Below are 72,089 nucleotides of genomic sequence, written 5' to 3' on the forward strand. Positions count from 1 at the left end.
GTGAGTAGACCTCCATGCAAGTACTCTCGTTCGATTGTGTTCAGTGAACTCATTCCCTTAATGAGCACCTACATACCTGTCTTAGTGTCACTACACGAATGGGACGAGACTTTCTATCCTTCTAATTGAAGCGGACATAGTATGTACCGGTCTATGCATTGTCAATTTCCCTCCTACAATCCTATGACTAGGAACCTTTTGGACATGATGGTTATGTGAAGAAGGTCTCTGTAGTCTAAAATCATTAGATTACTTCTTCCATCAATCCATTGTCCATGGATTCACTATTTAGGACATATATCGTGTGTTGAGATAGTCCTAATTAGTATCTTTGCCATTTGATGTACAAGAATCATCTATACATCCATTCATTGTCCTAAAAGGTTTCTTCCAAAGATTGACTTTCAGGGCATATTTCCAACAATAAATGCCTTTGGAACAAACCCACAAATCTGTGATGATCATGTAAAATCTGACCATCAGATTCCTTCATCTGGTCAAGCTTCCTCTTCATGTTTGTAGCATAGTCATGTGCGAGCCGGTGCAACTATTTATTCTCATGCTTGAGCCTTTTAATCTCTTGTTTGAGACTCATCACTTCAGTCGCCAATGATTTAACTTGGCAGGTTCGAGCAAATAGGCGTTGGGCCATATTAGACACAGAACCTGCACACTGAACACTGAGAGATAGAGAATCCTTAACAATCAACTCATCAGACCGTTTGGAAAGTAGTTTGTTATCTTTGGGAATGAAAAGGTTCCTAGCCACCACCGCAGCGGTCATATCATTCTTCATCACAAAATCCCCAACGGTAAGAGGACCAGTAGGGGATAAAAAGGATGGGCGCCATATGTTGTCTGGAGAAGGCTTGGCTGCCTCTTCAACACGGTTCAAGTCAAAACGATTGTCGGAGGGGCCAGACATTTTCAAAGGTGTTGAAGAGAGAAGAGGTCGGACAAATCAAGATTTTAGAAATGCAAGAAGGAAGCTTCTACTGGTGGAGATTCAAGTGTGTTTTGGAACTTAATGCTAGCCTCTATAAAAATCTGCACTCAACGGAGCTTCAGAAATCGAAGAGGCGCCTGCTCAGAAATCGAAAAGGCGTTTGTTTTCTCAAAAGCTGGGCTACTCAGAGACCACAAGGGCCAATCTCAGAAATCGAAGAGGCGTTTGCTTTCTTAAAAGCTGGGTTGCTCAAAGACAACGAATGCCGATCGCAGAAATTGAAGAGGCATTTGCTTTCTCAAAAGCTGGGCTGCTCAGAGACCACGAGGGCCGATCTTAGAAATCGAAGAGGCACCTGCTTTTTCAGCCTTGTCAGCACCTGTCATATGCACACTCAACTTTGCAGAAATTACGGGCATTCTGTCGAAGATTTCTGGTGAAGTAGAAAGCACATGAATGTTACTGTTCAATCATCCACTTTCCACACGCAACATCAGCCCACAGGTACCACATATAACTTTGCCAAAGATCTCTGACAAAGTTTAGACACGTGAAGCTTGCAGCTCCCATTACATCGCTATGACCAAGAAGGGTAAAAGAATAGCAAAGAAACAGCACTAACAAAGTTTAGACACATAAATTTTGAAGGTCTAGCTACCATATTATTACCCACAATGGTAAAGGAACATGACCACTGCTGGATAATTGGAAAGTCCTTGTGTGTCAACCTCTGTGCTCTGTGGCAAGGTATACTAGCAAACAGGCCCAACCTTTACTCACATTCGAGAAAACACTCTCAACAAGATTGCTTGCTTCAAGAACGAAGAGGCACCGCCCTCCGAATCTCAAGAGCCAGAATCCTAACATGATTACTTTCTCAAAAATCGAAGAGACACCACTCTCCGAATCTCGAGAGCCAGACTCATAGCAGGATTGCTTTCTCAAAATCGAAGAGGCACCATTCTCCGAATCTCGAGAGACAGATCCCCGACAGGATTGCTTGTTCGAAAACTGAAGAGGCACCGCTTTCTCAACTTCGAGGGCCAGATCTCTTTGAATAAAGCTTGTCTGTAATCTTCACACTGCTTTCTCAACTTCGAGAGCCAGATCTCCTTGGATAAAGCTTGTCTGTAATCTTCACACGCAACATCAGCTTTCCAGATACCACAGACCACTTTTTCAAAGTGATATGACAGAGTTAAAACACGTGAAGCTGGCAGCTTCCACTACCGTGCTATGACCAAGCAGGGTAAAGGAATAGCATTACTACTTGTTGTTAGGGAGACTCCTATATATGTCGACCTCCATCTTCAACGGACAGGTAGACCTGCAAAAATACTCAACCCTTCCTCATATCTGAGAGGGCACTCCCAACGAAGCCTCTCGAAATACTCAGTTTTCTTTCCCCCCGAGAATACCTCTGCAAACAAGCTACACCAGAGCAAGAATATCTCATATCATCAGGGTTAAAAGCAAGAGTATCCCATATCATGCTTTTTCCCTGTCTTTTCCTTTGGTCTTGTTCTTACCTGCAAGACAAGAAGAAAGACTACCTGGAATCAAGCTTTCAGTCAGGAACTGACTACCTGGAACCCCTTACCTGATTACTTACCTGGCATTGCTCTCGAGTACTCATCTTCAACATCTTATGCTTCCAGAGAAGATACCACATATGCCTGAGGAACAGATAAGGCAAGTGAGAAGGATACAAGGAAGCATGTGGAGACAAGCGTAACAGAACACGTGCCGATACATCCACTACTTTGTCAACAGTAAAAGTATCTCATATCAGCAGGGTCGAACGTACTCTAGATTTGATGGACTTGTTTTGACCCTCAAATTCTTCAGTCGGCCTTATACTCTGCAGGAAACTAGAAAACCTTCTAGCCGAGTTCAAGAATAAGCATGTGGAAAGTTACTTCTTCAAAAGCAAAAGTATCTCATATCACCTCTTCTCCTTTTCTTCTCTTTATCCTTCATGCTGCCTGCAAGATAGGGAGAATGAGAACAATCAGCCGAAACTCGAAATCAAACTTCTGATCTGGGAATGATTGCTTGGAGCTCTAATTGCTTACCTTGTCTGTCACCTCTTTCAGCAGATCCCCTAGCTCGGCGACTTGGGGGACTCCTACTACATGGTTTGTATCACGCTTGACCAAGCCTGAAACTACAAGTAAGCTTCAAGTGAAATTTATACATTACCTTGTGCATCTCCACCAGTTAAAGATACCACCCCTGGAAGGAGGAAGAGTACTTCCAGAGAAGATGCCACATCTACCTATGAGACAGATAAGGCTAGTAAAAACGATACCACACTTCGGTACTTAGAAGTTTCCTGATTATAAGATCATTCTCCCACAATATTTTCTAATGTCATTTGTACTAAATCATTCACTTGTACTCACTAAAAGAGAGCTTGAACCTATGTACTGTTGAAACCCTTCACAATTAATGAGAACTCTTCTACTCCGTGGACGTAGCCAATCTGGGTGAACCACGTACATCTTGTGTTTGCTTTCCTATCTCTATCCATTTACATACTTATCCACACTAATGACCGGAGCAATCTAACGAAGATCACAAACTTAATACTTTTTGTTGTACCAAAGTCCTTACTGCTTTTATGCATCAACAATCCGTAAGTCCTTACCTTTTTAAGTAATGGATGAGTTAACAGGACATATTTAAGATGATATTCCTTGGTGTATGCTTTTCGCAAACGATATAGTGTTGATAGATGAAACTCAGGAAGGGGTAAATGCGAAGCTTAACCTTTGGAGAGAAAAGTTGGAATCTAAAGGTCTTCGCCTAAGCCGATCAAAGACTGAATATATGGAGTGCAAGTTCAGTGCAAACGGAGGCCAAAATGAGTTAGGGCTGAGGATTGGAGATCAGGAAATATCAAAGAGCGACCGTTTTTGCTACCTAGGATCTATCTTGCAAAAGAACGGAGAATTTGATGGAGATCTCAACCATAGAATACAAGCTTGATGGATGAAGTGGAAGAGTGCATCCGGCGTGTTGTGTGACCCTCGTAGGCCACTAAAGCTCAAGGGAAAATTTTATAGGACGACAATAAGGCCGGTGATGCTGTATGGCACAGAATGTTGGGCGGTGAAGCATCAACACGTAGGTGTAGCGGAGATGAGGATGTTTCGTTGGATGTGTGGGCACATGAGAAAGGATAAGATTAGGAATGAGAATATCCGAGGTAAAGTAGGAGTAGCTGAAATTGAAGGAAAGATGAGAGAAAATCGGTTACAGTGGTTTGGACATGTGCAAAGAAGGCCTACTGACGCTCCGGTTTGAAAATGTGACTACGGGATAGAGGTTCTGGGCCGAATGGGTAGAGGAAGACCTAGGAAAACTTTGGAAGAGACCCTAAAAAAAGACTTAGAGTACTTGGATCTAACGGAAAACATGACACAAAACCGAGCGCAATGACGTTCTAGGATTCATATAGCCGACCCCACTTAGTGGGAAAAGGCTTTGTTGTTATTGTTGTTGTTGTGAGATTGGGAAAGTGAAAGTTGGTTTCATGGTTGTAGGCTTTTTTCATTTTATGAAAATTTAATTTTTTGCATTTCCTCAATTCAGTTTCAGTATTTCAGATTTTGATTTTTTTTTAAATATTTAATTCTTGTTGGCACAATTATAATATAAGTGTCAATATGGCTGGAAAAGGTATTCTGACAAAGTTGTCAGAAACGAGGCACAAATGGACCTCCTATTGTGCTTACCTCTTTGAGCACAAACACCCTTTTGTGTGCTATTAGCAAAGGACACGCCCATAGAGGGCACACATAGAATTATAGTTGCTGCATTGTTGCTATTGGTCTATGGGCACATATGATGGTGCTCTTTGGCATCAAAGGGCACAAATAATTTATTGTGTGCAGTGCCCATATTTATTGTAATGAATCACTGTCTTTAAGAGTCGATTTCGCTCTCTAAGACAATGGTTTGGTGTAGCAGGTTATGGCGCCTTACTTTTCAAGATACAACAACTTATGATCCTTATAAGCGTACACTTGCAATACTTGGATAGATGAACAACTTGCAATTACTCCACACTAATTCTTAGCCTAAGCCTCAAAGAGAGGATGATATTATATAGGAAAAAGTAGGCTATAATTAACAATGTCACGTTGGCCAAATAATAGGAATTCAAATAGCATTATTGCACAACCAAATGCCAACGTTATAAGCCCCCTTAAACGCATCAGTTTTGATTTTACAAATAAAATTTGGGATTTTAAAAGAAATTGTATAATATTAAAGTGAACAATGAAGAGTTGTATTTTTAATTTTAATTGTAATTTTTGTTTTTTGTCAAATGATAGATTTTTTTAGATTAGTCACTGACGAAATTTGAACCCCCACTATCATGCAAGAGCATATTTTAAAATACCCAATTAAAATTCCAACAAAGACATCCACTGACCCTGATGGGCTAAAAACTTGCGTCCACTACCAACAAGGTCAACTATACAACAGAGAACATCCACTAAAACAATATCAGCAACGAAATAAATAATAAAAAAAAAAAGCAGCGTTCAATCAAACAATATTGCAACCCAAGATGGGCTGTAGCCCAGGGAGATTTTCTGTAAGGGTAGTGTTATCTATGTACTCATTTTTACTTCTTATATACTTCTCTTAAAATATCGGTTGTTCGGATCGAATGAATTGAAAATGATCACTGACAAAATATTTATAAGGCTGTGTTGGAAGTAAAAATAGGTCTGTGAATAAATCTATTCTTTTGTAAACTCATGCTTATAGCCTACTTAATTTCAATATATATTATTATTTAATGTATATTTAGTAGAGGAGAGGTAGTAAATAATAGTTTTATGCTAAAAATTATAAATTAGTTCTATCTCCAGTCCTGTCACATCCTGGCCCGAGTCCACCACATCCTGGGCTCGTTCCACCACCGTAACACGATATTGTCCGCTTTGGGCTTATCATTCCCTCACGGTTTTGTGTTTGGGAACTCACGAGCAACTTCCCAGTGGGTCACCCATCCTGAGAGTGCTCTGGCCTCCTTCTCGCATAACTTCAGAGTTCCATCGAAACCCAAAGCCAGTGAACTCCCAAAAGGCCTCATGCTAGGTAGGGATGTACATTTCAGGATCACTCATCTGGGCGATGTTGGATGTCACAAGCCCCCCTTTATACTATTCTTTAAAGAAAACGACCATTTACCCTATGTAATTTAGCCTCTGTGCTTCTTACACAAGAAAAGATTAATAAGTTCTTTAAATACACAATTAAATCCCTATCTCCGCAATTCCTGACTTTCCGTAGCAATTTTTCAATGAATGTCACCTTTGGTACGTTCTTAATCTCTTTATTTACTTATTCTTGATTTAATTAGTAGGTTAATTATTTATATGGTCCTTAAATTTATCGGTTAGGGTTATAATTTTGAGAATAGTTTATATTATATTGTCGTTCTTTTATATTGATTATTATATATTTTATATAAGCAAAAAAATAAACATATGATTTTATGGTACTATTTTCAACTAGCCCACCCAAGAAAAAAATCCTGGCTCCATCCTTGCAAAAGAAGAACCATCCTAAACTCTCGAAAGTTAAATGTGTAAGCAGGACTGTGTGATCATTTGTAGTATGTTTCTGATAGTGGGTACCAAGCAAACACCATTATCCATCGTACATAATAAAATGTTTGGTTGTTGCAGGTATGGTCATTCCAGAGAGTGTGATCTACAGTTATGTGACTGTTCATCTTGACATTTTGAATGGAAAACATATCCCTCCAAGCCATGTATGCATTCTTCACATGTCTTTAATTTTCTGCACTATCTCAAGCTTCATGACAGTTTCATTCTTATTTTTCTTTTTTGGGTTAGCATGACAGTTTCAAACTTTAATTCAATCATGTGATTTTTATATTTATATTTAAATTATGCTGACGAGAGTTAGAAGGGTAAAATCTCCGGTGCCAGTAGTCGTAGTTGCCAACCCCCACTATAATTCCTTCGAACACAAAGTATAAGTGCGCCATATTTCGAGACCTCCACTTGCAGATTGACTCTACAGATCGTCAGTTGGAAAACCAAAAAGAATTAAAGAAATGTTTTTGGGGGCAATGCTAAAGAGAATTGTTTGACTTATAAGTAATACGAGAATGTTTCTTTAAATAGGCATTCTCCTGTCATTCCAAACATGGTTCTCGTAGCAGCACCAGTAGGTACGAGCATTGTCTGTCTGGTTGGCTACACTGGATCACACTTTGAAATTTTTTCCTGTAGATTAGTTATAACTTATACCCAAGCTAGGGATGGGAGACTTAGGAGTACTTAACACCATCTGCATGTTGAATTAAAATTAAATACTTTAGCATGGAACAGAAGGAAATAATGCAGTCATAAACAAAAATGAAAAAGAAATGGATGCGCCAAATGTGCGAGGGACCGACTCGACCAACAAAATTTACCGTCATTAATTTCATGGTTTATATCAAAATACACTCTCTTTCTCAAATCAGTCAATTTATCAAACAATTGTTTGAGCCTAGTGTTCTTCATGAGAAGGCTATTGAGGGCCATATATATATAGTTAGTTGTGAATAAATAGCGCCAAGTCCCGTTAACAGACCAGGATTGTAGCTACGCTGTTAACTATTGTTCTACTTGGAATTACCTACTTGACTCCAAGTCCATTAGCCTTTCTTTGCAATTAATATCTGCAAGACTGATTCTCCTTTGATGTTATGGAAGCGTCTGTTATTATAGAGTTGTCGCCTTTAATGATTGGGGCAGACATGTCACTTGCAACTTCTTACTTCGTGGAATTGACTTTCTTTGTTATTTTCTAGGCATTGGATCTCATAAGGGGGGAAATATGTTATTATTAATGGATTCATCCTTAGATGGACAATATGCCAATTAAGATGCAACTGAATTGGTTGAATTGGCCTCAAAATGTCTTCAATATGAGGCTAAAGATCGATCTGAGATCACATCTGTCAGCAGTATCCCCCCTCCAATAGCAGACAAAGGTATTTTGAAGAGTTACAGAGTCTGATTGAAAACTAGGATTCTGTGATGACTTGTCCTACAATTTTTTTCATGTGTTTTATACTTACTAAAATGTTCATTCGTTGAAACTTGTACTTTAGGTTGCATCACTTGTTCTAATGGGTTTAACAAAAACTCCAGTGGTGATGCCAACCATTCCTTCTCTCGGGAAGGCCCGCATACGGATGGACCTCTCTGCAGTTCATGAGATTTTGCTAAAGACCGGTTACAGCGATGAAGAGGGTGCAGAAAATGAAGTGAGTTTCTTTTCTTCTCTATGTAGATGGACCACATACATCTGGAAATTGCAAACTTAAATATGATTATATTACCATATTACAGAACGAAAGAAGGCAGTCTTCCGCCATTAAATAAAGTTTCTTGAGCAAATGCCGCTAGTATTTTCTTAGCTTCTATAACATCTCCCAGTATATAGTCGTCCATCTTAAAATATGTAATTAGTAGTTACAATGTGTAATCTCTCAGTATTTTTAAAATTTATTTAGGAAGGCTTGTGAATTGTAATCTCATATCATGATACTTAACATCGAATGTGTGTTTTTACTAAAGCTGTCATTTCAAGAGTGGACCCAACAAGTGCAAGATATGTTGAATACCAAGAAATTTAGGGATACTGCGTTTAGAGACAAGGATTTAAAAAATGGTTGGAGTATTAGTCGAAGGTATTTTCTTTCATTTTTATTGTTCTTTACTTTCATTCTTTGACGCATAATTTTGATTCCTATGATGCCATGGTCTAGTTAGCAATTTCCGTTTTTGATCCTTTTGATCCTGTTCTTGATCCAGGTGGAGACAGGGTATGTTCATTATACCCTTCATGACTCGTTTAGGAATAACCAATTCATGGAGCGGTTGGAGTATCATGGGGGTACTGTAACGAGCCTGGTTATTTACCAAAAAATCTTGAAAGGGGGATGTGTGTACCAAAAGCTCTAAAGGTTACTCTTACAATATCTTTCTGGCTTTTAAAATCATATGAGCAGCAAATGACAGCATAATCCGATTCCTTGTTTATTGTACAGTTGGTTGCAATGATGTCTGTTCCTTCGGGTACCATACTTGTGAGGCGAGCGCTCTCCTACTTAAGCATCGCATCCACGAAGTACACCACCTTCGCCAGCGCCTCTCCTCTTACAAAACATATGCCCACCATCATTACCGCACGCAGACAACTACTTTCGTCAGCCCCCGTCCTGCACAAACAACCAGCACCCCCAACCCCACATGATTTGCAAAGTTATCCACATGGATTACGTCCTCAGTTGTTAACTTGTTCGAGAAAGTTAACAAAGTGTTTATACGTAATTCATGGTATTATCTGCTCTGCATTGGCTCCAGTTGGCCTTTGCAATTAGTTTTGTTGGTTTCTTTGTTAGTGTTTTGGTAAGTTAAAATAGTTTGGTCTAAATCGTCTTCCTGTGGTTATCAAGTTGGGTATTTTCTGGTCTTTGTTGGCCTAACTTGTTTTTCTCTTTTAGGGCACATGCGTAAACTTATATTTATATGTAAAGTTTCTTACATAGGAGAACATTAAGTAAAAGGGTTGAGCTAAATAATTTGATATCGAACTTCGTTATTACGGAAGTCAAACCTAAACTTTCTATTCACATGAAGAGAAAATGCTACGAGATTGTAGTACTGGTGGGTAAACAATACGTTTGTTTTGCTGGAACGTGCTGTTTAAAAAATGAAAAACGTTGCATTGCAGCAACTTTCGTGCTAACTAATAATACATAATGCATGGTTGTTGATATTAATTTATCATATGTGCACGTTCCGTTAGTTAATTTTATATTTGTCACGATAACCACATGACTCATTGGTGATTAATAGTTATTATTAATATTCAAAGCCGAATTATTTATGCTAAGACGCAAGATCAAGTTTTGATTTAACCAAGTGATATGACTCAGAATCCAACTTACACTATATTTTGACACACCCGGATCCTAGAATCAAGGCGTGATGGCCGTCACGTGAGTGTGACGTAGCCAAAAGCACGACACGGAAGCAAGATATAACAGAAATATGAAGGAATTTAAACCAACCACTACCAGAATAACCTACTAGCATACAAGAGAGAGTTATAAAGTAAAACACACGAATTCAGAGCGTAGGTATAAGTGCAATCAAGTAGGACCATAATTAAAGTACAACACCCGCAGGTGAGTCCTACATGCAGAACGTCTGTCAGAATGCCGAAAAAAGACCTCGTGAGCCACCAACTGCTAACTAGAACCTGGAGGGGCGCAAAACAAAGATGAGTGGGTCAGTAAAACCAAAGATTTTCCAAAAACATTTCATTTAAAACGTTTCTAACCCCTCACCATAAAACCTGTATACTTTCCCAAAAAATAGTATATAAACGTATATATACATATATCATCAAAACACCGCTCACCATCTATCAACATAACATCTCAGAAAGAATATGCCATGCCATGCCAAAATATAATATGAATGCATCAATATAAATCAGGTGAAATAATAAATCAACCGGAGACCCTACAGTGGTCCTATACGGCTGATTCTATAGCTCACTATCCCATCCAGCCGGAGTCACCAATTGTGACCTGTACGGCCCTGCCGGAGTCACCAACTGTGACCTGTACGGCACTACACTGCACATAAGTCGGAACTACGTATAGTAGTCTGTACGACTACGATGGTGAAATAATACGCTCTAGTGCTTCTCTCATCAATCATCTGTGCACATAATCTAAGGTCACCTACCAGTCGGAACCCCTCTAATGGTCTGTACGACTGGCATGTCGGAACCACCTCTAGTGGTCTGTACGACATCCACCTACTTGGATCCAAGGCGAGCGTGCGGTGTGGTGAATAATATAAGCACTAACACCTAGGGTGCAGGTTATGAGCTTCCAATGCAATTCACATAAAATAAATCGTATGAATAATGTAAAAACTCACTTGTGCGTCAACAACGTCAATTCACATATATATGCATCAATTATCAATTCAAATGTCTCATCGATTGCATGCATGGCATTTTAAAACATATTTTCATAGAATTGCATTTTTTGGGAAAAACAGTAGTATATAGGTAATACGAAAACAAAACTGCCCACTCACTGATAAGTCGATGGGTCGTAACCCCCGTGACGTCCCTGGATGTGCTCGTCCTCGGGATAGGTGTCACCTATATGCGAAACAACTATAAAAACGTTAATTTAAACACATAACCAACAATTCGAAATAACTTCTCATACGATGCTCAATTTGGGTATATGAATATACCACATCGACCTACTCGACGTCACGGACGTCGAGGAATTTTTAGAAAAAATTTTAGGCTTGCCACGCGCCCTCACGCGCCGTGGGTGGCACGGGCCTACGCGCCCTCACACGTATCATCTTCCTCAGCCAGTCGCCGGACTGGTTTTTCCGGTGGCCGGATTCCGGCGAGTTTTAAAAATGCTTGTTCTCCTTCATTTCTCAACCGATTTCTTTGAATTTTATATCAATTTGAAGCCCTCAACATATAGAATCACGATGGACTAGTTTCAAGGTCTAAAATTCACTAGATTTTACCTGGGGAAGCACGATAGTTCGGAAATGTTTTGAGAACCTCCGTTCTTGGTCCTCCGACGTCTAAATATCACCAACGAAGTACCCCAAAGCTCGTGAGGATGTCCTTATGCTCACTGTGAGCTCGAAATTCCTTGAAATGCAAGATTTCACGTGTGCATGAACAGTGCACATTTTCGGGGTTAGGGTTTCACAACGATTCCGAGGGTTTCACTTCCTAAAACTAGTACCAATCAACTCAGAACATCAAGAGGGTGAAGAATCATACCTTATTTGCTTCGATCCACGAAGTTTTGGAGGGTTTTGGTGTTGTCCGTACGATCGAGGTTGAGAGAGAGTGAGAGAGTCGTAAGGGAGGAGAGAGAGAGACACGGGGAAGAGGGGGAAGGAAAGGTGAGTCCGTGTGTGAGGGTGTGGTCCAACCAAAACAATCCCACTTCAATCCCTAACCACACAAATTTACAACTCAATTTTCTCCAAAAGTTTAGGGATGATAATTAGTCCATAAAATATATACATATGTCAAACATGTACCTTAATACCCGTCAAGGGTATTTTCGTCATTTCACGCTCCCGATAAAAAAATTTCAGGACGGGCTGTGACAATCTCCCCTCCTTATAGAATTTCATCCCTGAAATTCCCACAACCAAATAAACCGCTTAATATCCATAAAATAACCTTGGGTACATCTCTCTCATTCGATCTTCTGTCTCCCAGGTAGCTTCTTCTACAGAATGATTCCTCCACAACACATTTACCAAGCTCACCGTCTTATTCCTTAGAACCTTATCTTTCGAATCCAAGATAGTGATTGGTTCCTCATCATACGTCAAATCCGGATTAATCTCTAGCGGTTGATGAGGGATTACATGTGAAGTATCAGAAATATAATGTCGAAGAATAGAGACATGAAACACATTATGAACCTTAGATAACTCCGGAGGCAACTCCAACCTGTAGGCAACTTCACCAATCCTTTTAGTGATCTCATAGGGTCCTATGTACCTAGGACTTAACTTTCCTCTTTTCCCAAATCGTACCACACCTCTCCAAGGTGACAATTTCAAAAATACCCAATCACCCACATCATACACTCGATCAGTAGCATGTCGATCCGCTAAACTCTTCTGTCGATCCTGGGCTGCTTTCAGGTTGGACTTAATCACCTGAATATTTTGAGTAGTCTCATCCACAATCTCTGGGCCTTCTAACACTCTTTCACCAACCTCAGACCAACACAATGGCGTACGACACTCCCTACCATAAAGTGCCTTAAATGGTGACATCCCAATGCTCGAATGGAAACTATTATTGTAGGCAAATTCCATCAAGTCTAGGCGATCATGCTAGGAATCACCAAACTGTAGCACTGAAGATCTCAACATATCCTCCAACGTCTGAATAGTCCTCTCTGATTGCCCATCAGTTTGAGGATGATAAGCAGTGCTGTAAAGCAAATTCGTACCAAGAGCTTCCTGAAAAGCTACCCAAAATTTAGAAATAAATCTTGGGTCTCGATCAGAAATAATATTCACTGGAACTCCATGATACTTCACAATCTTCGTGATAAACAACTTAGCCAATTTATTTAGAGGATACTTTTCCCTCACTGGAATGAAGTGTGCTGACTTGGTAAGTCGATCCACAATCACCCAAACACCATTGAATCCATTTCGTGTACGAGGAAGCTTATACACGAAATCCATAGTTATATTTTCCCATTTCCACTGGGGAACAGGAAGTGGCTGCATTCGCCCAAAAGGCTTCTTTCTTTCTGCTTTGACTTGCTGGCAAATAATACATCTACTTACATAATCTGCAATTTCCCTTTTCATACCCGGCCAATAATAAAATGGTCGAATGGTATGATACATCTTAGTTCCTCCTTGGTGCATTGCATAAGCTGAACAATGCGCTTCATCCAAAGTTTCCTTTTTTAATTCCTCATTATTCAGTATATACATTCTGTTCTCCTGCATAAGCATGCCATCTGAATCTCGAATCCTGAGGTCTTTCTTTTTCCCTTCATTTCTTAATTGAACCATTTCTTGAATTTCCTCATCCACCGTCTGAGCTTCGAGTATACGATCAACCAAAACTGGCCTGACTTGAAAACTAGCAAGAAAAGCTCCGCTTCGATCTTCCAACTCCAACTTTACTCCAGTTGCCCTCAGTTCTTCAAGAAGGGGAACACGACAAGCATATAAAGGATTGAGTCGACCTTGAAGTTTCCTACTCAGTGCATCAACTACCACATTAGCACGACCCGGATGATACTCAATAGTGCAGTCATAACCACTCAGCAATTCCATCCACCTTCGCTGACGAAGATTAAGATCATGCTGAGTAAATAGATACTGAAGACTCTTGTGATCAGTGAAGATCTTACACTTCTCACCATATAGATAATGCCTCCAAATCTTCAAAGCAAAGACAATGGCTGCCAATTCAAAATCGTGAGTAGGATAATTCCTTTCATGATTCTTCAACTGTCGAGAAGCATAGGCAATCACTCTATTATGCTGCATCAAAACACATCCCAAACCATTCAAGGAAGCATCACTGTAAATCTCAAAATTACCGCTATCATCAGGGAGTACCAATACTGGAGCATGAGTGAGGCAATATTTCAATTGCTGGAAACTCCGCTCACAATTCTCATCCCACTCGAATTTAACATCCTTCCTGGTCAACTTCGTTAACGGTAAAGCAATCATAGAAAAGTCTTGAACAAACCGTCGATAATAACCTGCCAAACCAAGAAAACTTCGTACCTCAGTGACGGTTCGAGGTTGTTCCCAATTCTCCACTGCTGCTATCTTTTGAGGATCTACTTGAATTCCTTGTGTTGATACAACATGCCCCAAAAATGCCACTTCAGTCAACCAAAACTGACATTTACTGAACTTGGCATACAACTGATGTTCCCTCAATTTCTTTAATACCAAGTTAAGATGTCGGATATGATCTGCTTTAGATTTAGAGTATACCAGAATATCATCAATAAAAACAATAACAAATTTATCAAGATATTGCTGGAATACCTCGTTCATTAGCCTCATGAAAGCTGCAGGCGCATTAGTCAACCCAAATGGCATAACCAGAAATTCATAATGTCCGTAACGGGTTCTGAAAGCCGTCTTAGGTACATCTTCATCTTTAATCTTCAACTGATAATAACCAGATCTCAAATCAATCTTAGAAAATACACACGCACCTTTCAGCTGATCAAACAAATCATCGATGCGAGGCAATGGATAACGGTTTTTAATCGTCACCCGGTTCAATTGCCTATAATCAATGCATAATCTCAGAGTTCCATCTTTCTTTCTCACATATAATACTGGAGCTCCCCAAGGTGACGAACTAGGTTGAATGAAACCTTTATCAAGTAGTTCTTGTAACTGAATTTTCAATTCTCTCAACTCAGCTGGAGCCATTCTATAAGGAGTTAGAGATATAGGGTCTGTACCTGGAAGCAATTCGATAGAGAATTCCACATCTCTGTCTGGAGGCAACCTCGGCAAATCATCAGGAAATACATCAGGATAATGCCTGACCACACCAACTTCTTCTACACTGCTAGGAACAACATCATTTAACACCACATGTGCTAAATATCCTTGGCAACCCTTCGATAATAACTTCCTTGCTCTTATGGCAGAAATAACACCATGTCTCACCCCACTTCTTTCGCACACAAAAGTAACCTCGGGTAGTCCAGGGCGATAAAAAGTAACTGATTTCCCATAACAATCAATATGGGCACGATTATAATGCAACCAATCTACTCCGAGAATCACATCAAAATCCACAATATCTAATGGAATAAGATCAGCTGGCATAACTACGCCCTCTACCAACACTGGACACCCAAGATACACACTATCAACATAACACTTATCTCCTCTAGGCATGGCAAACTCTAAATCAAATCCTAGAGGTGAAGGGTGGGGTTGAGTCATTTGAGCAAACGTATGAGAAATCACAGAATGCGTAGCACCACAATCAATCAAAACTTTAGCAAAGTGACCAAGAACATTTAACGTACCCATGATCAAATCTGGATGGTTCTGAGCATCTTGCAGTGATATGTGATTAACATGCCCCTGAGCTTACTGTCGTCCACCACGACCTCTGATGCCTTGATTACCTCGCCCCTGAAAAGTACGTCCCTGGCCTGACTGACTAGGCTGCCTAGATGATCCTGCACCACCAGCAGCAACTTCTCCCTGACGAGGCTGGCCTCCCTGATGCCACTGAGATCCACCAGCTGGCATGGAAGAATAAGAAGAATAACCCCCAAGGTCCTGGGAATACCCCGTCTGAGAATAAGGCTCATGGGGATACTGATAAGGTCCAGAAGCATAAGGAGCAGCATCCCCCTGGTAGTGGTAAGCACCACCACAACCCGACTGGCCATAACTGCCTGGTCCAAAGCTCTGCTGAATCGACGCTGGAGGTGGTATAGTGGTCTGCTGAGGTCTCTGCTGACCCTGGGGACAGTGAGAAGCCCGATGTCCCATTTTTCCACAAGCATAACAAGCACCACCACCTCTCCTGCACTCACCATGATGACAAAAATTACAACGGCGACACCACGGAGCACCAGAACCACCAGCACCACCGGAATCCCTCTGCCTTTGAAATCTGGGTCCACCAGAAAATCTTCCACCACCTCTCATCGGGCCAGTAATACTATATCCTCTACTAGAAGAACTTGAACTCGCTCCACTCTTCTTAAAATTTTGTGTCTTACGAGGTCCCGAAATGGAGATACCCTTACCTTTATCATCCTTCTTCTGACCACCATTCTTGTCCTCGTCATCCTCAGTGTCACTGGGAAGATTATCGGAGTCCTCCATCCTAACCAAAATCTTGAAAAACTCATGATAATCGGCGCAGGGAAGTGCACTGGCAAAAGTCCGCCATTTTCTCTTAGTTCCCAACTTGAAACGTCGAAGCATCTCTACCTGATTACCAGCTGTATCAGGGTCATAACGAGACAAATCAGTAAACTTTCTGTAGTACTCATGTGCTGACATATTCCTTTGTTTCAATCGAGTAAACTCTTGCTTTTTACGATCAATGTATTCTGGAGGGACAAATCTCTTCATAAAGTTCTCTTTGAATACTTTCCAGTCAGCAGCCGTCTCATGTGACATGAACCTAGTCTGATTTTCACACCAAGCTGCTGGCTCTCGGCCCAAAAACCAGGTAGTGGTCTCAACCCACCTATTAGCAAGAAAGTTCCCCTGACTTTGCATCACCTGAAACGTCTTCTCAATATGGTCTAGCCATTTCTCTGCCCCCTCGTGACCTTCATTACCCATAAAACGATCCAATTTCAAATTGTACATAGTCTCCAGGGGTGTCCTCTGAGGAGGGGGAGGAGGACGAATTGCATTCTGAAGAGCCTGGGCCATTGCTTCCCCTAACTGAGCGATTTCTAGGAAATTAGGTTCAGGAGTACTGCGGGATTCCCTACGTTCCCTACGAGGCGGCATAATTCTGACAGAAAACATCAAAACATCATTAGAGCATTAACAATTATACAGGACTGCAACCTAGGCTCTGATACCAAACTGACACACCCCGATCCTAGAATAAAGGCGTGCTGGTCGTCACGTGAGTGTGACGTAGCCAAAAGTGCGACACGGAAGCAAGATATAACAGAAATATGAAGGAATTTAAACCAACCACTACCAGAATAACCTACTAGCATACAAGAGAGAGTTATAAAGTAAAACACACGAATTCAGAGCGTAGGTATAAGTGCAGTCAAGTAGGACCATAATTAAAGTACAACACCCGCAGGTGAGTCCTACATGCAGAACGTCTGTCAGAATGCCGAAAAAAAACCTCGTGAGCCACCAACTGCTAACTAGAACCTGGAGGGGCGCAAAACAAAGATGAGTGGGTCAGTAAAACCAAAGATTTTCCAAAAACATTTCATTTAAAACGTTTCTAACCCCTCACCAAAACTCCGCTCACCATCTATCAACATAACATCTCAGAAAGAATATGCCATGCCAAAATATAATATGAATGCATCAATATAAATCAGGTGAAATAATAAATCAACCAGAGACCCTACAGTGGTCCTGTACGGCTGATTCTATAGCTCACTATCCCATCCAACCGGAGTCACCAACTGTGACCTGTACGGCCCTGCCGGAGTCACCAACTGTGACCTGTACGGCACTACACTGCACATAAGTCGGAACTACCTATAGTAGTCTGTACGACTACGATGGTGAAATAATACGCTCTAGTGCTTCTTTCATCAATCATCTGTGCACATAATCTAAGGTCACCTACCAGTCGGAACCCCTCTAATGGTCTGTACGACTGGCATGTCGGAACCACCTCTAGTGGTATGTACGACATCCACCTACTTGGATCCAAGGCGAGCGTGCGGTATGGTGAATAATATAAGCACTAACACCTAGGGTGCAGGTTATGAGCTTCCAATACAATTCACATAAAATAAATCGTATGAATAATGTAAAAACTCAGTTGTGCGTCAACAGCGTCAATTCACATATATATGCATCAATTATGAATTCAAATGTCTCATCGATTGTATGCATGGCATTTTAAAACATATTTTCATATAATTACATTTTCTGGGAAAAACAGTAGTATATAGGTAATATGAAAACAAAACTGCCCACTCACTGATAAGTCGATGGGTCGTAACCCCCGTGACGTCCCTGGATGCGCTCGTCCTCGGGATAGGTGTCACCTATATGCGAAACAACTATAAAAACGTTAATTTAAACACATAACCAACAATTCGAAATAACTTCTCATACGATGCTCAATTTGGGTATATGAATATACCACATCGACCTACTCGACGTCACGGACGTCGAGGAATTTTTAGAAAAAATTTTAGGCTTGCCACGCGCCCTCACGCGCATCATCTTCCTCAGCCAGTCGCCGGACTGGTTTTTCCGGTGGCCGGATTTCGGCGAGTTTTAAAAATGCTTGTTCTCCTTCGTTTCTCAACCGATTTCTTTGAATTTTATATCAATTTGAAGCCCTCAACATGTAGAATCATGATTGACTAGTTTCAAGGTCTAAAATTCACTAGATTTTACCTGGGGAAGAACGATAGTTCGGAAATTTTTTGAGAACCTCCGTTCTCGGTCCTCCGACGTCTAAATATCACCAACGAAGTACCCCGAAGCTCGTGAGGATGTCCTTAAGCTCACTGTGAGCTTGAAATTCCCTGAAATGCAAGATTTCACGTGTGCATGAACAGTGCACATTTTCGGGGTTAGGGTTTCACGACGATTCCGAGGGTTTCACTTCCTAAAACTAGTACCAATCAACTCAGAACATCAAGAGGGTGAAGAATCATACCTTATTTGCTTCGATCCACGAAGTTTTGGAGGGTTTTGGTGTTGTCCGTACGATCGAGGGTGAGAGAGAGTGAGAGAGTTGTGAGGGAGGAGAGAGAGAGACACGGGGAAGAGGGGGAAGGAAAGGTGAGTCCGTGTGTTAGGGTGTGGAAACCAAAACAATCCCACTTCAATCCCTAACCACACAAATTTACAACTCAATTTTCTCCAAAAGTTTAGGGATGATAATTAGTCCATTAAATATATACATATGTAAAACACGTACCTTAATACCCGTCAAGGGTATTTTCGTCATTTCACGCTCCCGATAAAAAAATTTCGGGACGGGCTGTGACATATTTGGATGAGGGAAATAAACTTGGAATTTGGATAAAATCAAAATTTATAAATTGAAATGCACCAATTCCGTTATTTGGATTCATAAGCATAGAAATTTAGAATTTCCGCATGGAAAAAAAAAACTTGAAATTTGGGATCTCCAATTCCCAAGTTTAAATTCCATATAAATAGGTGTCATTTCTTAATTTCTATGATTGAGAGTTTAAAAATAACAAATTCCATATTCAATTCCATTGTTTTTTTTTTGTTAACAAAACAAGAAAATTCATAAATTCTAAAAAATAAAATCCCGTCATTTCAATTTCTGTCATTTTAAAGTTCCTTAATAATCTTAAATATCTTCATTCAAACATAGTATTAATTTTTTTTATGTAGAAATGTTGAACTAATTGTCTGGAGCTTAGCTAGCGTTGGTCGTTGATGAGACCTAGTTTAGGCTAAATGACAAAATTTACAAAGGATATTCATTTAACTAAAAGATTTTTTTTAATGGGAACTTTAACGAAAAGCTCCTGGTACTGTTTATTTTAACGAACAACCATATTTTTACGCTAAAAAGTTAATCCTGGTACTATTCACTTTACCCTTTATTTTGTCATTATCATTAAAAATCAAAGTTTTGAAGTTTTTTTCATTAGTTTTTTTTTTTTTTATGCACCGATTCATTTACACTAGATGACGGGTCATTTGAGCTAAGCTAATATGATATTGAATTCGTCATCGATGGATGTCACTTTAAACTTCCTACTTAGACGATAGTGCTAAATGATTTATTTAATTAAAAATTGAGTGCAAGATTTGGTATCTAACTCGTTATTCACAAGAGTTAATCTCAAGATTTTATAATAACAAGTAGAGAAGAATGTCACTAGGTTGTAGTAATAAGGTTTTTTTAGCCACAATGGTCCTTAAGATTAGTATAACTTTTTACTTTGGTCCCTGAGATTTAAAATCAATAGAAGTGGTCCATGAGTTTATTTACCATCAATCATTTTGATCATTCCATACAAAATTTCCGTTAAATAAGGATAAAATGACAAAAATGCACTTAATTTTTGTGAAATCATTTTGACTCATTATTTATTAAATTGAACATATTTTTGTCATTTTGGTCCTTATTTAACAGAGATTTTTCACGAAATGACCATGTTGATGCACAAAACCGAAAGGGTCTTGGAACAACGTAAATCCGACCGTGAATCTACAAGAAAGTAAAGAACACAAAATGTATCGTGGTTCACCCCAATGTTTGGGCTACGTCCACACTGATGTTAATATTGTTTCACTCTAAATGGTGAATATACAAGAAGGCTAGAGGCATTGTGCTCTCTAGCCTATTTTCTGTGTTTGCCCTCTTTGAGATGTTTTCTCTCTTCTCATGGCCTAAACCTTGACTTCCCCTAATGAGGAGAGTGAAGAGTCCTTTTATAGAATAAGGGCTCCTCACTTATTACATATTTGCCCAGTCATTTATTACATAATTACATTTGAGTCCCCAGAGTATTTATACGAGGTCTAAATACGGAGGCCCTAAATATGATACAAACAGTAGTCCCCCAAATCTTCAGTCAAGAAAGTCTTTTGGCTGGAGACTTGAAATTCAGTCCATGTGTGGGCTGAAGTAACTAGATGTCGTCTAAAACTGATACTCGATATGAGACGGTACTCAATGTGAAATGATGCTCAACTAGAAGTAGCATATGTTGCAAGGCTGCTCGGCTTGTGGCTTATGTTGCCTTGGTTGGCTCGGCTTATGGCGTTGAAGGTGAGGGAGTCCCTTTTATAGAATAAGGGCTCGCTCATCAATACATAAATGATGGGCTAGAGTTAATGCTTGCGGCGAGGCGGTTGCTCAGCAGGCGGCGATGCTCTCTAATGATGGTGGGGGAGTCCTTTTTATAGAATAAGGGCTCGCTCCTCAATACATAAATGATGGGCTAGAGTTGATGCTCGTGGCGAGGCGGTTGCTCAGCAGGCGACGATGCTCTCTAATGATGATGGGGGAGTCCCTTTTATAGAATAAGGGCTCGCTCCTCAATACATAAATGATGGGCTAGAGTTAATGCTTGCGGCAAGACGGTTGCTCAGTAGGCGGCGATGCTCTCTAATGATGGGGAGGGAGTCTTTTTTATAGAATAAGAGCTCGCTCCTCAATACATAAATGATGGGCTAGAGTTGATGCTCGCGGTGAGGAGGTTGCTCAGCAGGCGGCGATGCTCTCTAATGATGGTGAGGGAGTCCCTTTTTATAGAATAAGGGCTCGCTCCTCAATACATAAATAATGGGCTAAGTCCCCCAAGTATTTTTCATGAGGCCCAGTTGCGGAAGCCCAATATATGGTACATAGTATAGTCCCTTAAGTCTTCAGTCAATAGAGTCTATTGGCTGGAGACTTCAAATTCAATCTATCTATGGCCCGATGTGACGGTTGTTCGGATGCGGTCTTTGTATACCATACACTGAAGCTTTGAAAGTGAAGTTTTATAGGTGAGGCTTTGAAAGTGAAGCTTTAAAGCTGGAGCTTTTGTAAATAAAGCTTTGAAGTCGGAGCTTTGTAAATGAAGCTTTCGAAGCTGGAGCTTTTGTAAATGAGCTTTCGAAGCTGGAGCTCTGTAAATGAAGCTTTCGATGCTGGAGCTCTGTAAATGAAGCTTTTGAAGCTGGAGCTCTATAAATGAAACTTTTGAAGTTGGAGCCATGTAAATAAAGCTTTCAAAAGTAGAGCTCTGTAAATGAAGCTTTCAAAGCTGGAGCTCTGTAAATGAAGCTTTCGAAGCTGGAGCTCTGTAAATGAAGCTTTCGAAGCTGGAGCTCTTGTAAATGAAGCTTTCGAAGCTGGAGCTCTATAAATGAAGTTTTCGAAGCTAGAGCTCTGTAAATGAAGCTTTTGAAGCTGGAGCTCTGTAAATGAAGCTTTCGAAGCTGATTGACATGAGTGATGCTCATGGATGTTGACATGAGTGATGTTCATGAATGTTGACATGAGTGATGGTCATAAATATTTATGTATGATTGACATGAGTGATGCTCATGTATGATGGTGATTATCATGAGTGATGCTCATGTATGATTTTTTGGAAGACGGGTTGTACTTCTGATCATCTGGTTAGTGATAATAATATGATTTTTTGGAGGACGGGTTGTACTTCTGATCATCTGGTTGGTGATAATAATGGCAGGCTACTAAATAATTTTGGAGTACTGGACGTACTTTTGATCACCTAGTTGGTGATAATAGTGGCAGGCTGCCGAATAATTTTGGAGTACTGGACGTATGATAGGAGCATATTTATGCGACTTAGTTGGCTTGTTCTTGTGCATTTATGTCGTGTCTCTTTAGTTATTTTAGTGTTTAAAGTCATTTTCGTGTGTTTTCATATTTTAAGGACAAAGTAGGCAAGAAGATGCATTTTGGAGCATTTTGGAGGAAAATGGAGCTTGGAATGCATGTCACATATTTGGAACCAAGGTTTGGACGAAATTGAAGAATTAAAGAGGCTAAGAATGTGAAGAATTAATGTACAAAGGATCAAGAATTCAGCCACAAAAGAACACCCACTCCTTGCCGTGTAACCACATAGCATTCCCTTTGGATTCCCATGCATGCTTAATCATCCTTGTCCCCTAAAATATTTCTGATTTCATGCCTCAATTCACTCAATTATCACACTCAATTGCTGCATACCTCTTGTTCCCTTCACCCATCAGATTTCACACAACTTTCACAACCATTCCATGCACCAATTGATGCTCCATCATCCACATTTGGGATCCAATGCTGTGTGCAACACATGTTGCTGCACCTTTGACTAATTTCTGAAACATTTCACCTCCCCTTTTCATTTCCATGCAATGAACACAATCATTCATGCTCCCTAGCTAAAATACCACTCCATTTTACCCTCCATACTTTGCATCATTGCTCCATTTTCATCCTTGGACCATTGCACACCACAAATTCACCCTCCTTGCTGTGCATTTTCCCCACTGCCCAATCTGATTCTCTAGGGTTTTTGGGGCCTATATATACATGTTTACACCCCTTGGCAAAGGGTTCACACTCTCATATTCACCATTCATCACAGAAATTCGTCCATACTCACCCTAGGCAGCAAAACACCCCAAAAACACCATTCTAGTGCCCAGAAAATATCACAGCCACTCCACCTTCTTCCACCCTCTTTGCCGAAGTTCTCCACCACCCTTCCACCATCAAACACTCCTCTACACTCACCATAAACCTTTCTGCACCATAGAACTACCCAAAACTTGTCCACAAACCAATCTGCCACAAGCAAGGGAAATGAGGAATCTTGGATGCACTTGCTACCAAGTTGGAGCATTCTAGGTGTTTTCTTTCTTTGGATTTTAATGTCTAATTCATGTAATCTTTGTTTTGCTTTAAGTATGATTGGCTAATTTCGTTTTGGCTAAGGGTGGATTCAAAACCATGATTATATATGTGAAATAAGTTGCTTACCTTCAGTTATCGTTGTATAAGTCGTGAATACAATTTGCTTAACCGTTTGATTTAGAACTTATTCTTGTATGTTGGTTGAGAGTGCACGCTTAATTTGCATGCTTGAATTTGATGCTAGGATATAAGTTTGTTTCACCTAATCGTTATGAATTTATATTCGTAAGTAGTGAAGGTCACTAGTCACGATCGTGTTAAGTAGATTCTTGACAAGAGTTTCATGCTTTTCATAGTTACGAATGCCTTGTCGATGCTTATGACTTCCAAAGAATGTAATGATTCTAACTTGTGTCTTTATCATGTTGTTCATATAAAGAACTTGTTGGGAATAATTTGTTTGCGATGCATATTCATCCAATTCAATGATTCTAGGGAAATCTGAAGGTTAATTTAAGCGGACCTAATTAACTTGGAGTGTCGAGATTCATAACTTATTAAATTGATAACTGAAAATTGATTTAGGTTGCATATATTTCATGTGTGGAGAAGAACCCCTTAGCCATTCCATCATCCATTGATTATTCATAACTTTGTGTTACAATCTGTTTCTATTACAATCTGTTTTCCTTGCAATATGTCTATTTAGTTCATTTTCGTCCAAATCAATTCCCCATTTATTTTGAAGTCCTAGATTAGTTAGAAAGTGTGTTGGTTTATGTTTTTAAGTGTTTTGGTACAAGTTAAAACCCAAATTCGTCCAAATTGGTGCTTTGTGTTCAAAACTGCCCAGAAAGTGTTTTTAAGGTAGTTTTGAGTCTTTTAGTTGCTGTTTTGAGTTATTGGTTTATTTTAGTATTTTAAACGTGAGTTTTGCATTCTTTGAGTCTAATCTAGTGTTTTAAACTTTGTTTTTACATTTCTAAGTCAGTTTTCAAGTGTTTAGCAATCCCTCCTAATCCCCGGTTTAGAACGATCCCTACTTACATACTTTGCTACAATTGATAAAAAGAGGGTTTAATTTTGTGTGTTAACTTATTTTTCACATCAACGTACTTTTGATCACCTGGTTGGTGATAATAGAGGGTGTCCGGTTAGACAAGAGATCACCATGAGCACGTGGCTCATCAGTTTATAAGTTGGTAAACTTCTTTAATCAGCAACAATGTTGATCAGTGGATCTAGTTGCTCAATAATTTCTGACAATAAATCACAGTATAAGTATGACCGTATAATGAATAAATCAAATTGACAAAGTTTGTCAAGGCAAAAATATTGTATTGTGTGCCTTCTGTGAATAAATGGTTTATTATGTTGTGTGATAAATGACATGTTGCATAAATTAACAATATATTAGGTATTGCCTAAATGTGTGTGTGTGTATATATATATATATAATCATGAATAAGTGATTTATTCAGTTGTTTGATAAATGAATGTTGCATAAATCAACAATATATTAGGTATTGCCTAAATATGTGTGTATATATATATAATCATGAATAAATGATTTATTCAATTGTTTGATAACTCACATGTTGTATAAATCAATAACGTGGTAGTAATCATGTGATATCAGAAATAATATTATTTAATCATAAGTCATCATGACATAAAAATAATAAAATTATTATTTTATAATTAGCCATCATGACAAAAATAATAAGATATTAAATAAACAAATGATAATTTTAAATAAATCAGCCAAAAGATAAAACACTTATCATTTTCCATGTGGTCGACAGTTGCAGGTTGTTGATGCGCACCTACTCGAGCGTTTTACTTTTTCTTTTCTCTTTTGGCAGATGGTAGACATCAACATAGCCTGTTATCTTTGGCGGGGTCGGTTAATAATGGTGAGCTCAGAAACAGCTCCACATCTCTTTTTGTCATCCATGACGCAAGCTTCCATTTCAACAGTGCCATTTCCAAAAGCGCACCTGTTTGCTCCACGATCAGAGATCGAGAGAATGAGGAAGAGTGTTTGGGGTCGGTCGGAAGTAGAGAGAGATGGAGTCGTCCTTAGGGATGGAGACGGAGAGAAGCGCCGCGAGTTGTTGCTGCCTCGTCGTCATCATCATCATGATGATGATCACAATAACCATGTGGCTGAGGCTGGCCCACCGCAGATGGCGTCGGAGTCCACCACGACTGCTATGCTCAAAGACCGAAGTGTTGACCAGAGCTTTGACCGGCATGTGTCCCTGCCGAGAGTTTCGAGCGGGAGTAGCTACGCAGAGAGCTTATTCTGTGAAGGTGGAAGTTGTGGTGGTGGTTCCTCATGCTATATATTATGGCAGAGTAGGATTGAACAAGAACTAGGCATATAATAGTTAAGCATGAAACAACAGATTGGGAGCAGAAAAGAGCCATTACAGATTATTGGATGATGAAGAAAAAGTAAAAGCTAGTTGAAAAAAGGAACTAGAGAGAGAGACTGTCACTGTCTTTCTTTTTGTTTTTGAATGTCTGTGAGGTGCAGGTGGCTGCTTGTGCGGCAGAGAGCTTCATTTCTTGGAGGTGGTGGAGATGTCGAAGTCGTCCTCCAATCTCTGATGTAACTCGGAGGAGAAGGAGATGGCATCGTTGGGGTCGACGGAGCCCTAGTCGGGACCATACGTAGAGGACGCTGGTGGGTAGCACGTGGAGGAGGACGACAGAGTCCCCGGGTCAAAGGTAGTTCTATCCAAATTCCAAGATGGTGAAGCCCTGTCCAGGTCGGGTCGGCACCGTCGTCTCCACGTCGAAGAAGGCTATTTTGAACCGATCCTCGCTCCAATTCACCATGCTTAGCCCCTGACTAATGTTGTACACAATCAGCACACCCACCACAAAGCTCCAATGCAACTCGCTGCTCAGCATTCTGAACCAATTTATGGGCGTCCATAGCAAATCTCGGACACCCTTTACTGGAGTTTGGTTCTCTGACTCAGGGCGAAGACTTTCTTTTTCATGTTCTTCTGCTTCCATTTCCATGGCTGATAATTTTGATTTTCCTTCAAAATTTGAGAACAATAAAACACACCTAGTTGATATATCTTGGTTTTCTGAGGTGGGTTTGTCGATTTGGTTCTTGGTTTTTGCAGATTCACGGTGGAGGTGAAAAATTAAGAGAGAACCGACATAGCTTTTCGTGTCGTTTCCCACAGACGGCGCCAAATGTTGATGCACAAAACCGGAAGGGTCTTGGAACAACGTAAATCCGACCGTGAATCTACAAGAAAGTAATGAACACAAAATGTATCGTGGTTCACCCCAATGTTTGGGCTACGTCGATATTGTTTTACTCTGAATGGTGAATATACAAGAAGGTTAGAGGCAGTGTGCTCTCTAACCTATTTTCTGTGTTTGCCCTCTCAGAGATGTTTTCTCTCTTCTCATGGCCTAAACCTTGACTTCCCTTAATGAGGAGAGTGAGGAGTCATTTTATAGAATAAGGGCTTCTCACTTATTACATATTTGCCCCTTCATTTATTGCATAATTACATTTGAGTCCCTCGAGTATTTACACGAGGTCTAAATACGGAGGCCCTAAATATGGTACAAACAGACCAAAATGATTGATGGTGGACAAACTCAGGAACCGCTTCTATTGATTCCAAATCTCAGCGACCAAAGCGAGAATTTATGTCAATTTTATGGACCATTTTAGATAAAAAGCCTTATAATACTCTGCCCAAAATATATAATTGTATTAAAACAATGTGAAGTTAGTATAAAATTTTAAAAAGGAGAAAGAAAAAAAGCAAATAATGATTTTGAGGCCATATATTCCGGAAATGGATCATCTCTGGGTCCCTTCCATCTAATCTTCCTCATTAAATAATCCGAGATCTTGAAATTTAATCCAACGATTGAAGTTATTATAACTTTTAAAATGAGCCCATGTTTTTAGCTATTGGATCAAATTTCAAGAGCTCGGATTATTTGATGAGAAAGATTAGATGGAAGAGATCTGGAGAGGATCCCTTTCCATATATTCCTCTCATCCCATGAATACAATATAAAGGAAGGTATTTATTAAAAGTGTCACATTAGAATTTTATTTCTACAACTCAATAGTCAATACACAACGCATGTTGTTCTAGACAAATATGTAACATATTTAGGGTACTACAGACAGAATAATCGTACACCTTTGTGCCAAGTAAGTTCTTCTCGTCCACCTTGAAAAATTTATTTACGGTTATAACAATGAAAAAGCCATATTTTCAGTTGTAACGAAAGAGGAAAAAAAGAGCCCCATTTTGTTTTTTAGACAACAATGTCTTTGTCACACCACATGTGCATGATAACGCACAAAACCAAATTCCCAAACTTCTGCTATAAAAACGTTATTTGGGGTAATAAATCTACAAGCAAGGAAATCATCAAAGATTCAAGATTGAAGACGGAGAGAAACAGGCGCCATTATTTGCCTTGCTCTCTCTCTCTCTCTCTCTCTCTCGAACTTTGTGTCCCCAACTATCCGAAGCCACTTGCAACGTCTCCTTTTTCTTCTTTCAAATAAGAAAAAAGTTAAATAACGGACTCGGTGTAAATACAATACAAACATAGGTCAACACACCCTCCTAAATCCCTATTCACCTACTCCCCTTGTTCTTCCTCAAGCGGCTTTGATTTCACGGTAAGTCCTCTATCTCTCTCTCTCTCTCTCTGGAATTTTGTTTGGGTTCTCTCTCTTTCTCTCTCTTCCGCTCAATCTCTATGGTTATATGTAGTTGCAGAATTTGGGAAGTTTGAATTTGTTTCTGGGTTTTTATGGTTCTGCCTCTGATTGAATCTGTTTTCCTTTATCATCCTCGAAAAGAAGACTTGGGTTGTTCATATTTTTCTCCTCGCTCTGATGGGCCGGTGCTTGATTTTCCATATGTTTTAAAGTTAAAGTTTTTAATCTTTATGGTTATAGATGTTGTTTTTCTTTTTCGAAGTGATAATTTCAAGTTAATTGGATTATTGAAAGGAGGTATACTTTCAAAGATTAAGATGGGTATGTAGCTTGAAGATGATGCTGCTTCTACTTATCTAGATTACTGGGATTTGCCCCTTTGTGCGTATTTTGCATTGGTTCAGAAATTCAAGTTTTACAGGATTCGGCTGTTTGATCCCACGCCATTAGGGTTTTTGATGAAATACATGAAAAAGTAGTTGGTAGTTGCCAGGACGTAACTCTGCATTATGAAGCCTAAAAACCCTCAAATCACATGTTTCTGGTGGTGGTGGGAGAGATTGGTTTCTGGTTATAGTCTTATATGTTAATTTCCTTTCTTAAGAGCTTAATAGCATCCAATTTTATATGGAATTTGTGCTTGATTTTCAATAGCTTGTTGGGGTTTTATATTATGTGCTGCTGTTTAATGATAATGGTTCTATACTTCTGGGAATCGAAAATTTATTTGCTGCAGAGCTCCCAGTTTCCTTTGTGTTTGAGGAGGGATAAGTTTCCTATATGTTTCCTATATGTTTCCTCTTGTTTCGACGTATCTGGAACCCCTGCCCCTTCTTTTGTTTAACTTGAGAGTAATATTTACTTTCTGTGGCTATGAAATCTAGTTTGTTACCTTTTTTTTTTTTCTTGGAGGGACAATTCGAAATCTAGTCATTACCTTGTGTGTGCATCTTTTCACCATCATCTTCATTATTTTGGTTTTCACCTCAGTTTCATGTTCTTCCGTAGTTATGGATTTTCTCAGGTCTTCCTTTCTGATTTGAACATCATTGGGGGAATTTCTATTATTGTGCAATATGCTCTCATGCTGTCGTATACTGTTGTGGTAGAAAAACACTTAATATCAGCTAAGAATATGATTTATCAAAGCCAAGATCCGACCTTCCAGCACCGGGCAGGTGTCAGACTCTAAACATCGTGTTACCACTTAGCAGAGTCCTGTGTTTTTAATAAACAGTCGCTACCCCCTGGTATGTGCTGCTTTCCTAATCAAAAGATAGGAGAGCACCCCTTATGGGGTCATTTTGCCGAGTTACTTCGACTTGGTTCTGTGAAGCAGCATGGCCAGTGCCCCTTCCACAATTTGGTTGTTTTTGTTTCCTTGTTTTTGGTTGGTGAATGTGGATTTCTGCATGCTTTTTTATTGCGAATGAACAACTTTGTGAGAGTATTGTGGTAGCATTATGAACTTCTTGTGAATGTATGTTATTATAGCTGTACTAGTATTTATAATCCGATTTTCTTGTCACCATTTCCAACTTATCTTCAACTAATACGTTGTGTTTGGATACATGCAGACCAAGCAGATCAGACATTTTATGGATAAAGAAGGACTTGGCAAGGAGGCTCCTGAAGAAGTGACTCGTGAGTCGCTTATTTCCATTTCTTACTCTGAACCAGAGAAGAATCTGACTTCAAATCTCTCTTCTGGAAAGTCGAATGGTGAGGCAATAGATGCTGATGGAGAAGAGAAGTTTAGGTCTGAACTGATCTCCATTTCCTATGCAGAGTCACCGGAAGTTGGAGGCTTACCGGTTACCATGGGAGAACTTAAAGGCTAGGGTGCAGGCGGTTCCCGTATTAATAGAAACCAAGTAATACTGTGTGTATGGACTTGTATTGTGTGGAAGCTGTTTACATATTCTGTAAAATAAACCTTAGAGTTCCTTGAGACAATGAATTAAAAAACCATTCCTGTCTTCTGTGTCCGTGTGCTGCTGATTGTGAAATCTGAGTTTTGTATATGCTGCCTCAAATTTTATTCTAAATCTTTTGGCACTTCTGTTATCTATTGTTGGGTCTCAAAGCTCACCTGCAATGAATTAATATAAACTGTAAAATATTGTTAGGTCTTCATGTAACAATGTCCTAAATTTTTCGTCCCCATGAGGGACGGATCCAGGATTTAAAACTCGGGTGGGTTGAACTTTGTAGACAACTATCAAAATACGAAAATTTACTTTCTTACTAAGGGAAAATTTTGAAACTTGAGAATTTTTATGTACTTAATGACTTTTTTGTTTGTTTTAACAAACGGTATTATCAATACTAAGGAGGAGAGGAGAGGACATAGCCTCACAATGAGCTAGCAATAATATGATTCAAATTTATCTTTGGTAAGAATCAAAACCTAAGACCTCTCACTTACAAGTAAAGACGAATATCACTAGATTAATGACTTTTAGCCTACCATTTTTCAAATTTTCTTGTATCATAATAGGAGTTTTGTGTTAAGAAAATTTAAGTTGTAAAACGCACAAAAATAAAAGGTTGTGAGGAATGCTAGGTATATTTCTCATTTATCTTCTTTGTGCTTTTTTCATTTAGCTTTTGACATGTGTACTTCACTATCAGATTAAATTAAAAATTTTAATGTCATGAAAATATAAATTATTTGTTCCCCTTATGCGCTTCAAAATAAGTTTCAGCTTCTTCTGTGATTACAATCATTTTTGTATTCTCTTTCGTTGTAGTCAAGTTTTACTATTGTGTTTATGAGCTTGGCTACAATGCTACGATTCACTCAATAATATGAGTTTTATGCAAAAACTTAAGCATTGCAAGGATCCATTAGATCTTCATATGTAAGATCAAATTGTTGATTTTCGGACTACTCAGTGGTATGTGTTGAGATCTAAAATTATGTTATTTTGGACATTTACTTAATTAAACACAAACAGTACTTAACGAAAACTGGTCGCACAATATACAATGAACGGATAAAATGTTACGATGGTTAGGATCCTCGCAAAGAGTATCCTAATCCGTATGGTGGTATCTATATAGTATATACACACACACACTACTTTTTCTACGAGGAATTTTGTGAAGAGGGGTCTCTATATTTTCACCATATTCTCATAAATTTAGACGATTTTTGCAGATATTTAACAATAGATTAATGGCTTCAGAAATCAGAATTTATATAGTAAAACTAAAAACTGTGTGTGCAGTATATGATATGTGGCTGAGATTAATGAAGACTAGGACTCTAAGATCATGACAAGTGTCTTAATATGAGTGTATTTGTTAGTATTGTTGTTGGGAAAGTAAGAGGATTTGAGTTTGTTAGTTAATTACAGTAAGCTTTGTATTAAGCTCTCCTCTCTCTCAATTTTATAATCATCTTCTTGATTCTCTTTATGAAATATTCAGTTCTTGTTTCATTTCATCTTCAAATTTAAGGTGCTATCAGAGCCATTAACTCAAGATTGATTAAACTAATACTATAATAGTCATTAACCAATTAGCTCTTGATCTACTAGTACTCATCTTCTTCTCAAATTTAAAGATGTATCCTACTTAGTACTACTGTTTAATGATATTCTTCTTCATTTATAATAAGAGATTTTAGATTCAAAAATCAAGAATGGTAAGTTCGCAACCAATTTATTCTCTTACACCTTTAATATAAATATATCGTTTTATAAAAAAAAAAAAATTGTACCAAATTTAAATCTCCTTCCCTTCTCCCACTAAAACAGAACAGTCATATATAAATTTTCGAGATCAATTTTCTGCTCTAGATACCATTATTAGAGCAACTCCAACGGGGGAGGTTGCTTGGGGGCTAGGCATTCAAACAGGAGCATATTGCTGGGGGGATAGGCTCCAGCGTTGGGAAGCCCGAGTGACAGGCGAAGCCCGAGGAGCAGGCCCGGTGTGGATTGAAAAAGAAAGAAGTAAGTAATGCTTGAGTCAATGTACTATACTATTCGTATCTAAGTTTGAATTCTTTTAGGCTTGTTTTATTAACACCCCACATTTTGTTGATTACACCTCATATACTTAATACATTCTACATCTACTTTTTAAGTAAAAATTTATATTAATACACCCCACTTATTTTCCAATACTACCCTTACACCCCAAACCCCTCTACATACACCTCACACCCTACTTAAACCCTACAATCAAACTCTTTGTTAATTACATTATTCAAATAGTTTTTGGTGTTTTGTTTTTCTGCAAAGAGCTTGCTAGAGTTTTGGGGGAGAAGAGAGTCATAGATTTCTCAGATATGTGGATCACGTTATGAGAAGAAGTATATGCCCATATTGTCTTTCTTGCTTATTTTATGTTTGAATATTTCTGGGCAACTGCAGGATCAAAAAATAAATTTTAATATTACAATTCATGCCTGGTATCTAAAGCTCCACCCAAAAGTCCTTTTGCATATCAATTAGAGATTTTAAATGATTTTCTTGCAATGGAAACTGTATGTCAAGAGATGTATTTATGAAGAAATATATAAGCACATGCATTTTTTTTTTAAAATTCTAATAATACAAAAGTTGGAGATGACATCTTAGTTTCAAATTTACAAGTGATATAGATGTTGGAATCAATGTCGAAGTTACAAATGATACATATGTTGTAGTCAATACCCAAGTGACAGAGCAACGGACGACGTTGAAGCCTCCAAAACATTGATTTCATGTTTCATTTTTCAAAATTAACCTCTTTTTTTCATTAACTATGTTGTGCTTTTAGTTAGGGTTTTGTTTTATAATGGAATTGAGAGTATCTTCAAGAGCTTGAAAGAAAACAATCTTAGAATACATATCGACAAATAGTTGGGGTGTATTCAGAAAATAATTTTTGTTTTTTAATTCATATATGGCCTAAATAGTAATTGCATATTAGGGTATATAAGTTGTTTAGTAATAAAATATCATGTGGGGTTTATTCCTGTTTAGAATTTAAACGAATTTAGGGTAATTATTCTTTTGTTCCTAAGTTCGACATCAAGTTATTTATGATTAATTGTGAAACTTATCTCAACCTTTTGCTTAATATCTTAATATGGAAGAAACTTTAACACACACACACACACACACAAACAAGCCTTTTATGCAAAGGATTCCCATTTTTTCCAAAAAATGGGGACTAGATGTGGGGCCCACTCCACATCGAACTTCAACGATCCGAACCGTCTAGTTTGTAAGTCTTGATTCATAGATCATCCTTACAAAAATTCAATTTAATCCAAAATCATTTGCCTATTTAATTATTAAGATAAAATTTCATTGTTTCTTATATAACAAAGTATTTGTTAATTTTTTTAACCCAATTAGATGTCTTAAATATTTCCTCTAATATTTTGCAAGGATGATCTATTATGTGCAATTTGAAAAATAGACTGTTCGGATCGTTAAAATTCAATGTCGTGTGAACCCCACAACTAATCTCCATTTTTATGAAAAAAATAAGAATCCCTTCCCTTAAAGTCTATATAGACACACGCTTTTAACTTACATTTTAGTGGGGCCTCACTCCATAATATATTTAAATGATCCAACCGTATATTTTTTTTATTTCTTATCTCAAAGATCATGTGTACAAAATATCACCTCAATCCAAAACCATATGATCATTGGATTAAAATTAGTGATTCTTAGTAGAACCATGTTTCTCCAATTTTTTCACTACAAGTGAATGTTTAATTTTAGATTTGTCTAATTTTTTTTTTATAAAGATGATCCAATCCAATGATATGAATATATAAGGTTAGGATCTAGAGAAACGTGCTTTTGACAAAATTTTGACACCTTTGTAGGGGTCATGCTTTATGTACTACAATGGCCACACCATCTATATTTAATTACATGATTCATGGATCATCTTTGAAAAAAAATTAGAGAAATTAATCTAAAACCAATAAAACATTCACTTGTAGTGAATAAAATGAACAAATATAGTTGTACCAAGAAACACTAAATTTAATCAAACGGTCATATATGATTTCGGATTTAGGTATTTTGGTGGACATAAAAAATGGACTTTTGAATCGTTGAAATACATTATAGAGTAGGCCTCACTAAAACTGTGTAAAAAACGTGTCTCTGGATCTTAACCTACATAAATATATATATGTGTGTCAAAAGTGTGTGTCTCCAGATCTATCCACAAGGATTATTATTTTTTTAATATGGACTAGTTGTGGGGCTCATTCCACATCAAACTTCAACGATCCGAATTGTCTATTTTCCAAGTTACACTTCATAGATCATCCTTGCAAAATATTAGCCAATTCAAAAATATTTAAGGCATCTAATTGAGTTTAAAGAAATTGATGAACACTACGTTCTAAAAAACATTGAAATTTCATCATGACAATCAAATGTGTAAAATAGACGGTTTAGATCGTTGAAGTTCGATATGAAATGACCTCACAACTAGTCCTCATTTTTATAAACAAGGGGATCGCTTTAGATAAAGGCATTCTCTTGTTTATTTTCTTCACTACAAATGAATATTAATGATTTTGAATTTGTCTAATTTTTTTCAAGAATGAGTTGTGAATAATTTACTAAAATATAGACGGTTAGAATAGTTAAAACATATTATGAAGTGAGTCCTATAAAATGAGAGTCAAAATGTATGTCAAAAACGCTTTATCCTGAATTTTAACCCCCATATATGTAATGATTGTGAGTATTGAAAATTAGGGACTCAACTCTTTAGTTTAGTAAGTGGTTAGAATTTTATATCTGGTGTTTGACAACAATCCAACAAACACGAAAGAGGTCAAGTGGTTGGATAATGTATATCCCATATTTAAATGGTTGGATAATATACGTAATGCAGTATACATATGAATCAAAATCACCACTAATGAAGTCAGTCCAAACGTGATCCAGGACGAATCTGAACTAGCATGAACCCATTTTTGTGCTGTCACTTTAAGGAACATAAGATATATAACTTTTTTAACTCCTCGTCTGTTGTGAGTTGCAATCACTAGTTCTTGGAGAAACACATAATCACGCCTTACTTATCTTGTTTCAGATTTATATTATTAACACGTAAATTTGTGCAACAAAAAAATGATAGGCCAGTTCTTTTCTTTGATGCCATGTGTTGATGCACAAAACCGGATGGTCTTGGTACAACGTAAATCCGACCGTGAATCTGCATGAAATGTAAATGACACAAGATGTATCGTGGTTCACCCCAAGGTTTGGGCTACGTCCACACTGATTGTATTGTATTTCTCTGTTGAAGAGGGAGAGAGAGAGCTTAGAGCTTAGGGGGTGTGAGGAAGCTTTGAGAGGGGGTGAGAGGCTTCAGAAATGGCCTCTGAGAGTGAGAGTGAGGCCTCCCTCCAATTGTGAGGGTGAGGGGTCCTTTTATAGAATAAGGACTCCTCACTTATTACATATCTGCCCCTTCCTTTATCCCATAATTACATTTAAGTCCCCTGAGTATTTGTACGAGATCTAAATACGAGGCCCTAAATATGGTATAAACAGTAGTCCCCCAAGTCTTCAGTCAAGAGAGTCTTTTGGCTGGAGACTTGAAATTCAGTCCATGTGTGGGCCGAAGTAACTAGATGTCGTCTAGAACTAATGCTTGATATGAGGCGGTGCCCAATCTGAAATGATGCTCAACTAGAAGTAGCACATGTTGCGAGGCCGCTCTGCTTGTAGCTTGTGTTGCCTTGGTTGGCTCGGCTTGTGGCGTTTGAAGGTGAGGGAGTCCCTTTTATAGAATAAGGGCTCTCTCCTCAATACATAAGTGATGGGTTAGAGTTGATGCTCGCAGTGAGACAGTTGCTCAGTAGACGGCGATGCTCTCTAATGGTGGTGAGGGAGTCCCTTTTATAGAATAAGGGCTCGCTCCTCAATACATAAATCATGGGTAATCTTTCAATGAAAGTGAGGGAGTCCCTTTTATAGAATAAGGGTTCGCTCCTTAATACATAAATAATGGGCTAGAGTTCCCCAAGTATTTTTCATGAGGCCCAGTTGAGGCCCAATATATGGTACATAATGTAGTCCCCCAAGTCTTCGGTCAATAGAGTCTGTTGGCTGGAGACTTCAAATTGAATCCATGTATGGGCCGAAGTGGCGGTTGTTCGGAGGCGGTATTTGTATACCCTGCACTGAAGCTTTGTAGGTGAAGCTTTGCAAGTGAAGCTTTGAAGCTAGAGCTCTGTAAATGAAGCTTTCGAAGCTGGAGCTTTTATAAATGAAGCTTTTGAAGCTAGAGCTCTGTAAATGAAGCTTTCGAAGCTGGAGCTTTTATAAATGAAGCTTTTGAAGCTAGAGCTCTGTAAATTAAGCTTTTGAGGCTAAAGCTCTGTAAATGAAGCTTTTGAAGCTAAAGCTCTGTAAATGAAGCTTTTTGAAGCTGATTGACATGAGTGATGCTCATGAATGTTTATGTTGATTGACATGAGTGATGCTCATGGATGTTGTCATGAGTGATGCTCATGAATGTTAACATGAGTGATGCTCATGAATGTTGACATGAATGATGGTCATGAATGTTTATGTATGATTGTCATGAGTGATGCTCATGAATGTTTATGTATGAATGACATGAGTAGTGCTCATGTATGATTTGGAGTACTAGGCGTACTTTTGATCACCTGGTTGGTGTTATTTTGGGCTTATGGGCCTTCGCCCTCCACAACATTCCAGTCCAACCCATTTATTTTGGGCTTGTCGTTGTTCTTCTTTTTTTTTTTTTTTTTTTTTTTTTTTGTTTTTTTTTTTTTTGTTTTACCCTCTGATGGGGTTTATACATATTACCCTCGGATGGGGTTTATACATATGTCTCCGAAAGATAATAAATTACATCATTCTGGTAGAATGTTTATTCCTTACTTTTGTTTTTCTCTTTCTTTTCTACTTTTCTTTTGTAATTATCTCAGTGGGTAGCCATATTTTCTGCTTTGCTCTTTTCCACCGCAAATCTCATGTTGAAAGGGTAGCCATGCTTTCTGCTTTGCTCTTTTACTTTGCTTTGCTTTTGCTTTCCACTTTCTTTCTTTTTTTTTTTTTTTTTTTTTTTTTTTTTTTTTTTTTTTGACCCTCTGATGGGGTTTATACATATTACCCTCTGATGGGGTTTATACAGATGTCTCCAAAAGATAATAAAAATAAATTACATCATTCGGGTGGGGTGTTTATTACTTGTTTTTGCAGTGTTTTTCTGCTGCACTCTCTTCTTCTTTTCTCTTTTTCTTTTCTGCTTTACTTTTGCTTTTGTTTCTGTTTCCACTGCTTTTCTCTTTGCCTTCTTCTTTTCTGCTTTTGATATGTCGCTTGACGACATGATTAAGGGCACAGCTATTTGGACAACCTCTTCGACCCCACCCACCTTCTTTTCTTGGTACCTCCACTGCGTATTGCAGGAAGATTGTTTCTGAAATTAGACGGAATAAGGACTTTGCCACGTTGGTCTGTCGGTGATCAGGAGCCGTCTGCCACCATGACTGCTATGCTCAAAGACCGGAGTGTTGACCAGAGCTTGGACCGGCAAGTGTCTCTGCCGAGAGTGTTGACCAAAGTCGTGAATTAGAAAGCAGACGCATTGTTACCTTTGATCTTGAACCAAGCCTCAGCACACTGCTTGTGGGCAGCAGCCAAATCAGCCTTACAAGAACACCCCAGCTCAATAGGAATCCCAGATTCATGATTTGTTGCATCCAAGCTCAGGTGACAAATCCTGCAGTCCCTCCCCACTTTCGCCATTAACGACGAACTCAGAAACCTCCTTCCTAGTTCAAACCTTGTTAACAGACGCCTCCAGTTGGTGTTCAAGCTCCACCAGATCTTCAAATCAAATGCAACTTAGATCCTCGCTCGTGTAGCGTTGCAAACTTAATTCCAGATGGTGAGTTTCTCTCCTCATTTTTTCCAATTTCAAGAAGCATACTGCGCTGTTTAAATGACAAATAGAACGTAATTCGATAGACGATGGCATGTCAGGTGCAAGGTGTAAAGCAAGCTCGTACTGGGATAATCGTTTGGAGGAAAAGCATTTTCAGATCGGACAAACTCACAGCCATGAATTTCTCCGTCCAGAAACGGTCCAGATCCTCCATCACGATCAGCGACTTCGGCGTCGTTTGGAGGAGAAGCATTTTCAGATCGGAGTCGTCGGCGACTTTGGACATGTCGACGTCGTACCCGTCGTAGCTCAGGAACCTCGCCATGGCGGCGACGAAGCTGGTTTTTCCGGTGCCAGAGGGGTCGTAGAGCAAAAAACTCCACTTCCATACGCGGAAATTTTCGAGATCGGACCGAATTTTATTCTTCAGCTCAGCGTTCATCACCACGGTGTCGAAGGTGGCGGGGTGCGTGAACGGAACCAATCGCCACCTTTCATTTTCGCTGGAGAGGTTTATGTAGAGCTTGATCTCTCTGTTCCGCTGCTCGATTTCGTCGGCGACGGTGAGGATGTGCTGGAAGTACTGGCGGAACACACGGCGCTTGTCGGACCGGTTGATTTTCAAGACGAAGGAGCGGATTCCGTCTGACTTGGATTTCTGGAGGGAGCGGGGTCGGGATCCCGAGCTTCTCGAAGATGATTTGGGTTTTGATGCTGTTGCCTTTTTTTTTTTTTTTTTTTTGTTTCTTTTTTTTTCTTTTCTTTTTCTTTTCTTTCTTTTTCTTTTCTTTTTCTTTCTTTTTCTTTTCTTTCTTTTCTTTTTCTTCTCTTTTCTTCCGTGGCCGACAACAGTGTGGGTGTATGCCACCAGAAAAGTCCACCAAGTCGTGGCCACTACTTTGTTTTTGTTTATTGACCCCATGTGCTCCTCTTCTGCAAGTTGACATCTCCACTGGCTCCAGGAGCCATTTCAAGTTCTTGAGCCATCAATATACAGGGTCCGCACCATGTTGCAAAGAAATCAACAATAATGGGTACATTTCTGTCTCCTTTTACCAGTTCCTGGACCTCCTGGCCGACGCCTTCTTCACAAGATAATCTTCTCTGACATGTTTACCATGAGGGGGGCTGCAAAGCAACCTTCTTTTCACTGTTGAGGGAGAAAAGAGTGAGTTTTTGGTGGTGGGTTTTCTTGGAGGTGACAAAAAGAGGGAGGGAAGGCGGTGGGAGATGAAATGTTAAGGCCGCGGGAGAGTAGTTGTGGGTTTTGAAGCTAAAGCCATGGCTGGGGATAGAAGGAGGTGTTTGTGTTTGGAATAGAGCCATTTTTTTTCTACAGGGCTCAAAGAGCAATCCGTTCTATGCTATTTGACTTGACTGTCATTTCCATTTCAAGCCTCCATTGCCGAAGTATCAGTCTTCGCCTTGCTCTCATCGCACTGGAGGAACAAGGTGCGATTGCAGGAGCTCCAGGATTCCGGCGCAGATGGCCGAGAGCTCGGTCTCCACCTTGGATCTGTACTGCTTGACGAGCACCACGTGCTCCTCGTTGGCGTCGGTTTGGCGTCGGAGAAAACATCTCCTCCCGCCATTGCTGGCTGTTGATGGCGGAGCAGTTTCATGCTCGTGGAAGCCCCTGGAGAGAAGTATTTGTAGCACCGCACAATTCCTTCCTCGGAAACCTTGGGAAGGTATGTCTGCAGTCGGTGGTGGAATGGGGTAGCTGGAGTCCCAGTTGGTGCAGGTGCAGGTGCAGTAGAAAATAATAATAAATGGGTGCAGCAGAAAATAATTTGAAAATAATAATAAATGAACCCATTAATTTGCAGGTGCAGGTGCAGGAGCAGCAGAAAATAATAATAAATGGGTGGTTTTTGTTTCTGTGAACACTTGGTTGTGCAGATCCACGGTGGTGAGATGAAAATTTGAGGAAAAGAACCGACATGGCTTTTCGTGTCGTTTCCCACAGACGGCGCCAAATGTTGATGCACAAAACCGGATGGTCTTGGTACAACGTAAATCCGACCGTGAATCTGCATGAAATGTAAATGACACAAGAGTTATCGTGGTTCACCCCAAGATTTGGGCTACGTCCACACTGATTGTATTGTATTTCTCTGTTGAAGAGGGAGAGAGAGAGCTTAGAGCTTAGGGGGTGTGAGGAAGCTTTGAGAGGGGGTGAGAGGCTTCAGAAATGGCCTCTGAGAGTGAGAGTGAGGCCTCCCTCCAATTGTGAGGGTGAGGGGTCCTTTTATAGAATAAGGACTCCTCACTTATTACATATCTGCCCCTTCCTTTATCCCATAATTACATTTAAGTCCCCTGAGTATTTGTACGAGATCTAAATACGAGGCCCTAAATATGGTATAAACACCATGTTTACTTTTTATCTTTCTTTTTGGAGAAAAGTTGGGCATGTGTTTCATTAATACAGCAATTTATATTTTCATTAATATAAAATACGAGGTATACTATTTCATCTTTGTTAATGACATAGTAGATACGTCTAATAAAAGATAAATCATTGTCTTATACTGTATTATGTGTACATAAAAAATCGCTCGCAAATTACAATATATTTAATATACTACTTAGCCAATTACGATACGTGGTTTGCTTTATTTCTTGTTAGTGCTTTTTTTTTTCTTTTTTTTTCTTTTTAAGAATTTGCCTTTACAAACTTTTCAAATCTTATAGTCGAACACAAAAACGTTATACTAAAAAGTTGAACTAATGTCTACACCTCTCGTAGGAGCTTCAATCAAAGAACAACCTCTTATAAAGTTGTAACACACCCTCGTGCTAGTTATAACAATTTCTTGTGGGATTACCTTTCGTGGGATTTACCGTCAACAACTTCATTTAACATTGACATCGTCCATTAAAACAGAAAATTAACAAACTATAGTGTGACATCGACCTTAACTATAGTACCACAGGATCACCCCTAGTGAATTTTACCAAAAACAACTACTCTTAACAATGGCATCGGCCTTCACAATTTCAACAACAGAAAATCAACATCTATGTAGGATTACCTTTCGTGGGATTTACCTACTCACATCACGGAATTACCCTTCGTGGGATTTACTGTTATCAACTTCTTCAAACTTCATCGTATAACCAGGCTTACTGTAGGTACATACGAACAACTGAGTTGGTTAGACTCAACATTATAGGCTGTGATCCTGTGGCACTCTTACAAATGAAGACTCTTACGAGACCTTGCTGCTTTGCAAAATGACACCAACCCACTGTTAGATACGAATAGACATTTGCGAAGGAAAAACTATTTCAAATTCAGGCAACCTTTTCCTACTGCTTCAAGACCTGTATCTGTTCCAAGAATCCATACCCATTTCTCCAAACATATCAATATGCAACTATACCTAAAACGTAACAAATTCGCTAACTTTCTAACTTCGACATTCTTCAATTATCAACTTCAATGAATACTATATACTCAAACATTCTTGGCATCGGCCATATCAATTATGAATTCATAAAACTCATAAACTTCAACAATTGACAACTCTTTGAACAAGCAACTTCAGAAATTTCTTCAACTACCAACATTTCTTGCAATCAGCCTTAATCATATACTCAAAACCCCGAAACAGATCATATATAATTCTCATCAACATTGTCGTACACAAGGCTCCCGCTTTACGCAGGGTCTGGGAGAGGTGAATGTCGGCTAGCCTTACCCCCATTTATGGAGAGGCTGCTCATAATTCTCACCAACACTGCATAAAATTTCATTGACCCAAAAACACAAACACCTTATGTGCAAAATTGAAGAAACAAGGAAATGTAACGACCTGATTCCAACAACGCCACCAGAAAAGATTATAGCAAGATCACCAATCCAAGAACAGCAACTAGACTCCAAGAACTTCAAGAACCATACCCAAATCCAATGCAAGTTTAGTGAAACATTATGGAAGGAAGAAGCAGAGAACCATACCAAAATCTGCATAGAGCCCCAGAGGGAAGAGAGTCAAATTCCACACCAAGCTGCACAATTTTTAAACTTTCCTCCACACCAGCTACCAACACACCAATTCAGAGTTCCACTAAGGGAGACAACGATCCGAATCACAACAAGCAATTAGATTATTAAGGTTAAGGCTTCGAGACGCTGCAGGCTCGCGATCTCCGTCGAGGTAGAGATGAGTATTCTTGTATCGGGTTAGAGGGGTGGTAATATGTTTGCTAGATGCCGTATGTGGAAAAGATGTGGTAATACTTTCAAGAACGGAAGAAACAATTTTGACAACCCAGATTGCGGAAGCCTAGATGAAAAATCAACCAAGAAATTACAGGACCATCGAGGATGCACTGAAGAAAATCTAATGAAAAACGATGAAAATGACGAAATTTAATGAAAAACGGAACCACCAGAATCCATGGCGTGAGCCTGGTGGCTCTGATACGATGTTAACTACATTGCAATGTCTGGGAATTGAAAAAAAAATCAAGAAGAAAAGATGATTACAGAAGGATGAACACATAGAGTTTTAGAGAGAGATAGAGAAATATGATTTGTATTAACTCACTAAATGAATATTACACACCTTTTTTTTATAAAAAAAATCCTAACTACTTTAACCAAATACTAACAAACTTAGTAACTGTATTACACTTGTACCCTTAATAAAAACAAAACACATAATTTTTTTTTCTTACTTCTTACTATTGCATCCACCATGCATTCTAATTTCTAATTAAAATTTTCACATCCCAACAAATTAAACATTGCAGCAAAGTAACAAAGTACAATCTAATTATATTGAATGTTGATTTGATTGTGAAATGAAACATAATTGTATGTAATGAGACAGCTAATAAAACAATGTGCCTACATATATGCCAGAAAATAATAAAATGAACATACGGATTTTGGTTTTGTTTTGTTAAAGTGGTTTCCAGATAGATCAAACCGGACCAAATTAAATTTATTACAATTTGGTTTGGTACGACTCGATCAATTTGAATAGGTCGACCGAGTTGTACGGTTCATCAACCCCTTAACTACAATAACTCATATACATCGTATCTCAATGAAGCAAGATAGTTGATTAGGGATGAGGATTCTCTCCAGATCCTCTTTGTAAGGATTTTAGAAATTCTCACATCTTATCCGTTCATCGTACATATCGTGCAGTCAATTTTCGTTAGGTATTGTTTGTGTTTAATTTTAAATGAAAAATTTCAAAATGATTCATGTTCGCACGATTTACGATAAATAGATAGAGAGGATCTGAATGAGATCTAAATCCGTTGATTAGAATTCAATCAATTTCAAATGATTTTTATAACCTATCTAAACAATTTATCTTTCAACTTTTATTTTACGTCCATTGAATGAAATCCATAAATCACTGTAGAAAAGATGATGCTATCCAGTTGTTTCTTGTTTTCTGTTTTGTTATCCTAATCATCACCATCGTCAAGTTCCTAATCGCACGTAATGCCTGTGTGCTTATATGCTTTGTGCTGCAGGCCTGCAGGCCTAGACGGCTAGCCAAGTAGCTAGATCAGCACGGCTTTTGTTTAAGTTTGCAAGACATGCCCTTTGAGTAGAAGTAACAGACATATATCTCTGGAGAGATCTTTTAGTTAGTGGAAGGCAATTGTGTGGATATATAGATGGTGGATCGATCTAACAGGTAGCTGATTCTGATTGGCAGGAGATTATTTAATTTTTTGCACGTTGACATTGTATGGAGCTTGTTTGTGGAACAATTACCCTACCATTTCTATGTTTAATAATTATATCATCCATATTACTGGTACAGTGGCTCTTCCATATATATCTAATGGCCATATCAACGTCTTTATGCAAAAGGTTTCACTTTTAACACGATGGATTGTATGTGTCTTGTTTTTTTTTTTTTTTTTTTTGAGAAATTGGAAATTAGCATAACCAGGGTCGAAGCCTAAGAGTTACAGAAGGCCATCATAGACCAACAAACATCATACACAACGAGAAAAAGGTAGAAAGCCAAGACCTGGAGACTACCCCAAGTCGCCTTAATCTCATTAAGGGCATAAAACTAGGATGGAGGGCAGGGGAGGCCATCCTTGTTTAGGACATGACACGTACAAACGATGATGGGGGTCGTACAACCCAGACTAAGTTGCTCATCTCCGCTCCCACATGCAACGCCACAAAGTCAGCCACTTCATTATAGGTTCTCAGCACCCAAGCCCATATACAAGACCTGAAATCCCAACCCGCATCACGAATCTCCAACAGGGTCAGATAAACCTCCTAGTTGCCTTGATCAATGTTTCCATTCAACCAAGAGATAAGATTCCTCGAGTCCGATTCAACCATGATATCCTCACAACCTCACCTCTTCACAGTCCTACACCCCTCCAAAATCCCCTTTGCCTCTGCCACCAGCGCACTGGAGGCCCGAATTTCCTTCCTTCTCACAACTAAGCATCGGCAAGCAAAATCCCTAATAACCACCCCTATATGGCAGCCCCTGCTTATTCCTTTCCAATTGGCATCCACATTCACTTTAAGAACACCATTAGCTGGCGGAGACCACTGAGAGGGAACATAAGGCACCACATTCAACAAACCTTGTGAATTACCAATGCCCGAATTAGCCTTGATAAAGGAAGAGACAACCATGGAGACAGCAAGAATAGTTCTCCCCGGGGAAGGTTGTCTAGAGTTGAAAACTGCCTCACACCGAGCCTTCCATATTGACCAGCATGTAAACGTGATATAGGCCAATGATTTCCTTTTATCCTCATATTGCCCCAGGAGAGAGATTTATATACCTTCGAGCCATGAAGAGAATGTAGAAACCATGGGCTTTACAATTCTCAAACCCAGAGCACTCCCAAACTAAACTCTATCTACCCATAGGCATAGAAACAAGACGTGCTCAATAGACTCATCCTGAGAATTGCAAATGAGACAAAAAGGGGTAGAAGCACACCTATAGCGGAAGAGGTTCATCTTTGTAGCTATGGCCCCCCTCACCTCTCTCCACATAAAATGCCTAATTTTTGGGGGGGGGGGGGGGGACGGGCATGGACCGCAATCTTTTCCAGATACCCAAACCAACAACCAAAGATGAAGAGGGCCATAGAACACGCATTTGACAGTTCAAATCATGGATCCAGTGATACCTCGATTTAATCGTGAAACTACCTCTATGATCGTGCGGCTAAATCAATCGATCACCCTGCTTAGGGTCACCAATAGGAACATCCAGAACCGTCACTCTATTCCTTTCGGCCACCATATCGTCAAGTTCTTCCGCCTACCATGATCTAAACTAAGAATGAATTAAAAAGGACACCATCATCGTGGGATTAACCACAATTCTAGGGGTCGGACAAGGACGCCCCATCTCTAAAGCCGGGATCCATCGATCCACCCATACGCGAACTTGATTACCACTCATGATCTGCCAGTGCGAGCTTATCGCAATAACATCTCTACCAACAAAGAGACTAGACCACACCCAAGAGGCCCTCCCTTATTTCTTAGATCGAGGAAGGAGCAATTGGGGAAATATCTACCTTTCATAACTTGGGCCCATAAAGAATCATGATCTAGTAATAACCGACATCTTTGCTTTGCCAATAAAGAGATATTAAAGGCCTTTAGGTCCTGAAATCCTATTCCCCCCTTCTGCTCGGCATAACCAAAGCTTGCCCACTAATCCAACAAATTTTCTGCTCACCCCTTCTTTGCCCCCACAAAAAATTAGCGATCCCGACATCAATTTCGTTGCATAAATTGTCAGGGAAGCAAAATATATTCATAGGGTAAGCGGGAATAGCTTGGGTAACCGCCTTGATAAGCACTTCTTGACCAACCTAAGAAAGGAAACCCTACTTCCACCCTTGGATCTTAGCCATCACTCTATCTTTAACATATGCTAGAGCCTCCATTTTTTATTTTCCCCATACCGTAGGAATGCCCAGATTGTTCCGGTAGGCCCGGTCTGGCTAGTCTGAATCTCATCAATGAAACCATCCTTCACTGCCCCCTGAATTAACTTGGACAACACATCCGTGACAATAAGGAACAGGTACTGAGACAGAGGATCACCTTGACGGAAGCCCTAGGAAGGACATAAACGCTTCCCTGGATGACTATTTATGAGTACCAAGAAATTCACAGTAGACACACACCCTATCACCATATCAATCTACCACTAATGGAACCCTATTCGAACCATGACAGCTTCTAGGAAATCCCACTCAATGCGATCATAGGCTTTATTCATGTCAATTTTCAAAGCAAGTTCGAATTGGGTTTGAACTCTCCTTAGTTTCAGGAAATGAAAAACCTCATGCATTACCAAAATATTATCTTGGATTAGTCTACCTTCCATAAAGGCGTTCTAGTAAAGAGAGATAATCTGTGGCAGCCACTCTTTCAACCTGTTTGCCAACACTTTCGAAAATATTTTATAGGAATAATTACAGAGGCTAATAGGGCGGAACTGACTCATCGATGAAGGGTTAACCGACTTGGGGATGAGAACAATATGTGTGGAATTGAAATGTTTGGGACTTCCCCTTCCACTGGAAAAATCCTGGATTAACCTATTAACATCTTCCATAATTATATCCCAGTAGGAATGGTAGAAAACCCCTTAGAAACCATCCGGCCTTGGCGCCTTCAACCCACCCATCTGGAACACAACTTCCTTAATCTTCCAGTGTCACTTGTCTCGTGAGGTGAGCATTCATTGCATCGGAGACAACAAGTTGGACACAGTCAGTCACCGACCCCCACTCCCTTTGACCCCTAATGGTAAACAAATTGGTAAAATGGTGATAAATCACTTGATTAATACTAGCCTCATCTTCGCGCCATACACCACAACCATCATGAAGCTTCTCAATCTTGTTGAAACGCCAGCGTTGGATGGTCGTTTGATGGAAAAATCAGGAATTTGAATCTCCCTCTCTTAACCATTTCACCCAGGATCTTTAGCACCAAAATAATTCTTCCTCCTCTTATAGCTTATCAATGATCGCCATGAGATTATGGATTTCCTCCCTATGATCTTCCTAGTTATTTTGAAGTTATTCTAACCGATAAATATGGGCCATAATTATATTTCTCTCCCCACGAAATCTATTTTTGCTCCAGTTTAACAGATTCCCCCAACATGAGCTTAGACGTCCAAGCCACATATCCACCTGATTTCTTCCACCCCTGACCCTCCAACTGCGTTCAATCACTTCTCTACATCCTTTCTCCATCGGCCAACACACCTCAAATTTAAATAATTTCCTTCTCTTCGTCTGAATCGGATCCGTATTAATAACAATTGGGCAATGATCAGATCCATGAACGATGCTATGAGGGATAGACATTCGAGGCCAAAAGGTCTGCCATTTGCTATTTACCAAGCCACGGTCTGGCCTTTCTTGAACCAACGAGTTATTCTTGGTTCTTTTACAGGTAAATTGCAGTCCATTGAAACCCAAGTCAATGAGTTCCATTTTTGACATAAACTCGCGTAAGAGGCGGGGATAGGTGTGTACCTCATCACAACCGCCATTATTCTTATTCAAGTCTCCTCCACAAAACCAAGGCTCTTTCGTGGGTTGCAATACCTTAGACATCTAGTCCCAAAAATATCTCTTCTCTGCCCTATATGGGTTACCATACACCTAAGATGCCTTTATCCACACCCCCTTCCCATACTCTCTCATGGATGAATGAATGATGTTGTTTGTTGAAAACTCCACCCTAACTTCCGTTGGCTCATGCCACCATAAGCTCAACCCGCTCACCACACCAATTGGTGGGACATTGAAGCCCTGACTGTATCCTATTCTCCTTCGAATTCCTTCTAATCTGTGGCATTTCATCTTTTTTTTCTGATAGAAAAACCACAAAGGGTCTATGCTTCCTGATTAGGCCGTGAACAGCCCGAACTATCGTGTCTGACCCAAGACCACAACAATTCCATAATAAGTAGATCATGGCAATTTTGCGGCTGATTTAGGCCAGCCGCCACCACCCCAAGGTTGTTTCCCTGCTCTTCTCACATTAAGTGCCTCCATTTCAACTTTTGCAGCTCCATCCAAGTAATCCCAAATATTGTCATCCTCAATTACTGGGACATCTTGGAGCTCATCCTCCGACATGATTGCTTTTTCCACCATAGACCATTTTTCCAAGATTGGCATTCCAACGAAACAACTTCTATTCCCACCACCACTAGCATTCGAGCTATTGCCATCTTTGAGCTTTTTCTCTGGTCTCCTTCCCCCTCTTTCCCATCATGCTATATTTTCAGACCCAGACCTTTAAATAAGTTTCCAGGTTGAGGAGATTCATTATTACTAGTAATGGAACCAGAACCCATGTTAGGTCTCGAGGTGATAGTGGAGGTCCAGTTAGTGTTCAATTCCCTGGTATTGGTGGGCTGTTGCAACACTTTAGGTGTATTCTACATAGTGGGTTGAATAGGTTCACTGTTTTCCGTGATTTCTCGAATTATTACCCCTTCCCCCTGATACGAGCAGCCCAAGCCCATCTGGAATGGTTGATTTTCTGTTTCTCCTTCATGTTTAAACAAAAATTGCATGGCACTCCACGAAGCTGGCCTACCAACTATCACTTTTAGTATCATTTTATGCTATATCTTTCTCGAAGTGCCAACTAGGAACATTTCTGTGTTAGGGTTTGCATTTCTGTGAACCTCCGCTTTGTCCAACTTGTATGTGTCAGATTCATCCATCTAGTATTTCTTTCAGCATGCGCTATTTCACCTGCACTATTGCTGAAGGCCAGACCACGTCCTAGGGCTCGTTCCCTCACCAACCCAGCTTGTTGCCTATTCCTTGGAACCATAAGGCTTACTCGATGATTCTCTTTCTTATCTATTGGTTGTTTCACCCAAGTCCATTCCCCATATATCACATCACCTCTAAGAGGTGGCAGAGAAGAGCACTCGTTGAGAGCGTGCCCAATCCTCCTACACTTATAACAGAAATCTTGCTAACGCTTATACCAGAATTCAACCCAAGAGTCCCTGCCTTTTGATCGAGCTAGCCAGCATCCCATGACCAGCGACTTCTCAGTATCCACTGCAATCTTAACTCTAAGAAAACCCTTTACACATTCTAGATCTTCCATCTCTAGAAACTCTCCCATCACAGTAGATAGTATCCTCGCACTGGCCTCCGTACACAGGTTCAGCTGGAGTCCCCTTATTTGCACCAAAAAGGGAACCACCTTAAACTTAATCTCTTCCAAAGAAAGTGTACTAGGCCATCTCTTCACATCAAAATTATGATTCATCACTGCCCATGGCACAAGATTAATAATCTGGTTTGCAGTATCTTCATCATTAACAATGATAATGAACACATTATTATGGACCCAGTTTATTTTACCTCTATGAATTCTCTCCATGTTATTCTCAGGATATTTCTAACCCCCCATTTGTTGAGGGGTTTCTCTGACAGTACCTTACCTACTAACTTCACTCCCTGCTTCATGCTAGAAATCTCCAACGATTCGTCCAAGCGGACCACTAACTCATCAACCTTTGAATGATCCATCCCTTCTCAGATTCCACAACAAACAAAAAGACACAGGCCACCAGTTCCAATCTCATCTTTTAACCTCTTTCACTCCCACTTGATAAGAAAAAGTTTCTGAGCCTACCAAGTACATCAGCCAGAGAAGAGATCTCACCTAAAATTCCCACCATGCTAGGTTTTGGCAATTATCTTTGGCATAAAGGTCATTACTTATTGCCATATATGCGAAGGAAGCTTTTATTTGACCTACCCACATCAATTTTACCTTCCCTCATAACTCCCCATTAACCCCATTGTCTTGTTTTGTTACTAGTGAAAAGGCAAAATATTTCTATTTGTTCAGGGACTCACATGTTATTTACATATATATTTATATATGGGATAAGATCAAGAGATAAATTTTTTAAACTTCTTTGTAACTTTCAAATTTTAGAATATTCAACTATATAGATTAAGAGTGATGTGAAGAGTTTTAAACATTAAATGACTTGTATGATGATGTGGATTATAATTAATAAGGAAACACTAATCTAAATTAAAAACAAATATCTAATAGAATAAATTGAAAAAAAACAAAAAATCATTTGAACCCTAATAACAAAAAAACATGAGATCCCTGTCTTATTTCATTTTATAAAAAATAATCCTAATAATAAAAAAATAAAAATAAAAACACGATTTAAGAGTAGAAAATCATGAAATACACAAAACTAAAAAGATTTTTCAAAACATAATTTTATCACCCTACATATATGAACAATAATATAGAATTATTTTGCTTACCTAACGAAGATTCAAGGCATGGAAGTTGCAAACTTGGGGGAGATGGAGGTTGCAAACCTCCTTATTTTGACGATTATAGGGTTTCTTTCCTTTTTACTTTTAGTTTTAATTTTCTTCCAAATTTTATGTTTTTTCAAATTTTATTTTATTTTTAATATTAGTTAAAATTCACATAAGCATCCATGCTATTTAATAAATAAATAAAAACCATTGGATGTTATAAAAATTTAAAGGCTACAAAGAATTGTAAAAATGTTTGTAAAAATATTTGTCCCTGGATCCCAGGCCTTTATGTATAGGTTATTATTATTAAATTTCTAAAAAAATCATTTTGCACTCTTTAATAAGTGTATTTTTTATTTTAAATGTAGAAAATTTCAACTTAATATCTCACTCCAACTAATTGAATAGTCTTATTGGTTCGAGAATTTTTCCTTCATTTTCATGCCACATCTCGGACATGATTTTTTTTAAGGGAATGTGGTTGCGGACAGTGTCCCCAACATGGGTTTATTTTGTTCAGCTTTGGTGGCATAACTCCACTATGATGGTTCTTACTTCTTTGTATTATGGTGTTCTTGGCTTTCCCTGTTGTTGTTGTACCCATTGGTGTGCAACCTGTCTTATAGGTTAGTCTCACTGATGGGATCCAAAAACGTCACACACTAATCCAACCAAGTTTCAAAACCCAATCGTCAAGCAAAGCCTACATTCAAGTCCAAACACATGCCAAGGCACGAGATTAACGAGGTATATATTTACAAACATGCCATGCTACAGTGATTAAGCTGGATATTCAAGCCATGCTCATACCTATTCATCACGCTATGCTTCCTCATGCTAGTCACTATTCATGCTAAGCCAAAGTCTCATATTCTGGGCTTGTCAAGTAGATTATGGTGTGGATGGTTATGGAAGGTTATTAGGCCTACATGGAATTGGGGTTATGGAAGACTTTGGGCTGCTTGGAGGCCCAAAGATCCAAGCCCATACCATTTGCATTTCACACATGCAACATTGAGGGAGGACTAGCTTGGTTTACCCCTTTCCCTAGCAAGCCAACTCTCTTGGTTAGGACTAAACTAGATTCCTACATTAAATGCATGCTAAGCCCAGTAAGTCAGGCATTTAATGCTGACTTTCCCTTTCCAGCCTACATAAACAACCAACACACAAAAGCCATAAGGCGCGCTACCAAAAGTAGCACTTGCGGAAAGCTGGCTTGGGAAAGCCGTGCCTAGGGAAAAAGCAAACTGCAAGTCTCAACAGTGCAGCTATCTTACACCAAAAGGGGAATAATAGGAGAGCTAGGGAGAAAAGAAGCAAAGACCAAGCCATAAAGGGAGATTCCCTTGAAGCCAAAGAAGAATCTTTCACTTACATAAGGAAGGAAATAAGCCATTAGAGGGAGGAACATAAAGAAGGTAACACAGAAACACAGAGAGAGATAGAAGAAACGCAGAAGGAGAGAACCACTTGAGCAATAAGCCCAAAGAGTTCCATTTAGTCCAGAAGCATACTTCAAGCTTCAGAAACCATTACTCATGCAACCTTAGTCATTCCCACAGCCTTTCACCAAACATCTCAACCTTTAGAAGCCTTGGTATCACCCTAAGAAAGCCCAAATCATGTAGCTAAGAATGCCATGGAACCATGCAAACTCATTCTCTCTTATGTTGAACTGATAATCGTCTTGTTTTCACACCACGCTTCACTAAGCACGTCATTATCTTGATCAATTATGCTATCTTTGAGCCATTGATGTTACCGGGGTATCTCCTAAGACAAGCTAACTCTTTCGAGATATTTTAGGACTTGGTACGAATCCGCACCAAGGGAGACAAGAAGACGTTCTCAAAGTCTAAGTCCAACTCGACCTAAAAGTCCCCTAACATAATTTGGCAACTTTGCTAGGGACATGTCGCAATCTTGATTCAATGGCTCCAAGATCAACTAGAAACACTACCAGGAGTGGTAATTCCTCAGATGCATATGAGGTTCATTCTCGGCTTGATGAGTCTCAACACGAAGGCAAGCATCAGGAAAACCTAGATGAATATGACATGTTGGACATCATTGCAGCCATTCATGCCTTGGGTGAAGTTAAAAAAGAAATTGATGCGTTTGTGAAGGAGTTGAAAAACTCAATCCTGAAACTAAGTGAGAAAGCCAGCGACAAGGACTGCACACCAAGGGAAAAGGCTTCCTAGGAGGAGTTAGTTGCTACTGCTGGCAAAGGTCTTGTAAAGGCACCATCCTTTGTCACTCAGGAAGACGTCATATCCATGCTAAAAAAATGAGTTGCACAGGAGTTTGGAGGACTGGAAATATGTTCCTGAGCCATCATATCCAATCAGCGTTCTCTACATGCTATATCCTAAGGGATACGAAACTCCCAACCTTGTTCTCTTTGACGGGAGGAAGGGTAGCCCTAAGGAACATATAAGTTGTTTTATTGACGCTTTGGGTCTTCATGCCGGCGACTGCAACCTTCATCTCAGGGAGTTCTTGAAAAGCTTAACTGACTATGCTTATACTTGTTACACCACCATCGTACCAGGTTCCATCCGGACTTGGGAAAAGTTGGCAGACATGTTCTGTAAAAAGTACTTCCAGCATGAAGAAAGGGTCATGACAACTTAGCTAAAAAATACGCGTCAAAAGCACAGGGAAGATTCGGTTACTTTTGTCAAACGTTTTTATGACCTAGCCCTTGACTGCTATGACGAGAAAGATGAAGAAGCTCTTATGAAGATCTACATCAGCAACATTGTCCCTGACTACAAGGTGTACTTGGAAAACATTGGTATCAACCAGTTCTCGAGGCTCTTGGAAGTACTAAGAAAGACCAGCTTGTTAGTTAAGCCTTCCACAGGGAGATCCTGGAAGACTGACAAGAAGAAAGCTCATCATGCCTTAGCCGTGGATGATAGATCTGATTACAACCTACGAAAAAGGAAGGAAACAGAGAGTGATAGGGAAACCTATCCTCCACTAGCGTGTAACGACGAGGAGTTCCAAGCCATCATCGACACTATGTTCGCAGATGAGGCTATCAAGCTACCCTGACAGTACAAAGCCCATTCTAGGGAAGATAAAAAGGATCCCAGGTATTGTCGCTACCATCAGTATGTGGGATATCCCTTTATTATGTGTAAAAGTTTGCGGAAAATTCTCCATGCAAAAATTCACGAAGGGGCGCTAGAACTGCTATGCAAGACGCAAGCCATAGACACAGACCCTCTGACAAAGCGCCGAGGGAAAGAGGTAGTAGCTGTCATTACATGCTCCGGAGATGACGATGCCTATCACCTATGAATCAACAATCCCGAGCCATCGGAAGCCATTCAAGAACCTTCTGAGAATATGGAAAAAGCTTATTGGTGCAAATACTCCAAGCCGCAGAGCTATGATACTCCATGGCCTCAAGCTGAGGGATATGGAGATGAGTATGCAAATCTCATGGATTTTTCCCCAAGCCTAAGTGACAATGCCTTCACCATAATTATGCCAGTAGATATAATAAGGGAACCTCAAAAAAGCAGTTGTTCAACAAGGAAATGATGGCTGTGACTTTGTATAGCCTTCCCGACATGGAAGCCGACGCAGTTGAGCATTACCTATTTCTAGGGCAAAGGCCTATTGCAGCACAGATCCTTCAGGAAAACTCGAAGTTCAAATTCTTCTTCGACCAGCTTGCATATGGCCTGGACGCAATGTCTACTGCTGCTGAAGCTCTTATGCATGTTTCTGAGGATTGTGGCCTTCAATGCTGCCCAACCACATAGGGCTTTTCTTAAGAACAACAACACCATTCTCTTCATTGACGAAGACATGGAAGTGGCTTTCCCTGACCTTCTAAGGCCACTGTACTTGGAAGGGCAGATTAATGATGTTTTCATTAGGCGAGCTTTAGTTAACACTGGCTCGTCCATCAACATTCTACCCTTAGCAGTGCTCACTGCAGCAGACGTCCCAATGTTAAAAGTGGTAAGGTCTCAAATCTCTATCAATGGGTTTAAGAAGGGTAGTGAGCAAAGTATGGGGTATATCGAGATCGACTTGAAGATTAGCCTTATCAGGCCTTTTACTAAGTTTTATGTGATTGACATCAATGTGGCTTACCAAGCTCTGCTCAGAAGGCCATAGATAAATAGCACAGACTTGTGGCTTCTACCTACCACCAGTGCGTTAAGAGAAGGATTGGTCTGAGGCCTATTCGCATCCCTATAAACCAGATACCATTCAACCTAGACGAAGTTCACTATCCAATGCTGAGTTCTATAATGATTTCTCAAGTGTCGGGAGTAGGATATCACAAGTCTTAGGGATACCCTTAACCCCTTAGGAAAAAGTTTGAGATCTTAGTGACCGAGAATTCATAGTCACTATGGAAAGAGGAAAACATATACAGCTAGAGGCTAATGTCCTTACCTACACTCTACCTCAATGCTCTAAGGTTGTGCTTCCCGACTGTTGCTTATAACGGGTTGGGGGGCCTAGCCACATTGTGTGGGAAAACATCGAGTATGGAAACACTGCACACCAAGCAAATAAAACCCTTAAGGAAACTGGACACATGCCTGCACTTGCTGCTGAGGATGGGTCCCTGCAGAAAATCATGCTTGCGCCAAATTGCATGCAAGATGGATCCACTGTAATGGCGGAAAAGCTTAAAGAGGTACACCTAAGTGATGATCCCTCTGTGTAAAAAATGAATTTTATAAGTGTTTAGTTAACTATTAAGGAAAAGAAAGAACTAGTTAACCTGCTAAAGGAGTTCAAGGACGTCTTTGCCTAGAGCTATGAAGAAATGCTAGACATTGATCCAAATTTGATGTGGCACACGTTAAATGCATAGCCTGGGATCAAGCTTGTAGTGTAGCAAATGAGGAATTTCCACAAAAAAATAGAGGCTAAAATCAAAGTCAAGGTAGAAAAGCTTCTGGCGGCTTAATTTATTAAGCTTATCAAGCACCCTATTTGACTAGCCAACATCGTCCCGTTAAAGAAGAAGAACACTGTCCAAATCTGGATATGCATCGATTATCGAGATTTCAATGCAACATGCCCAAATGATGAGTTTCGACTACCCAACATCGACATCATAATCAATTCAACCATAGGGCAAGACATGTTGTCGTTCATGAACAACTTCAGTGGATACAACCTAATTAAGATGTTTGCTAAAGATGCTGAGAAAACGGCTTTCTGCATGCCATTTGGAAACTTTTACTTTACAGTCATGCTATTTGGGTTTAAAAATGTCGGTGCCACCTATCAGCTAACAATGACGGTAGTCTTCCACGACATGAAGTGGAAGACTATGTGGACGGCCTCGTCGTGAAATCGAAGATCGGGGAAGGGCACTAGGAAGTGCTAAGAAAAATGATGAGGAGATGCCGAGCATATGGGTTAAAGATGAACCCTAAGAAATGCGCCTTCAGTGTTTCCTCGGGCAAGTTCTTGGGTTTCCTAGTACATCAACATGACATCGATGTAGATACAGACAAGGTGCACACTATAGGAGCACTCATGCCATCGACAAATGCAAAGTAGTTGAAAAGCTTGATGGGAAGCTATCCTACATTCAGCACCTCATCCTAAGATTAGCAGTAGCAACAGGAGCATTCATCCCACTACTCAGAATAGAGAAGGAATTTCTGTGGACTAAGGAATACGATGAAACTTATCAATGAGTCCAGCAGCTAGTCACCAACCTTCCTACCATGAAGGCACCAGACCCGAGCACTTCGCTCAAGCTTTACCTAGCTGCAACAAGCATTGTTGTAGGAGCTTTACTTACCCATAATAGTCCAGTTGGGGAAGAAGCACCAATCTACTATGTTAGTAGACAACTAAAAGGAGCCGAAACCCACTATAATATGATGGGACGCTTTTTCCTGTCTCTTGTATATGCATTATAGTGGCTATGCCATTAATTCCTAGCCCACAAGCTACACCTCATGGTAAAATCTGACCCCATAATGTACTTGCTTACTAGATCTACACTATCTGGCCATTTGGCTTGTTGGTTGCTCCCACTTTCTGAATTCAATATTATATACGTGACGCCTAAGGTTATCAAAGGCCAAGCTATGACAGACTTGCTAGCATTGTTTCCCAAAAAAGAAGAGGCCACCATTTCCAAGGAACTCCTTGGTGTGCTTCTAAAGTTAGCTGCCATTGCTGTGGAAGAGAAGCTATGGGTCATGCATTTTGATGGTTCTTCCACAACCATAGGAGGAAGAGCTGGCATTGTACTTGTCAAGCTACTGCCTTATCCTTCAAGCTAAGCTTTCCATGCATAAACAACGTAGCCGAGTATGAATCTTTCTTCATGGGCCTTTCCACAACTAGGGAAATGAGTGCAAGGAAGATACGAGTTGTAAAGGACTTGAATTTGGTCCTGACCCATGTCCAAGGAAACTTTGTAGTGAAGGAAATAACCTTGGCATTATACTACACTATGGTTTGAGAAACTCAGGTGAAGCTTTAAATAGGTGGTGTTGGAACTCATTCTTAGCACAACTAACAAATATGCAGATGCCTTAACCACACTTGGCTTTAAGCATACATTCGTTGAAGAACAACCTAACATTGCTGTGATCAAAAGGGAAGCTTTAGCCATTGATGCAGCATTCCTATAGGAAATGTATGAGGATGAAGACTGGAGGGAAACTATCAAAATGGAACTTTCCAAGCCAAGCGAAGAGCTCAGCATCAAATACCTTAAGGAACACATCAATGTTGCTAGGACACTCTACAAGCACCTGCCTAGATGAGTGTTAACCCGATGCCTTGGACCAAAAAAAGCACAAAAATGGTTGCACAAAGTCCATGAAGCCACATGCGAAGTCAACCAAATAGTAAGTCTCTATAGCCAACTACAAAGAAAAGGCTATTATTGGCCAGAGATAAAGAAACAAGCCATATGCATCTAAGCCGAATGTCTAAAATGCGGCAGAACATTTTCCCTAAGAGTGGCATTTGTAATTACCATCACTAATAATTGAAAGTCCTTATACTTGACCTTTTTTATCAATAAAACACTGCCAAGCAATGTCAGGGACATACGCAATCTAAAAGGGATAGCCAAGAGGTACTTCATGGATGAGGCAACTCTATAGCGAAAATAATTTAATAAGGAACCATTGAGATGGCTTGGGCCATCCTAATCATCACAAGTACATGCTAGAGAATGCGGCGAACACCAAGGAAGGAAAAAGCTACACAAATAGCTGATAAGCCTAGGATACTATTGGCCAACTATAAGGGAAGACATGCACAACATGGTCAAGAGATGCCATGCATGCCAAGTCTATGGAAACTTAATCTATAAGCCTCTAACACTATTGCAAGACATGTACAACCCATGGCTATTCCATACTTGGGGGCTCAATTTGATATGAACCATCAAACGGTTTTCGAAGGTCATATATAGATCTTAGTAGCCACTGAGTACTTCACAAAGTGGTTGGAAGCAATCCTTATCAGGAAAACAACATGAGCATAATCATCCAATTTTGTTAGGGAATGCATTGTTTGTCGATATGGGATACCTTACAAGATAATGAGCGATAACGGCATACCTTTTGTGAACAAACAAGTAAGTGCCACACTTAATGCTTACATGATTAAGCACCACCGCTGCACGCTGTACTATCCCCTGGGAAATGATCAAGTCAAAGCCATAAACAAAACACTACTAGGAATGCTAAGCAAAATGGTACACAACTACGCTGGGGGCTGGAGTACGCATTTTCTAGACGTCTATGGGCCTATTGCACCATTCTAAGGAACGCTACGGGTTTTCCCTTTACTCCTTGGTGTATAGGTCCGAAGTTATTGCCCCTGTGGAAATGATGATGCCCACAGTAAGAGTCTCGACATTCAAGATATGGAATAGGATGCCGCAGCATGCGCAAGCTGAAGGTGGAAAGAGCTTGAGCTACTTGAGGAAAAAAAGGAGAAATAGCTAGGAACACAGCCTACACCACCAATAGGTTACCGAAGTCTACAATCGCACAATCAAGTCGCGCAACTTCAAGGAAAAAGATCTTGTCCTCAGAACAACCAAGCACATACGAATGTAGATCTCCAGACCTTCGAAGTTTGCCCCACAATGGGAATGACCTTTTGTGGTCAAGGAAGCCTATTAAAGCGGTTACTAGTACTTGACATTAGTCAAGGAAGGTATGCTAAAGGAACCTGTCAATGTAAAGTGGCTAAAGCCTTATTACTGCTAAAATGCTTATGCTTATTTTAGAAGAACAAGCTCATTCTATGCAATAATCATTTTGCTTACTCTATGAGGCCTTGTAAACCTATGCAACGATTGATGTATCCTAAATTTTAGTGAAATGACGGAGCATTTTGTCAAAATCTTTGGTACATTCATATTTTTTTTTACATTGACAAGAGTAACCATAAGGATTTCTTTAAAACAAGCTATATCAGTGGTCATAGTAAGTCTATAATAAAAGCCCATGCCAAGCAAGCTACCCTAAGGGTCAAATCATGCTAAGGTTATAATAAAAGCCCATGCCAAGCAAGTTGCTCAATGGTTCAAAGCAATGCTCATGGAACATGCCAAGCCAACAAGCCATGCAAAACCATTGAGTCAAGCAAATAAAGTTTTTATTTTTTATTTTTTTAAAGCAATCATGCAATATCAATGCCAAGTCTAGCAATGCAAAATCAATGCCAAGTAAGCTGCTCAATGGTTCAAAGCAATGTTTATGTAACATGCCAAGCCAACACACCATGCAAAACCATTGAATTAAGCAAACAAAGCTTTTTTCAAAGCAATCATGCAAAATCAATGCTAAGCAAGCTACTCAATGGTTCAAAGCAATGCTCATGCAACATGCTAAGCTAACCGCCATGCAAAACCATTGAGTCAAGCAAATAAAGTTTTTTCAAAGTAATCATGAAAAATTAATGCTAAGCCTAACAATGCAAAATAAAATCAATGCTAAGCTTAACATTGCAAAAACCAATGCTAAGCAAGTCAAGTTTTCTTGACATGCTTTGATTCCCTACGGAAGCTATGACATCTTTTCCATCTTTCCTCAGGGAAATTCACTAGCAAAGTGCCAAGCGGCAAGGTCAGCTATACCCCCCAAGAAAGCAAGCAAAAGCTCAAGCTTGTGTCTCAAAGCCTAAACATAATTTGATCTAGCAAATTTTCATGCGCTCGAAGTAAGAAAAAGCCAATGTCATTGCAAGATTAAAAACATAGCAAGCTTCTTGCTAAATTCAATGTTGGAATCCGAAGCCAAGGCAAATAAGCAAAACACAAAGTAAGGCAGCCGTATGGCCATTGTTCAAAAGTGATAAGCTAGTTGTATAAAAGGAAACTATAACGGAAAATAAAGGTGAAGTGAGGAAAACAACTTTCTTCATTGCCTGCTACTACAACATCTCAAGGTTTATGCTCTACCAAGAAAAGAAGTCGAGGGCTAGAAAAATGAAAATGGTCATGCAAAGCATGCAATTGTGGGAAGGTGAAGAGTTAAGCTCAGAACACCACATTTTGGAAAAACTGCTAGAGGTGCCAACATGTAATTGATCCATTATGAGTTGAAGGTAGGCTGCTATTTCCTTGGAGCTCCCACGGACCAACTTCTTCAACTTGAGCTTCGCAACCTCTAGTTCCTTACACTGTAGTTTAAAAGCATGCTTCAATTTGTTGACCTTGAGGAATTGATCTAAGACATCATTCTCTTTGTCAAGTCGAAGCCCAAACATGGTATCAAGGAATTCTCCCAGCTTCTTGAATAGATAACACACTAGCACACCCAAAACTGTCACATTGCTAATTATATTCACCAACATAACAACCTGTGCTCTGTGAGTCCCAATGGGGAAGTATGCTCCATGCCATAAAGCAGGGTCCCAAGCTCCTCAAAGATCATTCCGTGCATAAAGAGAGATAAGCCTATCAAGCTCACATTTGCATCATCGGCACACTCGAAAAACCTGTCTAGCACCTCAGCCAGCTTAGGGTGAACCTTTACTTCCCTGAAGTCAACTTAGGAAAAGAAAGCTTCGCCTGAAGGGATCAATTTCTTAATCGAATTTAATACCCTGACTTCATTGGCGATACTATGCTTAAGCTTCCTGAGAGCGTCATGCCACAATGCCCACTCTTCAACCAAAGCCTACTCATCATGGGAAAGAACTTCTGGAAGAGGTGCAACTTCTGATGCCCGGACATTGATATCCTTCACAACCTTCTCAGGGAAAGTTGTAGGCTTGAGAAAAACACCATTAGGAGTTGGAACACCTTCTGTAGCAGCAACACTAGCATTAACCTACCAGGAAAACACCAAAACATGCACAAGTGAGATGACAAATCAACAAGCAGAGACATAAAATAACACATCCCATAAACGTTTTCTAAGATAAAACTCCAACAAGTAGAGACACAGAATAGCACATCCCACAAATAAAGGAGTCGATAACATAGCGACTCTTCCCTGCACCGGAAGGGTAAGATGCTATCTTCAGACCCTTGACGAGCTCCCACAGAAAGATTTATAGAAAGCTGGCACAGAGGAAACTTTTCAAGTTAGCACTACCTGCAACCTACTCTTCAAGAGTGTGAAGTTAATCTAATTCAAGGTAAAAAAGCCCAAGGAATAACAAGGCTAGTGGAACCATATGGCCATGCACAATTACCATGGCCTAGGGAATCACTTGGTGGCTGAAGGTGTCCTTACTATCACAGAAAATGAAGTGACCTAACCACAAGCACAACATGGCCTCGAACCGGCAATTTGGTTCTTGGTTTTTCTACCAAAAGTGCCTAATCCATTCGTTGAAGTGAAAAGCCTTGCTAGGAGAAGTAGGGGCAACCTTATTCAAAATGTCAAAAGTAACGGCATGGGTCTCTGAGCTGAAGGGATCCATGTTACCTACGATCGGGAGATGCATAATATTGAAAATATCTTTTAGAGTTGCGGTAAACTCTCCCCAGGCAAAAATAAAGGTACGGGTCTCTGAGCTTTACCTCCTAACCACGTGGTAAAAAAGTTCAGGCTTAAGATGAATAGATTCCTTACCATGCTTCGCTTTGCATGCTTGTGTACTTCTTCCTACATGTTGCACTAGCTTGTAGTATCTATGATTTGATGTTTACTTCCTATATGTGTGTTATGGCTGTGAAATTACCAAAGTGACTAATTGCATTGGACAGGTCCTTCATTACTGAGGATCATCTTCAACGAGGTAGGCCACCACCTCCTCTTGGTTCTCAAAATAAGGATTTCAAGAAGGATGAGCCTTCTTTAAACTTAGTCCCTCCTATCGATCCTATTTCCCAGTGCTGTATTAAGAGTGGGCGGTTTCCCGCCGTGCCGATCCTTTTTGAGTTCTCTTGCGGTGAGGTCACCGGTCGAGAAAATTAGGTGGATATTGAACTTGGCTTTGAGAACCAATGCACGACCTTGATAAGGGCTAAGGTTTTGGACGTCGTTTTCATGACCAAGAAGCAAGCAAGAGTGCCCGAGAAAGCAAAAAGGTATGTTCATGAAATTCAAAGCCTTTCACGCAAAAGTCGAAGACTTTAACATGGGACTATTTTCCCTACATGCTATCATGCAAAACACATGCATCTTTATCAAAGCCCTAAAAGATGTAGCCAGGGAAAGTATGCTACACGTATATCCAAGCAAAAACAGGTTATATGCAGTCAAGTTAATCATGCTAAGCAAATCAATGCAATTGATCAATTGATCTCACTCAAGCACGCACCAACATGCAAACAAGCTAGGCTAAATGATAATTACACAGTACAAATGGTAAACAAGAAAGAAATCATAAAAGGTGAACGCACAGGATTTCGAAGTAGCAAGACTACCTAAGGAGTTGAGTTTGATTTCCCGAAAGAAATGCCCGCACCCCTTGTGCTTCCATGCTAAAGCCCCAAAATCTTTGGGACACGTAGTAAAAAGAAGAAACGCATGCCTAATTTCATCCTCAGAGCAAGCAGAGAAGGAAGAAAGAAGAAGAAAAATTCAAAGGGTCAAGGAAAAAACTTCCTTACCTAACAAAACCTTGTCGCGAGCACGGAGAAGCATGAACGGGATAGAACAACCCAACACAGAAGATAAGTAGAGAGGAATTTGAAAGAAAAGCAGTTATAGGAAATTTGAAGAAGGAATGAGAACTAAAGAGGAGAAAGAAGAGAAAGGACAAATTAAATACTTGTCTTAGGGAGAAGAGTAGTTTGTAACGGTTACTAAGTGAAGGTGGAGAATACCCAGAGTTTCTCTATATGATTGGACGTGCACGGAAGCAAGAGAACACAACAGCAGGGATTTATCAACTGCCACACGGGAAGAAGAAGAGTCCCATTAGGAAGCCCACGTTCAAAAAAGAAATCCCTTGGGCCTAAGGTTGATTATCTAGCCCACTCAAGGATTCTCATAGCCTAAATAATTAAGGGGGCCAATGTTGGGGCCCAAACATGTCACACACTAATCCAACTAAGTCTCAAGGCCCAATCGTCATGTAAAACCTACATTCAAGCCCAAACACATGCCAAGGCACGAGATCGACAAGGAATATATTTACAAACATGCCATGTCACGGTGATTAAGCTAGATTTTCACACCATGCTCATGCATATTCATCACGCCATGCTTCCTCATGCTAGCCACCATCCATGCTAAGCCCAAGTCACATATTTGGGGCTTGTCAAGTGGATTGTGGTATGGATGGTTACATAAGGTTATTGGGCCTACGTCGAATTGAGGTTATGAAATACTTTAGGCTGCTTGAGGGCTGAAAGATCCAAGCCCATACCCTTTGCATTTCACGCCAGCAACATTGAGACAGAACTAGCATAGTTTACTCTTTTCCTTAGCAAGCCAACCCCTTTAGTTAAGACTAAACTAGATTCCTACAGTAAATGCATGCTAAGCCTAATAATTCATGCATTTAATGTTGACTTTCTCTTCCTAGCCTACACAGACAACCAACACGCGAAAGCCATGAAGTTCGCTACTAGAAGTAATGCATATCGAAAGTCGCGCCTCGGAAAGAAGCAAATTGCAGGTCTCAACAGTGCAATTATCTTACACCAAAAAGGGAATAATATGAGGGATATGAGAAATGAAGGGAAAACCAAGCCACAAAGGGAGATTCCCTTGAAGCCTAGAGAATAATCATTCACTTACATAAGGAAAGAGAGAAACCATTATAGGGAGGAACACAGAGAAGGTAACACACAGAGAGATAGAAGAAACAAAAAAAGAGAGAACCACCCAGGGAATAAGCCCAAAGAGTTCAATTTAGTCCAGAAGCATACTTCAAGCCTCAGGAACCATCACTCATGCAACCTTAGTAATTCCCATAGTCTTCCACCAAACATATCAACCATTAGAAGCCTTGCTATCACCCTAGAAAAACCCAAAATCATGCAGTTAAGAATGCCATGCAACCATGCAAAACCTTTTTCTCTCATGTTAAATTGATAAGCTTCTAGCTTTTACATCACACTTCAGTTAAGCAAGCCATTATCTTGATCAATCATGCTATCTTCGAGCCATTGATGTTATCGGGATATCTCCTAAAACAAACTAACTTTTTGAGATATTTCAGGACTTGGTACGAATCTGCACCAAAAGAAGAAGACGTTCTTAAAGCCCAAGTCCACCTTGACCTAAAAGTCCCCCAACACTCACTTTATTGGTGTGTGCTTTTCTTTTTATCCTAACGTTTTGCATTTGGTGTTCCAACTTTCTAAGGTTGTTTCACAGGTTCATACATTTTAGGTTTTGTTGGGGTTATGCTTTATGCCCCTTCCCTTTAACTGGGTCATATTTAAGTTCCCCTTTATTCATGTATTATTTGTTTTCCGAATTCTATTTATTTTTACAAGTAAAGGTTTATGTCTTTCCTGATATTTATTCATAAAACATCCCCTCATACCATAAATATTTTTGGGTGAATATCAGAGTTTTCTCTTAAACTTACAACATTTAGAATCCAACTTTAATGATGGTATTTAAAGAGAATAAGTTACTAGCCTAATTAAGTAAATAAACCTAATTGTATACAGTGGCGAAGCCACGTGAGGGCGGGGAGCCCCTAGCCGGACAAACAAGCCTGGAGCACTAGTTCAGCCCCTCCACGCTTAGACTCCTGAAATGCTGTGGTTGATTTTTGGAAGTAAGCTCTGAATCACCGGCACTCATTGGGTTCCAGCTTGAAAGCCAAAAAGGAGGTGCACAGGCGAGTTGTGTCCGTACAGTTCATGGGGCTTAGGGAGAAAGCTGTGGAAAGGGTAATTTGAAGGAGAAAAAGGTGTAAAAGTATTGGTATTGGATTCCATTGAAGCTTCATTGTCAAGAAAATTAGTTCAGAAAAAAGGAAAAAGTTGAAGAATTGTGAAGTGGGTTGTGGAAAAAATGGTGGCTTGATCAATTGGTGGGGTGAGATCAAAGATTTGACAAATTGGGTTCTGTTCAGCATAATGATTGCAATATATTGGTAGTAGAAAAGAAAAAAAAGGGGAAGAACTGGGAAGTGAGTTGTTTTAATTAGCTCAATTTATGGGTGTGGATTGTGGAAAAATGGTGTCTTGATCAATTGGTGGAGGGAGATCAAAGATTTAACGAACTGAGTTTTGTTCAGTACAACAGAGTGACAACAAGAACTTCGATGAAGAAGCAAAAAGTTGAGTTAAATTGATTTGATGGGTTTGGGAAGAAATAGTAAGACTTGCAGAGAGCCAACCACTTGGGATATTGTGGACCATTTGATTTTTCTGGGTTTTTAACTAAATTGCCCCTTTATGGCTTTCTAATCTTTTCTTTTTCTCAATCAAAGAAAGGGAGGTGAAAAATATATTGGAAAATTGGAGCCTTTATTCGCTCATTAAAAATAGAAGAGAGGTGATCTCAAGAACTCATTATACTCAATTTTAGTTTGGAAATCCTATCTACTTTGACCAAGTTCAAATAAATTCAATAATACTTTAGAAAAATTAGGCTAAAACTCTAGTTGTGTACATCAATTTGGTTGAGCTTGAATAGCAAGTTACGAGAAATTTTGCCCCTTTCCAATGTGAAAGCAACCGCTTCGATTGAACTTTGCACTCATTTGAATTTCGCCTCTCCCCTCGATAAATCCTGGCTTCGCCATTGATTGTATAAGCAAAGCTAAACCCACAATGACAAGTAAACACAAGGGCTGTTTGATAAAAAATTTGTTTTCTATCTTCATTTTTGTAAGAAAACACATAATTTTAAGTTTTTTTTGTTAAAAAATTGATAACTGAAAGGTACTTTTTTAATTTTCAAAATCTTGCTTCAACTTTCAATGAAATTAAAACTAAAATATGGGCCACGTAGTACTCTTAGTACTACGATCCGGTAGTATTACTCTTCACTTGTAAGCAGTGGCGGATCCAGGATTTTAACATAGGGTGGTCCTAATATACAAGTTCCAAGAAAAAAAAACGAAAATAACATTGAAAAATAAATGGCAAACTACAACTTTGACAAAAAATATGTATGAACTAACACTGTAACACAATCTTCATAAAAAAAAAAAACACTGTAACACAATTCAAGTAATATCATAAAATCCTAACGAATGAACAATAAATATGTATGAACTAACACTAAAATAGATATGAAAAAATCCTAAGAAATTAACAATGAATAAGGCTGAACTTAGTTTAAAACCCATTAGTGTGTGATTGTTTAGCTTTTTTTCAAAAACCCTTACCAACCATTATCAAAGACCCTTACATATATATATGTATTCACTGTTCATCCTTTTGTTTTTAATTAGTGTTCTTAAAAAATAAAATAAAAAACTAAAACTAAAAATCTTAACAAATTAACAATAAATATATATGAACTAACACTAAACTAGAAAACTTACAGAAATTCTGAAATTGTTGTTGATGGCCTTCGATGGCTTAGGTGGCATGAGGAATAGGAGCGGCAGGCAATTAGGTATATTATATTTGATAAAGTTGAATTTGATTGAAAGCAGACTAATGAAAGGCCATGGGCTTTTATTAAATTTCAAATTGTTTGACTTTTTAATAAAAGATGGTGAGTGCTATCACGTGGGTTTTAATTTTTTTTTTTAATGATTTGGCTCAAAACGACGTTGTTTTGGTCAAGTCATTTAAAAAAAAAGAAAACAAACCCTTTCTTCTTCCTCCGTCAGTTTTGCACAGCGCAGCAGCCGTGGCTGCTGCTTTTCTCTACCACTGCCTAGACTTGGGTGGTCCTAGGAGGTTCTCACAACCATTTATCTGAGCTCCTGGGTGGTCCCGAGACCACCCTGGTACCTTAGTAAATTTGTATTTACTTGTAAGTGAGAGGTCTTAGGTTTGATTCCAGCCAAAGGAAAATATGAATCACATTATTGCTAGTCCATTGTGAGGCTAAGCCCACCTCTCCCCCTTAATGTAGATAATATTGTTGTTAAAAAATACTAAAATATTATGATTAAGTGCCTAAAACCCCTCAACCTTAGTGGCATTCCAAATTCCTTTTTAAACATTTCAAACAAGTATTGTTATCTCCACAGCCACAACTGCTACTATAGCTGTTGTCACTGCTCTTACCACCATTGTTATCTGTACACCCTAACCACCACACCTTACTATTGGCACCACCACCATCCTCCCACCTTTATCATTGCCATCACCACTGCCCTTGCCACCCTGTCATCACCACCACTCTACTACAATATTTTTTTTATTATATATACAATTTTATATCACTTTTAAATTAAAATTTACCAAACTCTTATATACTATTTTTTACTCATAACACTTTCAAGAATAGAGTTTCAAATGCTCAATACTTTATTTTACAACTAATTATTGTTAAATCACAAAAGCAATTTTAAAAAAAAACATGCAGCAATCCTAGATCGCTTTCTTTCACCAAAAAAATAAAAATAAAACTACTTTATTTTGTTAAGCAGTAAGTCTTCGATAAAAATAAAAATTGGTGCTTATTTTAGATATTAGTCTCCTAACTGTTGTGGTCTATTTAACTGACAAGGGAATAATGGGTGTGGCAAAGAGAGAGAGTAGAGAAAGAATAGGGATATCTCTGTGTTTATGAGATGTGTGATTCCCCCTGCACAGTATCTTTATTTATAGTAGAAAACAAAAGAGGAATTACTTGTCCTCCAAGTAAGTACAATCCTATAGGGAAAGAATAACTAGTAACCAAATATATCTAGGATTTGCACAATAATACTTTAATATAATATCTATAACACTCCCCTTTGAGTGTATAAATACTCAAGTAGATTCATCATCAGGTAGAGTTGAGGAAGTCGACTCGTCGGCGCTGATCTGGGAACACGCTAGTCTCAATCAAAGGAACCTGCATACGGAACAAAGTCTAACAAAAACTCAATGGCTGTGCTAAACCTGAGACGAGGCAAAAACCCATAGTCTAAGGCAAAGTACGTGATAAAGTGCAAAGCCAAATTAGACGTCTACTAGACTTATAAAAGGATATGGGTGCCTCGTTAAAACCTTGTTAAGTAGAAAAAAACTCAAAAGGAAAAATGCTCCTAATTGTAGAGAAAAATAGTACATTAAGATCAAGTGAGTATTCTTCGGGATACTCCCCTTGAGTTTAACATAATTCCAAAGAGAACTAATAATGTTACACCTCAAAAAGTTTAGGCCTACCAATTCCTTGAACAAGCTTCTAAAACGTCATCTTTAGCAAAGACTTGGTGAAAAGGTCGGTCAGGTTGTCATGGAAACATATTTGCTTGACTTCAATCTTCTGATGTTCTTGTTGCTAATGCAAGAAAAATAACTTCGGCGCAATGTGCTTGATGTCTTCTCCTTTGATGTATCCTTTCTTAAGCTATTCGATACATGTTGCGTTATCTTCAAAGGTCGTTGTAGGGATGTCAACAAAAGAAGAAAGTTCGCATGTGCTTGAATGTGTTCAACAACTACTCTCAGCCAAAAGCATTCCCGAGTAGCTTCATGTAGGGCGAGAATCTTAACATGACTCAAAAAAGTGGCAACTAAGGTCAACTTGGTTGACCTCCCAGATATTGCAATAAAGACATAGCCCGTTGGAGAGCGCACCTTGTGCGGGTTGGATAAATGCCCTGTGTCAGCATAACCAACAAGGCAAGAATTGACTCGAGAACCAAAGGGGGTTGTGGCATCTCTCAAGGATTTGTAAGGATAAAAACAAACCTAAATCTGTCATACCTTTAAGGTAGCTAAAGATGTCTTTAACACTTATCTAGTGTCTACATGTGGGTGCGTTGTTATATCTTGCCAAAAGATTAACAGCAAAGAAGATGTCAAGTCTAGTGCATTGAGCTGAGTATAATAAAGTGCCAAACACACGTAGATATGAAACTTCAGGTTCGAAAATCTCTTCTCATCCTCCTTAAGACAGAAATGATCTCGTTTAGCATCTAGCGATTGATCGACCATAAGAGTACTTGTAGGCTTCACTTTTTATCTTTATTAAAACGATGTAACACCTTATAGGTGTAGTTCGACTGAGGTACTAGGATTCCATCCGAACAATGCTCGATCTCTAGGCAGAAACAATATCGAATTTTCCCAAGATCTTTTGTCTTAAATCCTACTTCAAGTGCGCGACAGTTTTCTCAAGCTCTTCAGAAGTCCCAATGAGATTCATGTCATCGACATAAATTGCAATGATCATAAATTCAGAATGTAACTTCTTAATAAACACACAAGGACATAACTCATTGTTCATATATCCCTGACTAATCAAATACTCACTTATACGGTTATACCACATCCGCCCGGATTTCTTCAATCCATAAAGTCAACGCCTCAATTGAATGGAGAAGGTGTTCCGTGGTCTAGAACTATTTGATCTAGTCAATGTTAGTCATTCAGGAACTATGCAATTACCACGTCTATGAGCGGCATATCCAATTTTTCAGAAACTACCAAACTGATAAGGTAATGGAACGTAATCACATCCATTATAGAAGAATATGTTTCTCCATAAGATGTGCCTTAGATTGCCCTATTTCATTCCCCTCATTACGCTTCTTTACAAAAACCCACGTTTAGCCAACAGGCTTCAAATATGGTGGTGTAAGAACTACAGGCCTAAACACTTTACGTTTCGCAAGAGAATTGAGTTCGACTTGGATTGCTTATTTCCAATTTGACCAATCGGTTCGCCATCGATGTTCATCAATGAAACGTGGTTCAATGTCATCGCTCAACATAATCTCGGTAGCTACTGCATATGCTAATGCATCGTCGATATCATCTTATTTCTATTCCAAACATCATCCAAGCTAGCATAATGAATCGAAATCTCTAAACTCTTGGAAGGTGGATTAGTCTCTTCCAGGACGCTTCCATAATCTAGAATTTTCTCATGTGTTGGATAGAATAAGTAAGCGGTTGTCAGATTCACGATGGGCTTACTGGCCTATGCCATGGTTTTCCTTTTCTGGGGTTGTAAATCCTTTAAATCAACAGTTCTACCACGTTTCTGGGTAGGAGCAGATGATTGATTAGCTGTCAACATACGGGGGTCGACCATAATGATGTTCGGGCCTTCTAGGAAGAAGGTATGTCATACATTTGGTACATCTATTTTTGTAAGGATATTTATAGCTGGTATATGTGATCTCATCATTCTTGCTAGATCAGTAAAAGCATCTGGCATGTTCAGAGAAACACTCTGAAGATCTAGGATATGTGGCATTTTAGTCTCAGACTGGGCAACGCGGGGATTTAAAAGAGACAAAGTGAGAGTCGTCCACGATAATTCATGTCATTTTTCTAGAATGTTGATGTTCTTATCTCCCCTAATGATAAGAAAATTGTTTAAATCCTTTAATGAACTGTCTTAGTTATCATAATGTGGATCAGAAACACTTTTTGAATCCTTTATTAAACCCTATGCATCGAACCTGAGTTTTCTGATCAGACTACCTTAGCTAGGTTAGCCAAAACACTTCCACAAATCGAAGTACTATTGGAATAAAATTCCTCTTTGGGATTGCCTAGTCTGGATGCCTGATTCGGACCTGCTAATATATAATGTTGCAGAGCATACTTGACTTAGCATGTTGGTCCGTGATAAAATTAGTCGTACTTAAGGTCGGAGTTCAGAGCCACCTTCGGATGATTTTCGGATTGCCCTTTCGACTATTCCCTTGAATGGGGTAGAGGAGGCATTCGTAGATCAAAACTTCTTTTATTCATACCTAAAATAAGATTGATAAATGAGATGTGATTGAATCCATAAAGAATTGTCTACATATCTCCAGGATGGAGAATTAAATCACTGGTGTAGTTCTAAGAAAAAGATGATATGGTGTAAAAATAACATCAGGATCACTTTTAACGTTAAGCCTATGGTTAGACGTTGGGAGATGAGTTCTCTGAGGACTTGTCTTCATGCAGATGGCAGCGTTGTGATTGAGTCTAGAGTACTCTGCCTACATATCCCTGGAAGATAATCAAACCACGTATAGTTTAAATTACCTTTTTTTTTTAACTTGATTTTGAGGCGATGACGAAAGATCTATCTCAAGGTTATTGACATTGGGTTTCTCGTTGCTATTCTATCTTTTGGAGTTTTTCACCCTTCATGGATGCAGTTTATGTAAAGAGTAGGCTTTTTTGCCAGTCGTCGGTCATATCATTAGTGTGTTTATCCGAATGATCCCTATCTCTGGTTTCAATTTAGCTTTCTTTCCTGACTTTGTCTCTTACAAAATCCAGCAGTGCCCTTGATCTAGGAGCTCTTTGATGTGGTCCCTCAGCACTCAGCAACTTTTGGTGGCATGGCTAGTTCTCTTGTAATATTTGTTTGGATTCTTCTTTGCTAAGTGCTCCGGTAGCAGCTTTTGGCGCTTGAGGAATGGTATGTCCTTTATGCTATAAAGAATGTTGTTGATTATGGCGTTCAAAGCAGTATACTGTTTTAGCGTTATGAAGAGGGAATGAGGGGTGTCTCTGTCGGCCCTTCTTCTATCAATCTTCCTAGAATAATCTAATTCAGCTGTCATTCTTTTGCTTTTTTCATCCTAGTCAGTCAGAGCATATATAATATCAAAGAACTTCGCCAAAGTGGCGTAATCATACTTTCCTTTGTTCAGTTTCTGAGAAAGAGGTGAATGGACGTACAACCCTTGTTTGAACGTCATAATGGCTAACTTACCATCAGATTTCTCCACCTCCGCCAGTTCTACTCAGAAGCAGTTTAGGTAGGTTCTAAGGCTTTCATCCTTAGACTGAGGGACCATCTTGAACATGGCTTCTTGACACTTGTGAAGGTCTTAGTATACCAAATAGATGTTTGTTAGCATGTCGACGAAACTTTCATTATAGTCGACGGACCTAGCTAGCAACTCTGAATACCATCTCATTGCAGGTTCCTCGAGAGTAGATGGGAACATCTTGCACATCCATGCATCATCATTTTTGTCTAGTGCCATGGCATTCCGATAATGAATGAT

General features: G+C 39.4%; 1 protein-coding gene and 2 long non-coding RNA genes across 3 annotated transcripts; 1 reads left to right on the forward strand and 2 right to left on the reverse strand.

Annotated features, from left to right (window-relative positions):
- Window positions 1–12,228: 12,228 nt before the first annotated feature.
- Window positions 12,229–17,076, reverse strand: LOC139191630 (uncharacterized). Its single transcript, XM_070812584.1, has 3 exons — window positions 15,723–17,076; window positions 13,381–15,434; window positions 12,229–12,735 (listed from the first exon to the last, which is right to left on the reverse strand). Exons 1-3 carry the CDS (start codon window positions 17,074–17,076, stop codon window positions 12,229–12,231), a joined length of 3,915 nt encoding a protein of 1,304 aa, XP_070668685.1.
- Window positions 17,077–27,971: 10,895 nt separating this feature from the next.
- Window positions 27,972–30,342, forward strand: LOC103407805 (uncharacterized). The gene is made up of 2 exons (XR_524859.4): window positions 27,972–28,319; window positions 29,939–30,342. It is a non-coding gene; the product is annotated as an uncharacterized lncRNA (long non-coding RNA).
- A 10,923-nt stretch (window positions 30,343–41,265) lies between these two features.
- LOC139193809 (uncharacterized) lies at window positions 41,266–42,356 on the reverse strand. The gene is made up of 2 exons (XR_011578300.1): window positions 42,232–42,356; window positions 41,266–41,492 (listed from the first exon to the last, which is right to left on the reverse strand). It is a non-coding gene; the product is annotated as an uncharacterized lncRNA (long non-coding RNA).
- Window positions 42,357–72,089: the final 29,733 nt, after the last annotated feature.

The sequence above is a fragment of the Malus domestica genome, chromosome 02, assembly GCF_042453785.1.
Source record: "Malus domestica chromosome 02, GDT2T_hap1".
In the NCBI taxonomy this organism is placed as follows: domain Eukaryota; kingdom Viridiplantae; phylum Streptophyta; class Magnoliopsida; order Rosales; family Rosaceae; genus Malus; species Malus domestica.

Coding starts and splice junctions, on each gene's coding strand:
- LOC139191630 (XM_070812584.1), bottom strand. CDS start 17,076: ATGCCGCCTCGTAGGGAACGTAGGGAATCCCGCAGTACTCCTGAACCT. Junction 15,435..15,722: donor ACGTACTTTTCAGGGGCGAG/GTAATCAAGGCA, acceptor TTGGGTGTCCAG/TGTTGGTAGAGGGCGTAGTT. Junction 12,736..13,380: donor AAAGGGAAATTGCAGATTAT/GTAAGTAGATGT, acceptor CAAAATATTCAG/GTGATTAAGTCCAACCTGAA.